Raw genomic sequence first — 72,089 nt, 5'->3', positions numbered from 1 at the left:
CCCATTTCATTTTCTAAAAGATCTATTAAAGAGTTTGTGAAGTCAGGCACAGTGGCTCGTCCTGTAATCCCAGCACTTTGGGAGGCCAAGCGAGAGGATCGCTTGAGCCCAGGGCTTCAAGACCAGCCTGAGCAACATAGGGAGATCTTGTCTCTCCAAAATAATTTTTAATTAGCTGGGCATGGTAGCACATATGTATGGTGGCTCATGTGCATGGTGTCAGGTGCCTGTGGTCTCAGCTACTTGGGAGGCAGAAGTGAGAATCCCTTAGACCCAGAAGTTTGAGGTTGCAGTGAGCTATGATCACGTGACTGCATTCCAGCTTGTGCAACAATGTGAGTCCCTGTCTCTTAAAAAAAGTTTGCTCAGGAGGCTGAGGCAGGAGAATTGCTTGAACCCAGGAGTTGGAGGTTGCAGTGAGCCAAGATCACACCATTGCACTCCAGCCTAGGTGACAAGAATGAAACTCCAATTCAAAAAAAAATAAAAGTTTATGAGCCTCCTAATTGTCAGCTTCAGGTAAGTACAGCAGAACTACAAAACCCATTGCCATCCATGATTTTAGAATTCTCTTGGCTCTTGATAATAATATAAATAGTAATAACAACAATAATGAAATTCTGCTACTTTTAGTAGCTTATAAGTAAGTTAAATAGTTTGCTAGGAATCTTATGTTAATCATTTAGTTAATTATAACTAAAAGGCATTATCATTTTTAAAAACTTATGTGCCCCTGTAATGTGTATTACCTAATAACAATCATATCAATAATAATAGCTAATATTCATTTAAGCTCTTAAAATCTGCCTGGCACTCTGCTGTGTATTTATCTCATTTGACTTTCCCCCTTATACAGGAAGTTGAGGCTCAAAGAAGGAAGTGACTTGCTTAAGGCTACGCAGCTCATAAATGGCAAAGCTGGGATTTCAACTTAGGACTAATTCCAAAAGGTGTGATTTTAATCACTGTACCTTGCTGCTTTTGTGAGAAACCAAAGTTTCAGGTGAGATAACCTCACCTGAAATGTTCCCAGAGCCATAGAATGACCCTGGAGATAAAGGGCTGCCTTAAGTCAGACAGTATCTACTTTGGCCCAGTCTAAATTTAGGGCCTCTGAACGCCCCTGCTCTTCAAACTGCACCCTCAAAAACATGCTCCTTAAGGGAGTGGCTATAATCTGAGGGTGTTTGTGCCCCTTGATCCAGCCCAGGATTAGACACCAAAGATTAGTTTGGGGTGAATATCCCTTCTTATCTCCCAGCCACAACCAACCAACCAACCTACTATGGGACCTGGGACTGCATCCTGGGAGGACTGTTTTAAGGAGTAATTTTAGTAATGGCAGAGATGCAGTAACCTATAATTATAATTTCCAGGATCTGGCGTAGGTCTCTGTATTAGTCCATTCTCACGCTGTTATAAAGACCTGCCTGAAATCGGGTAGTTTATAAAGGGAAGAGATTTAATTGACTCACAGTTCCTCATTGCTGGGGAGGCCTCAGGAAACTTATAATCGTGGCGGAAAGCACCTCTTCACAGGGTGGCAGGACGGAGTGAGAATGAGTGCCAGCAGGAGAAATGCCAGATGCTTGTAAAACTACCAGATCTCATGAGAACTCACTCACTGTCGGGAGAACAGTGTGGGGGAAACCACCCCCATGAACGAATTACCTCCCACTGGGTCGTTCCCACAACACGTGGGGATTATTACAATTCAAGGTAAGACTTGGGTGGCGGAGACACAGAGCCAGACCATATCAGTCTCATTTTCCTGAAATGCCTCATCCTCCTTCTTACTGTGGTCTGGTGCTTCCCTTACAAGTGAAAAGTCCTTCACTGCACAAGGTGGTTGGTCCTGGAAAAGTGAGCTTAAATCCAAACCAAGGTGGAAATACCCAGGGTGTTTCTATATCAGAGATTTCTATATTGGAAAGAAGAGGGGACCTGGATGCCTAAAAATGGAAAAGAGAAAAGGATACACTTAGAAAAGGCCACAGACACCCCCAAACAATACACCTCTTATAGTCCAACCAAGAACAGAGCCCACCCTGAATTCATGTGCCAGCCTGCAACAAATGGCTAGGCGCCATTGGGTTACAGGAATGTGGCTGAGGTATGAGAGGTATGAAAAGGAAACCAGTAAAGGTAAGAGCCTGGGCTCTGGAATCAGATGGGATTTCAAATCCCACTTTTGCTACTTGACAGTGGTGCATGACCATTGGGATGGTGTTTTATAGTCACTGAGACTGTCTCCTCCTCCATAAAATGGAGATGGTACTAATACCTCTCACTCTCTTTGCCAGTCAAACACAATAATACATATAAAGCATTATGAACAATGGTTGACAAAAAGTTGGTGTCTGATAAATGTTGTTAACAATGACAATGTTAGTTAATATCATTAACTTTCACCAGCCCCCCCAGCTCTCCCTCATTCAGAGGGAGTGATTAGGGAAGTTCATCTTCCTGGTTTGGAGAATTGACAGATGTCCTATGGAACAAGACCATGGAGGAGCAAGGGATGCCAAGGGGAAGGAAGGATTGCGGATTCCATTAGCATTGGGGTCTCATGACCATGGGTTTCCGAAGCACTTCTGAGAGCAGCTGAGACTCCAGATGCTTCATTTTTTACAAAGTTTCTTAATGTGGAGCACAAAGTCTTTACTAATAATTTCCATTGAAAACTCCACACCTTTCACTGCTGCCTGGTGTGTAAATATTCTCATCCACATTTGCAGGGTGGTAAAAACAAGGCCTGACAGACCCTTGCCAGGGCCTGAGTGTGCACAGCGTCCCCTCAGGCTGCTTTGTCCAGGGGCAGCCCCACATCTGCTGGCTCAAGCAAGTGGATTGGCCATCAGGGTAGCTCGTTTTTGCCTCGTTTCTGAGTCCTGAGGAAACGATCACCCGCTTGAGAGGATGTGTTATAACTCAGTGCTTTTTAAGCTCCCCTAACATTGTTTCTGTAAAAGTTGCTCAATTTGAAAGTGATCTTTTTACCACACCTTGATTTCTGCAGGTTGAAGCCTTCCTGCGACACATCCCAAGCAGGCTGAAAGTCAAGTGTTGTTTCCCTTACAAATTGCCCAGAATGCTAAGGATGATAAATAATCCATGCCTGAAACCACGAGCTGTCTCAGGCACGGTGATGGAAACCAGGTAGCTGTCTGCTCGCAGTCACACATGGCTCTGGGCGGAGCCTAGAATCCCAGGGAGTTTTCTCGTAAAACCAAGAAATACGGCACTGTCCTCCAGAGAGGGGAAGCATGTGACCTGCTTTATTGCCGTGCCTTTGAGCCCATGAGTTGCCGATGAACTTCAGTGGCTCTTCCTGGCTGACCTGTTGCATGTGGTGTTCATCTCCAAACAGCTTCATAGTTAACACAGGAAATTCATGGTGTTGATCTGTTTAAGAAGCAATTTAAGACTTGAAGTGCCTGTGCTTTCTTCTTCCCACCTTCATTGCTTCTGTGGCTAATGTACTATCTGCATATACTCCCTTTCCTCATGTCACCTGCTGCTTTAGCCACCATTACTTCTTGTAAATTACTAGAAAAGAGGAGGCTTCCAAGACAGAACCATTTAGGTCCAACCTAATGCTCCGAGAGGGCAGGGTTTTAGTCTAACTTGGTCACCGCTGTGTGTTCAGTGCCTAGCCTAGCACCTAAATCAGAGTAAGTGCTGAATCCAAATTTATAATAAACTAGGGACTCTTGGGACTCACTCTCTGAAGGTACAAGCTACCAGAAATTACCAAAACCAAATTCCTGCCTTTTATGAACCAATAGCAGATCTACAGTTATAATACTTAAGCTTCACTTTAGTTAACTACTGGATAACAAAAGTTAAAATCTCAGCAAAATGATAGGTACTTAATATTTTACTGCATGAATACTGTGCTAGCTCTCAAAGGTTTGTCATTAGGAACTCTTAAACATCCTTGGAAGGGAGCTACTTTACAACTACTAGGTCTCTCCTGTCTTCCTCTGATTATTACCGAAAAACTCTTCTGTGTATATCACAATCCCCTCCCCCAACCCCAACCCTGACCCCGCCACACCTTTGCTTCACTTGACAACCGTAGAACTCTCTATTCCTGCTAACCAGAAGGCAATCTTGAAAGGTGACTTGGGTTATACTCATGTATAAATAAAGTCTGAAATTAAGAAGTAAAAGAACATGTTAAGGTTGCCCAGTGTCAGGTTGGGTTCCCCAAAACAAACCCTGAGAGGAAGATATACAATAAAGTATAAAATTAATGTGTAAGGTGCTCCCAGGGAATTTGGTAAGAAAATGGGGAAAACAGAGTAGGAAAAGAGAAGAAAGCAAGCTAGCGTGTGCCAGGGAAGTTCTGGAGCCTGAGTTACACCTCAGCATTGTCTGCTCTAAGGGACTTTCATTTCCATCTGTCACTGGTTAAAAGGTACACCAGGGAGAATGGGAATCTCCAGGCACTTCAATTTCTCATGAACATGTGCAAAGTATAGCCTAAGTGTGGACCCTCAGAGGACAAGCACAGGTGTGCTGTGTGAGTGGGGTGGGTGGAAGTGATATCCGCAGAAGCAGACCCAAGAGGTCCTGGGTGGGGCAACTACACCCACTACCTGGGCTTCTGGTTGGCAGGCACGACTTTCCTATCATCATGCAATGCAGCTTCCAATAAATAACAAAGCCTTTTCTAGAAAGTCTGACTCTATGGTCTCATTTTCCAAAAGATGAGCTATCAAAATGCTTTCAGGAGCCCACCAGGAGTCATGGAGGTGGAATGTTTTGAGGGGCCCCTGCTCGAAATCCTCCTCTACTGTTTGCCTGATTCCTTGCCTGAAATGCCCCTGTTTGATATTTCTTTGGCCGAGGGTACAGTGTGTCAAAATATGTTCCTTGGAAGTGGCATTCCACTAATGTAATGATAGCTCTGACTCCTTTCATGAGGTGTCATTGATCCGATCCTTCAGCCAGCTCCCCCTAAGGAGAATAAGCCTTGATGTGGTCAGGTGCAATGAAGTGAAAGTGTATTGGGAGAAGTGAGGGTGGGGAAGGTCCCCAGGGTTGAGGTGCTGTCTGGAAGGCAGCCACAGAAGAAGCAAGACACAGGCACCTAACTGGGCAGGGGCAGGGGATCTGAAAGGAAAAGATTTGGGGAAGAAGTAAGTGGAGCACAAGATGATAGGGTGCCAGAGAAGGGACATCACTGTTACAGGGAAGCTTATCCAACATTTCTGTTGGGGGACAATCTGTTCAGGTGAAGCTTATCTCACATTTCTGACTTTTCCATTCATTGGAGGAAATGTACAGTCTTTAAAGAGAAATCTGGCAAAAGAGGTTCTGCCTTCCCAGGGATTCTCCCTAAGGCATCCAGACACAGTTTCATTCTCCTCTTGTACAATATATGCTCTTCTCTTCCTCCTCAGTAGGAGAGAGCCCTGGTTCTGTCGGGTGTGCCAATGTGCCCAGTAAGGTATTTTCTCCTCCCTAGGCTTCCTTGTAGCCAAGGATAGATTTGCTTTGGTTCTGGCTGTTAAGATGTAAATGTCATCCAGATAGGGCTTAGGGTGAAGCTTGTTAAGAGGCCAACTCAACTGACAAGTAAGCTTTTGCCTTTGATTCTTCCCCTTTTGCCTGCCTGAAACTAGACGTAATGACTGAAGGCGGCGGGGGGGGGGGCAGCCATCTTGTGTGTATGAAGGCAGGAACACAGATTAAGGAGGATGGAGCAGAACAGCGAAGGGAACTAGGACCCCTCATGGTCCTGATGGCACTGCAGTGGTAACTCTGGACTGTCTACTCTGGAATATGTGTCAGTGAGAACAATACTACCCTTAGTTAGACTATTTTTCTTGAGTTCCTGTTACATATGTAATCTGTCTACCAAAGGCTAAAGACGGGAGAAGGGGCTAGGTATCCACGTTTCCATTCTTTCTGGGTCTCCTCTTTTTTTCGAAGTGGGCTATCCTCAGGATATAGAGATTCTTTGTTTCTTCTGGCACCATGCTCACTATGTGGGTTCTACCCTTGTTGGTGGTAACAGGGCATAGTCTACACCTGGGTGGGTAAGTTCAGTTCAGAGGGGAAAATATGAGGAGGCCCAATTGTGGCTACATATCTAAGCACTCTGTAATCTTTAAAATCGCCTTATCAGAGATAAAACTCATATGTGGCCCTCCATCTGCCTAGTTTCTCTGTCTATCTCTCTCTCTTTTTTTTTTTTTTTTTTTTTTTTTTTTGAGACAAGGTCTTACCCTGTCGACCAGGCTCAAGTGCAGTGGCATGAACTTAGCTCACTGCAGCCTTGACCTCCCAGATTCAAGTGATTCTCCCACCTCAGCCTCCCAAGTAACTGGGACTACAGGTGCGTGACTCCACGCCTGGATTATTTTTTTTTTTTTGGAGAGATGGGGTTTCAGCATGTTGCAGGTTGCTCTTGAACTCCTGAGCTCAATCAATCTGACTCCCTTGGCCTCCCAAAGTGCTGGGATTACAGGCATAAGCCACCAGACCCAGCTGTGTCCATCTCTTAATAGATCTAGAATTTGGAGAAGAATCTTATGCAGAGGTGCTTTAGGCTCCAGAACTGTTTTGCCGACTGACAACGTTTCTCCTATTACTTTTGCACTAACCTAATAGATCCCATGTATGCCACCGAGAGAGAAGTAGAGAGCCCACCACTGTCACCAGTACAAATGCTCAGAGCACCTGCAGTGCTCTCACACAAATATTCTCTTCTCCAACAGCTTGAGAGGCTGTCTCCCTGAGATGTATGCTTCACAAGGAAAGCATACATCTCTAGATATATAGAGATATATGGATATATAATCTATTAAGCACTTCTGTATGTATTTCTTAAATGAATGAACAAATGAGTGAAGTCATCTCCAAGTAAGCTATTTAGTCAGTTTCCATCTATCTAAGTGAAAACTGATTTGGGATGATTTCCTCTACTTTTTAGTCAACTCATCACATTCTTTAATGATTTGGTCTCTTCAAAGTAACTTCTAATGGGTTTGGTAATTTTATTTATTCTGTTTTGCTCTATCACAGATAAATTTGCATTCGACTGGTCCTAAATGGTTGGCAAAGACTCATCTTTGGCTAAGATTCATCTAACCATAACAAGACAAGCTGTATTTGGGCACTTTCCACAGAAGCAAAAAAACATTTCCCACATATATTCAATTCTTCATTTATGGGTGGACTATTCTGCATGAATATTATCTATATGTTTTGAATTTCTTCTTTCTCCAGCTTTCTAGCATTTGAGCTTTTGTTCTAATAAATGGTTGGAAGGGTACAGGAAAGGGGGTGCATCTCTAACCAGTTCATGTTGCCAAGTAAAAGTAGTTTAGTTAACCTGCAGCTCCTGCATATTGAACTCTGAATTCTGCTTTCTCCTTCTTCCAGGAGTGCCTGTGAGGTTCTCTCTGAAATCCAGGCCTCTCGTTATCTTTATATGCAAACTCTGTCCTTCAGGCCCCAGTCCATGGGCTGTTTTCTTCATGAAAACTCTCTGTAGACAGACTTAAATGGTCTCACCTCTCTGCACCCAAAGGCACCAGACTTGAAGATTTCTTAGTATAATTGCCAACAAGTTCTTTCTGCCTGTTGCACCGACAAAATCAATTCACTGAGACCACAGTATTGCAGTAAAGAAAGACCTTAATTAACACAAGGCCAGCCGTACAGAAGATGGAGTTATTACTCAAATCGTCTCCTTGAAGGCTCAGAGGTTACGATTTTTCAAGGATAGTTTGGTGGGCAGAGGTTTAGCAAATGGGTGCAGCTGCTTGGTTAGGGATGGAATCACAGGGGTGTGGAAAACAGTCCTCCACACTGTGTCTGCCTCCCGGTGGGGCTGCAGGACCAGTTGAGTCATGAGTCACAGGTCTGGGTGGAGTCAGCTGGTTGTTAGCAATGCAGAAGTCTGAAAAGACATCTTAAAAGGCCAATCTTAGGTTCTACAATAGTGATGATAACATCATTACAGGAGTAACTGGAAAAGTCACAAATCTTGTGACCTCCAAATCAATGGCTGGTTATCATTTAACTATGCCTACATTTTAGCAGAATTTGGGCCTCATTCACAATCCTAGCTTTGTGGCCTTTTATTAGTTTTACAAAGGCAGTTTCGTTTTGGGAGTATAAACTAAATTCCTCTCAAAGTTTGCTTGGCCTACACTCAGGAATTACCAAAGGCAGCTTGGAGGTTAGAAGCAAGATGGAGTCAACAGTGTCAGGTTTCTCTTACCATCATAATTTTGCAATGCAGGTTTCATTACCACTTACCATGTTTTGATGGAAATTCATCGGGGTGATTAAGCACAGAGGCTCTGATCCAGATTCACTGAGTTCAAATTCTAGCTCTACGCCTTACTGGCTGTGTGATCTGGGGCAAATGACTTTCTCTCTCTCTGCTTCAGTTTCTCATCTTTTATAAAAGAAAACGATAATGGTAGTACCAGGCTGGGCATGGTGGCACACTTTGGGAGGCCAAGGTGAGAGAACTGCCTGAGGCCAGGAGTTCAAGACCATCCTGGACGAAATAGTGAGGCTTCATCTCTATGAAAAATAAAATAATTATCAGGGCATGGTAATGGGTGCCTGTGGTCCCTATTCAAAAGACTGAGGTAGGAAGAGCACTTGAGCCTGCGATGTTGAGGTGGCAGTAAGCCATAATAGGGCCATTGCACTCCAGCCTGGGTGTCAGAATGAGACCCTGTCAAAAAAAAAAAAAAAAGAAAAAGATAGTACTATCAGAATTATACTTTCGTTTGGTGATTCAATGAGTTAATACATTTTAAAAAATCAAACCCAAACCACTTAGAAAAATGTCCAACAGGTAACCAGTGATCAATAAATGTTAGCTTTAAAAAAATATTATTACTCTTTTACATGTTTGCCTCATCAACTAGATGGTAATCTTCCAACAGGGCTTGATCTGTGAATTTGGCATCTTTCTGCTTCCAAGTCCTAGAGCCGTATCTGGATCACAATTGAAGTTCTATAAATGCCAAAGCAATGAATAAAAGCTAGCCATTGCATATGGAGATACAGTAAGGTTTGGACATTGTCTGCAAGTGAGCTGTATATCTTAGAAAACTCTTGTAAGGGGCTGTATTTCATGTAACTACATTCATGGCCATGGTAAAATAGCCTGCTCCTGGCCAGTTTTTCTAGGAAAGGCCCATAGTTCTGAAGCTGGACTCGTGTCTCATCCAGGGACCATGCTCATTGGTAGGTGATGAACCTCAAAGCCACTAGAAGATAACAAGGACGATTTTGGCAGGTGGTCCACTGGGGTCAATAAGGTGTTCATTGTATTTCTGAAGGCATTTAATACATGCACATAATTCAGGCTGGTGTTCAGAGGGGCTGGGATAGAGACTTGCCTCTGGTTGCTAGTAAACTATACTTTATAGGTTATTCCCAGCATTCCTGTGGCAGAGCTCCATTCTCCCTTTCTTCATTGCCCATAGAACTGTAATTTTCTTTCTTAGGTCAATGATATGTTTGGCCCAAGATATTGGATCATGCTTGGTTTAGGCCAAACATGGAAACTGCTTTTTCCTTTGTGATATAATCACTTTCCCAGATTCCCCTGTGACTAATGGCCTTATGATACTATTTAATGGAATTTAAGAGGAAGTCTCCTGGGGGACCTTCTAGAAAAACTTTTGCTTTCTTGCTAAAAAGATAGGTACAAGAGAAGAATTCTCTTTCTCTTTCTTAAACACTACATGTGATCTCTGGAGCTATGGCATCCATGTTGCAACCATCAGGCTACAAGTATGAGGATGAAAAACCAACACAAAAAGGATAAGTAAGTGCAGTGATGGAAAGAGCCTGGATCCTTGATGGCATTGTGGAGCTGCAAAACCAAGTGGCAGGTCTGAGAGTGCTTGCCTTTGGATTTCTTGTTATAATTCAAACTATGGGTTAGTAAGCATTTTCTTAATAGGCCAGATAGTAAATACTTTAGGTCTTTTTACCACAGGATCCTCACAGTAATTGCTTAAGTCTGCCATTTTATGCAAATCAACCATAGACAGTATATAAATGTATGGGTGTGGCTCTTTCTATTTCAATAAAACTCAGTTTACAAAAACAGGTATTGGCCATGGACCTTAGTTTTCTAATCCCTGGTTTAAGCTGCTTTTGGCAGGGTATTCTTTTATTTGCAGTGCAATTAATTCTAATTAACATACTCCTTCTCCCTAAATTCCACTCACTAGCTTCATTAACATCGAAAATTATGCAGTTAGCACCCTACTTCTTGTTTAAATGAAAACTCACTGTCCCTGTTGCAATATAAATGGTACTAAAGGAAATGAAACACCAATCTTTGTCAGTTATTTCTACCTTAGTGTAAATTGTTTTAATAAACCCTTTGTTAAGCAAAGACTGTTGTAGGCTAGATCAGTTTTAGGAAGGTATTTACTCCCTTTTCTCACCTCCATAGAATATGGGCTTGGCCATGTGACTTGATTTGGCCACAGATATCGATAGAGGTGACAGTGTATCTATTCTGACCCTTAAGAGCATAGCCTCCTTTTTCTCACCTCTCTTGGGACTTAGTGCCTCTCTATTAGTATAAATACCCCATTGGCCCCAGAATAGGGCAGACCAGAAACCTACTCAAGACAAGCTGAGGTTAGCAAAATCCAGCCAATCTGCTGTCCACAGCAGGACCTAGAGCTCAGAGATCAGCCTAGCTCACTTGAGCAGCACCTAAAATCTAGACCCTCTGCCTAGAGTGAAGCAACCCAAGGTGGCTGTAGATAAGTGAATAAGAAATAAATGCTTACTATTGCTGCCACTAAGATTTTGTGGTGGTTTTCATGTAGCACTATTGAATATGTAGCACTGTTGGATATGGGTAATTAAGGGAGAGTGGGAGAAGCTGAAACATAGGCCAACTCTATCTCCTTTATATTTTTGTGAGGGTTGCCCCAAGCTAAACTTAGAAAGTTCTATGTCTCAGCCGAGTGCGGTGGTGCAGGCCTGTAATCCCAGCACTTTGGGAGGCCGAGGCAGGCAGGTCACAAGGTCAAGAGATGGAGACCATCCTAACCAACATGGTAAAACTCTGTCTCTACTAAAAATACAATAATTAGCTGGACGTGGTGATGCATGCCTGTAGTCCCAATCAGGAGGCTGAAGCAGGAGAATCTCTTGAACCTGGGAGGTGAAGGTTACAGTGAGCTAAGATTGTGCCATTGCACTCCAGCCTGGCAACAGTGTGAGACTCCATCTCAAAAAAAAAAAAAATAAAGAAAAAAAGAAAAAAAAGAAAGTTCTACATCTCCTGGCCTGTAGGAAAAAGGTTGCAGCCTGCCTCTATTTGCAATTGTAATACATAGAAAGAGAAATCTTGCAGAATTCCTCATACATATTTTCCCACAGAGGAAAGGAGGAAATTTGGGAGAATCCTTTCTCAATAATAAGCAAGTACTTAAGAGATGTGTTAAGCAAATACTATCTATGCAAGTTGGAAATGAAACCTTTTGGTTGGAGTCAGGAAGGGAAATAGATTGCTTCAAGCATTGTAAGTAAAACCCCAGTTCTCCAAAGGCAACATGGTGGAGTTGCCTTTGGAGAACTGGGGTGTAAATCAGAAGGACTAGAGTCAATATGATTTGGTTGGAAACCAAATAAGGACAAGTTATGTAACTTTATTGAGACAATTTTCTCATAAGCAAATTCAGGATAACAATATCAATCTTGCACAGTTATGTTGACGTGTAAATGAGATGACCATGTAGATTCTGTGGTTTATGGTAATTGGTCAATAATAAAAAACAGTGATTTGTGCTATTTTCCACCAAATTTCTCATTTTCTCTTCTTACATGAAAAGATACTATAATTGATCTAATGACCTAGAAACATGTACATATCATAATTTAATTATTTATATTTAAGGCAAATGGTAATCATAGCAGGAGGTATCTGGTTTTCCCAACAATGAACAACGCTGCTCCAGTCTAGATGAGTTTAACTGGAAGGTGGAGATGCTATTCCTCCCTTCCTCACCTTGACTGTCATGGAGGAGAGGGAAGGTCTCAGGGAGGCTGCGATGGAGTACGGAGCGAGTCCTAGGCTTCCCAAGCATAGGGAGACTTCTGCTAAGTCAAGGCACAGTATTATTAAGATTAACGGTTTTCAGATGGAGTCAGCCTTTTCCACTGACTCAAGTCAGAATGACTGGTAATGATGTTCATAAGATGCCATTTCCTGCCAAACAGTAAGATGTGGAATTTGTTAAATTAAGCCATGTGATGGGTCTGAAATGTATTAACTTAATCCATAGTGAATGTCACTCCATTCCTTTTAACATACTTCCCCAATTAAGCTATTTAGGCTGCAGATATTTAAAGAAATTGAGCTGTCCCGCTTGTTGCCAATTGGTTAATTCCTTGATGATAGATAAAAGCTACTAATGGCTTTTGTTTTTAATTCTTTTTTTTTTCTTCAGTAATAGCAATCTTTTAATCAGCTGCTACAAAGAAAATGCTTAATATTCCATAACTAAACGCTCAAGAAAGTCAAACAATTAGTAAGATTGATGCAAAAGGCTGCCTGAGCACCTCTGATGGGCCCCCGTGATGGGCTGCCATTACAGTCAATGGGGCCATATGACAGACCTGGTGGTCATTGTTATTTTGTTGGCCCCATGCTGGACACAGTAGATGTTCAGTGTTTATCAGGCTGAAATGAACTAAACCCTGGAGGACTCTTAAGGTTTCTGACAAGTGTCTCTCCACATTACAAGAGTTTCTGGATTTCTGGCAGTCCTTCCCATTCCCATGGGGAATGTGCTAGAAATTCTTTATAAGAGCAGTGTGCCTCTGCAGCACCCATAGGAGTGGGGGTGATATGGTTTGGTTGTGTCCCTACCCATATCTCATATTTAATTGTAGCTCCCATAATCCCCATCTGTCATGGGAGGGACCCAGTGGGAGGTAATTGAACCTTGGGGGCGGGTTTTTCCCATGCTGTTCTCATGATGGTGAATGTCTCACAAGGTATGATGGTTTTATAAAGCACAGTTCTGCACATGCTCTCTTGCCTGCTGCCATGTAAGACATGCCCTTGCTCCTCCTTCACCCTCTGCCATGATTGTGAAGCCTCCCTAGCCATGTGAAACTGTGAGTCAATTAAACCTATTTTTCTTTATAAATTGCCCAGTCTTGCATATTTCTTCATAGCAGTATGAATATGGACTAATACAGGGGGCAATCCTTACATAGGGAGGATACCGCTTCATGTCCACAAGTGACTTAGGCAACTTAGGCCACACCGGCTTCAGCCACGAAGGCAGGCATGAAGCACAAGAGGCATCCAGAGACTCTCCTGGGCAGTGTTTTATTTGCCCTCAAAAGGATGATGGAATCTTGCACCATGTGGTCTATCAACAGATAATAAGATGAACTATTTCAGCTTGTGAACCTCGCCTTCAATAGTGGAACATACCAATTTGAAGGAAACTTTTAGATAAGTAGCTGTCAGTGGTAAAATTACTAAAGAATCTAATATTTCTATTGTTTTGTTATCTTTGGGGCCCACCTGATATTAGAAGACATAATCTATTGTCAAAGCCTCTTCTATATGGGAAGGAGGCAGATGGGTACCTGGGATGGTTTAGATCAGAGTCAGTGTACTATAGCCTGTGGGCAAATAAAGTTTCATTGTAATATAACACAGCCATGCCCATTCATTTATGTGTGGTCTATGGCTGCTTTTGAGTTATAATGCAGCATTAAATAATTGGGACAGAAGCCATATATTTCACAAGACCTAAAATATTTATTATCTGGCCATTTACAGAAAAAGTGTGCCAATCCTTTGTTATGATTTTTCAAATACATTTACTCTCTTTCTCCCTTGTCTCTAAGATTATACTTCCCTCACCCCCACTGATGTTGACTTGCCATGTGACATGCTGTAGTCTCATGATGGACTAGAGGGCATAGCCACACTCCTTGACTTAGGGTCTGCAGCAGATCAAATTCAATGTTTCTGTCCACTGGGTGTTCAATTAACATGAATAGATGCAGCTGAGAAAGGCTTTGCAAATGAAATTAAAGCTGCCAATCGTAAATCAAGGAAAGTAGCCCAGATCATCCATGTAGGCCCAATTAATCACAAAAGCCCTTAAAAATGTCAGTCAGAGAGATGTGGCAGAAGAGGAAGGCAGAAGAGATGCAGTACAAGGGGGAAATCAGAGAGATTCCAAGCATGAGAAGGACTTAACTGATGTGTTCTTGCTGGCTTTGCAGACGTGTCCCATGCAGGAGGAAGGCATGGGAAGGAATGTTGGAAGCCACTAGAAACAAAGATAAAGATGAGCCCTTGCTGGAAGGCCATCAGGGAAACAGGGACTTCAGTCCTGCAACCAAAGGAACTGAATTTGGCCAACAACCTGAATAAATGTAGAAGCAGATACCTTCCCAGATCCTCCAGTGAGAAGCACAGCCCTACAAACCCCTTGAGCTAAGCTCATGAGACCCATGGTGGATTTCTGATTTGCAGAACTGTGTGAGATAATACATTTGTGTTTTAAGTCACTAAGTTTGTGATAATTTGTTATGACAGCCATAAAAAGCTAATACTAGGTCTACCTTGTTTTCACCAATGGGGTGTAAAGAAACAGGATTCACGAGAGGCATCAAATGTGCCCAGGTTTCTACCATTGCCGTAAGAAGTACATGATGCAGCCAACCTACTAGTCTAAAGAGATTGATTGAGAGATACACATACCAAATCTAGACCCAACCTGCAGCTTGGAGTGGAGCCCAGCTGAGGGCAGTCTGGATCAGCCAACCATATATGCACAAACATTAACATGATTGTTTTTAAAAACCACTGAATTGCTCATCATCACTGGTCATTAGAGAAATGCAAATCAAAACCACATTGAGATACCATCTCACGCCAGTTAGAATGGTGATCACTAAAAAATCTGGAGACAACGGATGCTGGAGAGGATGTGGAGAAATAGGAACACTTCTACACTGTTGGTGGAAGTGTAAATTAGTTCAACCACTGTGAAAGACAGTGTGGTGATTCCTCAAGGACCTAGAAACAGAAATTCCATTTGATCCAGCAATCCCATTACTGGGTATATATACAAAGGATTATGAATTGTTCTATTATAAAGACACATGCACACATATGTTCATTGTGGCACTGTTTACAATAGCAAAGACCTGGAACCAACCCAAACGCCCATCGATGATAGACTGGACAAGGAAAAGTGGCACATACACACCATGGAATACTATGCAGCCATTAAAAAAAAAGATGAGTTTGTGTTCTTTGTAGGAACATGGATGAATCTGGAAACCATCATTCTCAGCAAACTGACACAAGAACAGAAAATCAAACACTGCATGTTCTCACTCATAGGCAGGTATTGAACAATGAGAACACATGGACACAGGGAGGGGAGCATCACACAGTGGGGTCTTTTGGGGGGAGACAGGGGAGGGACAGCGAGGATAGAGAGGTTGGGGAGGGTTAACATGGGGAGAGATGCCAGGTGGAGGTGACAGGGGAGATGGAGGCAGCAAACCACATTGCCATATATGTGCCTACGCAACAATCCTACATGTTCTGCACATGTACCCCAGAACCTAAAGTGCAATTATATATATATACACACATATACATATATACATATATATAGTTATATGTGTATATATGTGTGTGTATATATATATGAGTGTATATATATGTGTGTATGTGTAAATATATGTATGTATATATGTGTATATATGTGTGTATATATGTGTATATACATGTGTATATATGTGTATATACATATATGTGTATATATACATATATGTGTATATACATATATATACACATACACACATATATATGTATATATGTGTATATACACGTGTATATATATATATATACACACATACACACACATATATACACACACACACACATATATATATACACACATACACACCACTGAGTTTTGAGATGGTTTGTTATGGAACATTATGGTAGATAAATCATGAATACAGAAATGCATAATAGGTTACTTCCATAACAAAAACCTAAAATATGTGGCAGTGGTTTGGGAGCTGGATATCAATTGGTTGTAAAAGCTACTATAGGCAGCAAGAAGAAAATATAGCCAAAAAACAAACACAACAAAAACAGCCATGCAAACGTGTTGCAGGAGACTGAAAAACTGAGAGCCTGTGGTAGGGCATGAGCATGCCCATGTTATCACCATGGCAGATACTGGTAAGCTATTGCCTACAATAAGCTGGTAGGTTGAATATGTACTTAATGAATTTGTAGATTTGAGGGAGGAGATAGGAAGCAGAATGTTGGAAACTTGAGCCGTTTTGCCTGGCTGCATCTGACAAACTCTGAGAAGGAGAAGAACTCAGAAAATAGCTGACTATTTTTGCAAGCAAAATTTTGGGAAATATAGAAAATCCAGAAATCTCATTGTGGAAAATAAAACTGACTTTTTACTAAACCAAGGATATGACCATGATCATAGAGACCATGAAAAAATCAAATCCAACTGCCAAAAAGATATCTTCTCAATATAAAAACCAAATCAGAAGGATGGCTGTTCCACGCTTCATTTGAGCAACAAAAGAAATAAGATGGTGCCTAGTGTGCCTTCTTAGCAAAACAACAAGGCTTGTAGGAAGATTAGGCATAGTTCTACAGATACCTGGTGAGGCCAAAATGCTCCTAGCTGATTCTAGAGAGAGAGGCCTGTCTTGGAAGTAATTCAGAGTGAGTGCTTGGCACATGGAATTGACTGGAATCAAATATACAGAAAACCCACAAAACTTTTGAGAAACATACACAGTAGTTTCCTCTTTTCTCAGGAGTATGTTCAAAGACCCTCAGTGGATGTCCTAAGCCGTAGATAGAACCCAACCTTTCATATTCTATGTTATTTGTTTGTTTGTTTGAGAGGAAGTTTCACTCTCATTGACCAGGCTGGAGTACAATGTTGCAATCTTGGCTCCCTGTAACCTCAGCCTCCCAGGTTCAAGCAATTCTCTTGCTTCAGCCTACGGAGTAGCTGGGATTACATGTGTGCAGCACCACGCCCAGCTAATTTGTATTTTTAGTAGAGATGGCATTTCACCTTGTTGCCCAGGCTGGTCACGAACTCCTGACCTCAGGTGATCCACCCACCTCAGCCTCCCAAAGCGCTGGGATTACAGGTGTGAGCCACCACGCCTGGCCTCTATGTTTATACATACATACCGATGATAAAGTCTATAAATTAGGCACAGCAGGAGATTAACAATAACCAATAATAAAATCAAACAATTATAACAATAGACTACAATAAATGTTGTATGCATATGGTCCCTCTGTCTCTCAAAATATCTAATTGTATGTAATATTTTTGGACCATGATCAACTGCGGGTGACTAAAATCACGGAAAGTGAAACTGGGTAAGAGAGGACTGCTGTACTGGCAAAAGCACCGCTGGGCATAGAAAAGGACTGAACTTGTTTGAGTTATAAACATCCCTTCTCTGAAAAAGCTACTCAGCCTTTAAAAGAGTATCTTTTCTTTTCTTCCTCAGAAGTAGCAACGATGTTAAAAAGAAAAAAGACCTTCCAGGAGGTGGAGCCAAGAGTGGTAGAGAATGATGGACACAAGGTCCACCCCTAAGGAGCAGAACTGGGGCCTGGAGGAGAAACATTCCTAACCTCAGGGAAGGGCCTGGACACTTTGCCACAGTAGATGTTCTGTCTTGCTGTGAATGAGAGCAGCAATGGGCCACTTACCTTCCCTCTTCAAAGAGGAGTGGGCCTGTCCCTGTTCCACTATTGTGTGTTAGGCGAGGAGGGAGCATATACCTTGCCTTTTCAGTTCTCTGATCTTTAAATCAAGAGGAGCTACAACCCAAACTTGATGTAGCCTAAGAAATGGTGGGCTTTGAGCCTGATGCCATGATTAGATGAGGCTTTTGAGGGTCCTGAGATGGGGTTTCTCCCACTAATGGCACCTTTAACTTTGGGTTTGGGTTTGAGCTTTCAATTTGCTTTGGTCATGAACAGAATATGCCATGCCCAAATATAAAGTATTGTTGAACTGAAGGTGATTAATAAGAAGCAGACACAGGAATGCTGTCTGCCATCCCTCTATTTGCCTCTACATGTCTAAAAGCTGGACTTAGATATACGAAGACAAAAGGGTATCCTGCCCCTCCACCTTCCCTTCCACCAAAGAAAGTAAAGATAAACCACTGAAGACAATTTGAGATCCTCATTGGCTTTGACGCGATACTGGAGAAATTGACATTTGCTAACTTTACTAACTAGCCTTTATCTGCCATTTACTTGCCTTCCTTCAAGTTACTTACCCTAAAGGCTCAAAGTCTTTTTATGTTTTGTCATTATGCTAAAAATTTAACTTTCTTTGTTGAAGATGCTATATAAGCAGGAATTCAAAGCCACTACTTTATTTGAGAAAGACAATTCCCTGGGTGTCTTCCACGTATATATGAAATATACATGTTAATAAACTTGTTTGTTTTTCACTTAGTAATCCCGTTGTTACAGGGGTCTGTTCTCAACTAAGAACCTATGGGGGTGATTCTTCTCCTGCAGTCAATAGAATACCATCAGAAGTGACACAAACAAGAGATGCGAAATGTCCTTAGGTGGTTAATCTTATTCTCCTGTGCTTCTGCCATTACCATGATAAGAGAATGCTCTCACTGATCCACTGGTCCAAGGAAGATGAGAGACATGTAGAGCAAGCCTGGACCCAAACTGAAGCTTGAAGCTAAGCCCAGCTGAGCCCAGCTTGAATCAGCCAACTTCCAGCTGATCCTCAGATACTTGATGGTTGTTTTAATCCACTGAGTTTTGGGGTGTTTGTTACAGCTTTACTGTAGCAAAAGCTAATGATATAGGAATTTCTTTTTTCTTCTTTCTCCCAAGAATTTCACTATGAACACGAGTGGCAAGTCCTGTGTTTCCTGCTCTTTTTAACATGCTTCCCAATTAGTCTTGTAACTGACAGACCTCTACTTTTCGAGCCAGAATACTTAGTTTTAAATACCAGCTCTGCTATGTACTGGTTACATCATCTTGAGTCCATAAATTAATTCTCTGTTGGTCTCAGTTACCACATCTATGAAACGATGATAATCACCTAACTTCATATGGTTTTATAAGAATGAAATGAAACAGCAGATTTCACAAAACAATGTATTGCCTGACATAAAGCAAGGCCTCAATATGAACTGAGCCTAAATCATTGGAATGAGCTACTGGATCCTTTCCAAGTTTTCTTTCAGTTCAACAATACCATGGTGTTAAGAGATTTTTGGTTTTCATCACAATACTTGCTCATTGATGCTTGTTTAATGATGACAAACAGTTTGATTTCACTCTCTGAGATCATCATGACACCGCTAAGATGCTTGGAAGGGTCAATACATTGACTTAACTTTACACTCTATTGTGAAAGACTAACATCAGGGCACATTTTAATATCCATGAGAAAGACACAAAATATTGGGGTTTACAAATGAGTTCCTAGCACATATTAGGCCAATGTGTGGAAATGAAAGAGAACATATTCAGGTAGTCCACCAGCCAGGCAACACCTCTATAGTGGCCATAGATACAGATATCCTAGAGAAAGATATCTAACAGCATGTGTATAGTTCAGAAAAGACTATAGCCAGTTCAACAAAACACTCAAATCTAAAGCACCTATCCAAATAAACTAACAAAAATTATCCCAACAATGCATTTAAATCTTTTTAGAAATGCACTGTGTGTCTCTAAGTATGGTAAAAACCCTTGTATGTGAAAATGAAGCCTGAGATTTCTAACTTAAAATCTTTAATTTTTGCATCTTTTTATTTGGTCTTTACTACTGACAAATGTGTGTCATACATGAATTTGCTTTATTTTAGGAAATGAAAATTCATAACCTTATTTTTATTTTTATTTGAGACTTCTGGGTGCTGCTTGGCCTCTGGGTCATTATTATAAATGGGAAATCTCATAGTTATGGACTGAGAACATTGGAAGGTACCAGAGCTGGGAATAAATCTCTAATTACATTAAATGCCCTGAAAATGAACTTTTCGATTAAGCCCCAGACAGCACTGATATTTTCCCCCAAAGCTGAATATAAATAGAAACCAACAATAGCAAATAAACAAACACATAGTTGAGCTTATTTAGAGATTGTTTAACTGGGTTTCGGTTAATGCAGTTTTGCTGTATTTCCTCACAATGCCATTTTCCTTACCATAACTCTACAGATTACCGGAGTGGACTATTTCATGCACAATTTATTGCAGAGACAGGCAGTATTTATCAGTTCCTTCATGGCAAAGAAGAATCACCTGCTTGAAGGCCATCACTCACGCTGCTGTCAGCAGAGTGGCAAAGAGCTGAATAATAAAAGAAAAGACCCCCACAAATACTGGATCTGTGATAACTCCATTAATTTGAGAATAAGAGGACTTTTTAAAATGGGGGGGAAAATATCCAGCCTTTTAGCAGAACATCCTAGATAAGATAGAGCCCAAGCCTTGGCTCATCCATCATGGTTTAGAATTAGCTTTCATGCACTTGACCTTAACCTTCACTCTTTTTGTCAAGCCTGGGTGTCAACACAAAAGAAATTGGTTCATGGATGAAAGTACTGAATGAGCATCTGATCACACTTCTTTCAGGCGCTTACCTTCTCACAGTAAGGGATCAATTAAAACCAAATGGAGCAGATTTCTCTGGATATCTGGGTCGTCAATGTGGAATGCTATGGTTTGGGCAAAGAAGCATTTAACTGAGAAGAGACAGGCTCCTGGCCCAAGCACAAACAGGCCAAGCATGTATGTCATAAGCTGCGGGATGTAAACACACTCAGCACTGGACACAAAAGGACAAGGACACAAGAGACCGTCTGTCATGTCATTACCTGAATATCTAGCTGTATTATTTATAAACCAACTTGCAGCAGATGTTGTCTTTTTTAACACAAATTCTCCTTCCAGGGCATTATGCATGAGGCCTAATTGTAAATGCCTATATTGTTTCTTTCCCCTACTGATTTATTGTTCTATAGACATCTACACGAGAACGCAGTGTGGAGCTGCACTGTTTTCTCTATTAATTATTTTCACTCTTTGATTACTAATTTCAGAAGACAAACTTTTCACTGTTGACCTCCTCAGGAGTGGATTGTTTTACAACGAGACTGTATTAGGGAAATGAGTCCCCAGTGAAAGCAGAAGGGCATGAAAACCTTGTGTCTTATTTACATTAACCCAAACACAAGTTTCTCAGTCATTTCCCTCCTAAATCTTTATCTACTCGTGAAAGAAAAGTCACAGATCCAGAAACAATGCTTCCACTGGAGTGACTGCAGTTATTTTGCACAATACTGGAGCTGTTATAATAGAATCAAAGTCTGCAAAAAAAAAATTATTACTGTTAGAAAACAAGACATGTATATCTATCTCTGTGCCAAAGATGTAAAACCACCAAGCACTGCCCTGGGCACCCAGTAGGTAGGTGCCCAAATATTAGAAGTGTTCTTCAGGTTTAGAATCTGACATGATTTCCAAAGTAAGTGTTGATGATATAATGCATTACAATTTGGGAGAGCCTGGAATTCTTTTCCAGAGAAAAGTTTGAATGCTTTTGTTGTGCCATAAGATTGGCTGACCCTTTTGACCAAACGCTCCTCTGAATGTGCAACTGCCCACCCACCTGCCTACTGGGAGAGAATTGCAATCCCATGGGGAGCATCCAGGGAGTGTGGCCCTTTCCATGCCTTCCCTCTCACCTCCTCTCAGAAAGAGGGTGCACTCTGTACAAGCCAGAACTAAAATGTAACATCCAGTGGCTCTTGGGCCCCTGTCCTGAGCCCTGGTGAGGAGGCAGAGCAAGGTGAGCATCTGTTGCCGGTTTAACAGGCTGCCCGTCTCTGCCTGGGTCTCACACCTTCCTCAGGAGTCCATTCTGACCTTGGATGAAGTGTGTGCACTGAGACTCTAGAAGGTTGGGACAGACCATCTATGGAACTCTAAACTGAGCATCAATCCCTTCCATCCCACATCACTTAAGTGACCACCCAGCTTCTGCAGGGATGCTCCAAGGGATGGAGACTCACTCCTCAGATAGCAGCTCATTCTCTTTGGTGAGAGCTCTAACAGAAAGTCTTTCACTGACCTAAGGCTTTGTCTACAGAAGACTGTAATTTCCACCATTCTATTCTATTGGCTTTCTGGATCCACACAGAGAGACCTTAACTGTTCTTCCCTATGACAGATCTTGAATTATTTAATGAGATTGTGCAGGGCTATGGAGCTATATTTCATTTCATTTCATATTTCATTTCTGTGCACAGGGGAGATAGTCACCTTCTGCCCACTGTGCCTAGTTCCTCTCAAAGTTGTCAAAGATGAGCAGTGGTTTTTCCAGCCTGGGGCAGATTGAGCAGCTAAGGCTGGTTGGGACAGGCAGAGCTGTCCACTCTCTGGAGGGAGATGGAGGCATAAGTAGTATGGAACTACTATTCCAGAAAGAGCTCACATGGATGGTTCATGTTGAAACTTGATTGTCCCAGGCTGATGTTTCTTATTCTACCCCAGTGGAATTATTACTCTATTTTAGGTATTAAATATCTATATTTAGATATTTAGCAGGTATTGGAGGCCTGCTTCAGTTCTGAAGGACACCCACATGCTCATAAAGGCTCAAAAGGCTTTGTACGTAGATCTGGTGGCTTTCCTCTCTTCATTGTGAAAGTTCTCACCTGCCCTTTGGAGTAGGGATATAGAGATGAACCACACTGACTCTCAGGGTCCCCAACACTTGAAAGACACTGTCACTATTATTATCATCATTGTTGGTTTATTGCTCCAAACCCCGTTTTTATAGTCAAATGTAGCAACCACACTATATGTTCAGGTTCTACCTTCTGTTACAAACCACTAAGCCATTTTGCTGTAAAGAGGAACAAATCTGATTTCCCTGCCATCCAGCTGTTGTGAAAAGTATTTCATTTATCTTTAAATTCATCCAATCATTCCTCCAATGTCTACTCTCAATAACATGTGTGAAAACCATACTAAAAATACATCTTCAGTGCCTGCCACCTTAGTAGGTCTGCAGTAAAACGTCTATTGAGAAAAGCTTGGACGCCGTAGTCTTACTGTCTTTAAAAAGTGGGTAGGATCTGTCAATAGCACCCAAATTTTAAACTACTTTTCTGGATGAAAATGTTTGCTTAGTCTCACCATGCAATATTTAAAACTATGTATTTTGAATTAATTATAGATTGGCAGGAAATGGCAATGATAATATAGAAGGGTCCTACATAAACTTTACGCAGGTTCCCCTAATGGTAACACCTTGTGTAACTGTAGTAGGACCAGGGCATTGTTCCCTTGTCAATGTCAGATCTCACCAGCTTTACACATACTAATCTGTGTCACCACACATTTGCTGATTGTCTGGCATTCAGTACACAGCATACGACTTCTATCTGGCATCTTAGAAGAGCTTACATAAAACTTTAAGAGGCACACCTTTGTCCCAAGAGTCCATTTATAGTAACTTCTAAATTGGGCCAGTTTCTCAAGGTCTCAGAATCGGCATACTCCCTCCTCCCTCTCTCTCTCTCTCTCTCTCTCTCTCTCTCCATCTCTCTCCCTCTCTCTCTCTCTCTCTCTCTCCCTTTCTCCCTCTCTCGTTCGTCTCTCAAGAACACAAGCAAATAGGGTTATGATGTGTGGTGGTAATGAAGAGATAAGGTCTGGTACTTGTGGCTATTGATTAAAATCTGTGATTGGATCCAGCATAAAGTCAGGAGTGGGTAGAATTCTGCAAAGCAAATAGGCTTCTTCCAGAGGCTGAGGAGCACCTCTGTCCCTAAACCGTATAGTAAAAAAAGAGGGCATGGGGAAGAGAGGAGCTAATCGGTGATGGGCACATGCTGAATATTTTCCAGCAAGGTTTGATGTGCTGGGTCAGGAGGCTGGGAGCCCAGACAAACCCTGCACTGTGGTTCCAGCACTCTGAGTTTGAACTCCCTGCTTGCCATGCTCCTGGTGATCCAGAGGATCTCAGGAAGATTCAGGCAGTGGGGGAGGGGTGGTGGGAGAAGAGGTGAGGGGGAGTTTTCCCAGCCAAAACCTACTTCAATGGATCAGCCAGCCTCTGAATAGCAGCTTTTGACATCTCAGTGGGTTGTGAGGGAGGTGTGGTCATCACAAATGAAACAGACCACAGGGGGTGCAGGAGACCTCTGCAGGGCCCCTAATCAATTACTAAAAACACAGAGAGGGTCCTTGGAAAATGAGTGAAGGAGACAGATGCATGCTGACACTCAGTGGTATCACTGGGCACCAAAGGAGAAATTGGGGGATTTTCAACTTCACAGAGGATGGGGTGATTGTTTTCTTTCATCAGTCGTTGCCCTCAGAAAACAAAACAGAAACCAGAAAAGAAACATTGCCTATGGAAAAAAAATACATATAGAGGCCGAAAAGGAGGAAATAAAAGGAATGAAATTCTGCTTTTACGAAATAATTTAAATAGTCTTGAATGCCCAGAGGGCCCAGACACCATATTATGTGTTACCGAGAGGCTGCTATCTCCCAAAGGGGATATGAAATGGGAGATGAATATTATTAATCATCCCTATTTGCTATATGTTAGGAAACCGAGGAAAAGTGAAAATGAGTGATTTTACCTTCAGATTCACATGCTGTGGCAGCCACAGAGCTGGGATTGACAGACAAAAGCATGATGCCCGGCAAAGCAGAGGAGACACCAGCGGGCCGGGGGGCTCACACTGTCGAATGCAACGATGCCCAGGATCCCCATTTGCCACCTGGCAGAGGCTGGATCATCTGCTGCCTGAAGAACCCTGTAGGAGTGGCTGGGGACCCCTTTCCTGGGTCATGTCTACCGGCAATTCACCTGCTTGGCTCGGGCTGGCTCCAGTTCACTTAGAGGGACTCAAAGGGATCGAGTTGACGTTGAACCTCATTGATCAAACTGAGATTACAGAGAGCACACTAGAACATCAGATACACTAGACAGGAATTGTCTATGTAGTTTACTTCTACATCCCCAGGACCTAGAACATGGCCTGGGGCCCCACCCATATGTGTGGGATAAAGGAACAGATCATATTGCCATTTTCTCGGTGCTGGTTATGGTGACAGACACTAGAAAGAGAGAGATGAATCAGTCGGCCCTTCCTGAAGAAGTTCTGCAAGCATCTATGAGGTATTACGAAGTGGTAGGGAGGAGGAAGTTCTTTGACCAAATAAATATGAGAAGTTTGGTTTTATTTCGGAAGGATTTCTCATAAACTTCAACAAGTGAATATGGCTTGTGAATTTCCAAGATGGGCATATATTTACATCCTTTCTGAAATATAATTGATGTTGAAATCCCCCTCCCTGTTCTGCACGCACCTTCACAATGTGTACTAGGACTGGTGTTTCTTCCTTGGAGAAGGCATGGCACCTGTCCTTGAGTAACTCCTGATCTCTTGGTAGCCACTTCCATCCAAGATCTGCCGAGCAGTAACTCAGTCTTCCATGCTCACTGGTCTGAGAGATGACCAGATGATTGTAAGACCATGGCTGCCAACTATTCTACCCAGACATTTTTTCCCACTGTGGTCCCTAGATAGTCCTTACCTGGATTTCCAACCCTTAGCCCTGGAACATATGGGTAGAAGTCCTGATCTTCCTAAAGACAGCCAGTTCTAAATCTAAGCATGTGCTCACAATCTGATATTTAAAGCTGAGATAGACTCAGAAACCTTGAAGCCAGTTCTGCTCTCAGTAATTCTGACCTGGTAACACAAAGTCTAAATCCTGCCACCATGCCCGTCATCGACACAGGGATGAATAACAAAAGAAAACCGCTCTTTCAACCCCACAGCCAGAATATGCCTTCATAAGACAGAGCCCAGAGTTTGCAACACGTGGCGTTCAAAGTCCCCACATTTCAGCCTCAGTCTCCCATGTGGAGGGCCATGCATTCTGTCAGGCAGTGGACTCTACCCTTGCTGTAGTCCAAATAAATCACCAGTGCCCTGGTACTGAAGGGAGTTAATTGCATTTGGAAATACTCCGGGTACTGAGGTTGGTTTGGTCAAAGACGTGGGCAAGGGTAGGGTAACATATGCATTCACTTTCACGAAATACACTTTAAGAATAGCGGGTTCCGTGTTGCCTAATTTATAATGGATCCCACACACACTCTTTCCTGCCTTCTTTTCCTGGCGAAGAATGTGAGGAACCATGGCAGTATTTTTCTTTTAGGTATAACAGTCTGTCAGTATCAAATTCTCTGAGTCAGTGGGGAGCATATAGTGTTGATTTACTGAAAATCTGGGATTATGTCTGCTCTGTGGTGAGTAGATTTAAGAGAGGAGAGGTAAGGGTCTCAGAAAGGTGAGGAAAAACACAAATGAAAGCTAGCAGGGAAAAAATAGCTTGACAGTTAAGATACAGTGCAGCCACCATCAAAATCTTCTAGAAAGAGAAGCCCAGGAAGGAACACACTCACATACACACGAACACGCACGTACATCCGCCTCACATCCCATGTACTGGAAGATTTGCAACCTTTTCAATTAACCTCTTTCTCTTTGGGGCATTCCGGATGTGTCAATGAAGGTTTAAATACTGCCATGTTTCACGCTGGAGAGAAATTTTGACAACAGATACAAACTTTTGTTTCAGTTTTTAAGAACTGGCTTTAAAAAAAAAAAAGACTCAAGGAAAGTAAAGGGAATTCTTTTCTTCAAGGGCCCTTTGACACTTGACTACATTCCTGGACCTTTTTGTCACCAACATTTCACCATCCCGATCATATCCCTAGCCTCCTGCTCTTTCTCCCCTTTGCCTCAAAATAGCTGTCACCTTGTGTTACTTTAACCCCAAGAATATTCCCCAGGAGCCCCTCAACCTTCCCTTTCTTCTTTTACTCTTCCTCCTCTTTATCCTGTTTTGAAGTGGAATACAATAACTAAACAGAATTAAAATGTGAGGAAAATGAGTGGAATACAATAACTAAACAGAATTAAAATGTGAGGAAAATAACAGAAACCCCGTGGCAGTATCTGGGTGCTTTTGAGAAGGGATTTTGCTACCTTTCTTTTCTCTGGGGCAAGGCTCCCAGCAAGTGCTGGGAAGGCTGGAGTCATGGAAGTGGTGGCAAGTGGGTGAGGGGAGCTCTGGGGGTGATTTTGCCTCCTACCTGCTCCCTGACCCTCACCATCTCCAAGAAGTTCCTCCAAGTCTTCAGGATGGTTGGCAGGAGCACAGTGACTTTTGTCATTAAGCATCCCAGCACTGATGTTGTGACTCAGTAGCTCCAGAAGAATCGGACGAGAAAGGCAAGGGCTGAGGCTTCCATCGGCAGCTAGAAGGGATTCAATGTGTCTTTCTGAAGGCCACTGGCAGCTGCCGAGGTGAAGGATTTCGGGAATGGGGGAGGGCTGCACTGGTAAACCCCAATTGCTGTGGCCACTAAGAGACACAGCCACTGCTGAGTGTCTCTGAGCTCAAAAAGAGAGATGAGGAAAAGGAGGAAAAAGAAAAAGAGGAAAGAGGGGATAAATAGCAGTAAGGAAAATGCCACTAGCATTCTGTAACTCTAGAAAAGAATATAGAAGGCAAAGCATGGTGGCTCACTCCTGTAATCTCAGCACTTTGGGAGGCAGAGGCGGGTGGATCATCTCCTAACCTTGTGAAACCCCGTCTCTACTAAAAACACAAAGAATTAGCCAGGCGTGGTGGCACATGCCTGTAGTCCCAGCTACTCGGGAGGCTGAGGCAGGAGAATAGCTTGAACCCAGGAGGTCGAGGCTGCAGTGAGCTGAGGTCACACCATTGTACTCCAACCTGAGTGAAAGAATGAGACTGTCTCAAAAAAAAAAAAAAAATACAGAGCTATCTAGTTGTGAATGAAGCATCATTTTGTCTATTTTATTTAAATTATATATCCTTCATCTGCATACTTGAGATTCCTGTGCTTTTGCTAAGTGAACCGTCTTAGCTAGTGATGCTCCAAGACCTGCCTTCGAGTTTAGGACAGGGGTCCTCTGTGAGGAAGCCTGGGTTCTGCTGTTAGAAGCTGTAAGGCAGCCAAGGGTTGAGTCACCACGTGCCTGGAAAAACCCCAGTTTATGCCTATTGTCTTAGTGATTATGACTAATACCCCCTTTTACTAAAGTGTCCTGGTTTTAATGAGAAATTCCAGTCAGTCTGCATATAGGCAAATTAAGGCTTCTTTTAATAGGACTATCAACCGCCCCTCCCACCTTCATTGAGGCTAAAAACTGCCTGAAAATAGTTACTGCAAAATGAAATTCCAGGGCAAAGAATAACTCCTTCGAGATCATTTCTCCTCCTCAGAGACAAGTGCAGTTAGACCTCAGAAGAGCCTCCGGTTCACACACACTTGGGCCCCATTTGGACAGTATTTCTCTCTCCCTTTCCCTCTCTCTCATTTTTTTTTTTTTTATTGGTCACTTTTTTTTTTTTTGTTGCACATGAATCCAGCTATTCAAAATGGCACAAGAACCTAGTTGTGACCAATGTCATTCACAAAGCGATGTGACAAAGACAAGTGTAATAGTGAAACCCTACATAATAGCGAACCAGCAATGGGGCCCGCAGGGCTGTCCAGCTTGGGGTTCATAGGGAACCCTTAAAAATTTAGCCTTAAGAGGTGCCTTTCACTTTATTATTGAGACCCAAAAAGAATGCTAGGACTATGAAAGAAACAACTGCAACTCCTCTCAGATTCTCTTCATACTGCACGTTGCAACAAAGCCTGCCTTTTTTACATTTCAAAAGAGGCTGCTTTCTCTTTAAAAAGTAGGAGCTACTTGGTCTGATGCAGCTGCCTTTATCAACCATGAAGTTCCCAGCAAGGTGCTGTTAGTGCCTGATTAAACCTCATACCAACCCATGTCCCCCATGGTAACCCAGAAGACATCCGCTGAGACCGGGAGCGCTGATTCAGTTTAATTGCCCAGGCTCTCTGTGATGACCGGATTTCTTGTCTCTCAAGGCCTGGAATGGAAATCCATGTGATCAGATGAATTATCCGAGTGTCTTGACAGATCTGAAATATGAATATGGAGATGGCGTTGTGCTCTGCAGTGACTTATGAAACCCCGAGGGTAAAATATCTGCCATTGAAACAATTTCAGGAGTGTGTGCGTGATTCACATACAACTCGTTTTCTAATGGAACACTAATTATTAATAATCAGACCAAAAACAAGTGTGTATAATATATATATACATGTAAGATATATACATATGCATAAGATATACACATGTATATATCTATACACATATGTTTAGTTCTCTCTATATATATATACATATGCATAAGATATACACATGTATATATCTATACACATATGTTTAGTTCTCTCTCTCTCTCTCTCTTTCTCTCTCTCCCTCTGAATGGGAACCTGCAATCTCCTGGAATCTGCAACACATTTCTGCTCTACCAGAAGAAGAAATGCAAGGAAGAAGTCAGACAAGATACTCTCACAAACTTCAGGTCACCAGATTCCTCCTGGAACCTCCCTTCCTTCTGGAAAGCCATCAAAAGTAAAGGCACTGGCCCTACAGGACCACGGGGTCACTTAAGGAACATTATAGAGCGATGATTCTCAGCCTTCTCAGCTTCAAACTCCCTTCTAGAAATTGCACCCCCCATCCCACATCAGACTATTTGTTCCAAAGGCTTTTATCTACCAAAATTGAGGTGGGGGGGCTCTAAGAACAGCTTGAGATCTACTGGTCATACCCCAGAGTCCCTGTGCTGACAATGACATCTTTCCCATCCACACAAATTATCCGTCGTTAACACACAGACTTGCTATATTTCTAACCAAATCAAAGAAATTGTACTGATCTTTTCTGCAGCCTTACTCCAAGTAAATATGTGATTTCCATTAGGCTTTTTGCAATATGTAAAATATATAGACTGCCGTTACCACCTTCAGGACTTCTGGGTGTTTGGGGACCCTTAAAGGAATCACTCCTATGCCCAAAATTAGTTTGAAGATGAAAATTATAGCTAAGGGGGGAAAGAAGTGTTGGTGTAATAAGATATTTAAAAGCAAAAAATTTTTCCCATCTGGGTAGGTCCGGGCCTAGCATTGGAGAAAGGGATGTTTTCAAAATGAGAGTAACTGCTAAAGCAAAATGTGTAAAACTGAGACACTGGGCAAAGAAGGGAAGCATGTTGGTTTATAAGAGAAAACAATTCTACTGTGTTAAACTGTTTCCCCTGAAATAACATTTCCACTCAGCTGGGAAATTTTCTGGGGTCCCCAAACTTCATTAGGTTTTTAGCAACTACCCCAAGGAGAACCCAAACGGCAGGGAATAGTTACATGATTGACATGCATTGGGTGACAGAAATAAAGGAAGCTGCACATGCTTTTGTTAATTAACATGTTTTTTCCTCAGTGCTGTAAGGAGGGAAATTGGAAATCTGTAATCAAGCAGATCTCTGAGTTTTCCAAGAACGGCTGTTCTCTTCCCAACCAGGGTTAAAAGACAATTTGTTGCACTCTGTGCAAATCCTGACTTGGTTCCTGTCTTACTTAAGTAAGATTTCAGAAGTAGTCATAAATCTTTTAAAAATATTTATTATTCATTCATTTTGGGGCAGATTTTATGATTCTAAAACTCCAGGATCTGTTTGAAAGTTTCCTGAGTTTCAAGTTTCATAGAGAAAGGTTGACAGGGAACCAAATTCCACCAGTGGTTTGGTGGTGTGTGAGCACAGGCCATCAGCCAGAACATTCTAACATGTCTACAAAGGGCATGATTTGGGGTCGTCTCTGCCGAGAAATTCTATGGACTAGGGGGAAACACTTTCTTCCTTTCCCCAATACTGACTTGGACTAGTTTCTAAAAATGGACAGAAATGCCTCATCAGCTTTGTGATAAATCCAATCACCTTGTTAATAAACAGAAAAGGGAACTATCAACACAACTTATTTTCCACTAGCTAGTTAATGCAAATAGGCAAGCTAATGGGCAAAATTCTGACTTTATTTTATTTATTGCTTTACTCCACACCAAATGTAAATGTAAAAGGCTCCTGAATTGGGTGCCTTATAATCTCGGTCCACTGATGGATTTTCTAGAAGCAGACTTACATTTCCCCCAAAAGAGAACCCTGTAAACATAGACATTGCTCTGTGTGGATATCAAATCTGTGTCTCATGCACGGGGTGCAGCGGATGCAGAAACCCACATCCACCTTCAGGAGAGGCAGCCTGGAGGAGTAGCATGAAACAAGACAAGAAGATTTGGTGGATGGATTTTCGAAAAATATTCCTTACAGCCAAGTCTATGAGGCTAGGGGACAGTCTTCCAAGGGAAGTGGTGGGAACCCCACAGTTAGCAGCATTTAGGAGGGGCCTTGCTGGAGCTATGGAAATGTAACCCTAGGTTAAAAACTGTCCTGAAAAGGGAAGAGGGGAGACAGGTTTAAGGGATTCTTTCAGCTCTAATTTCTAACAATCTTTTTAGACTACAGAGAAAAATAAATAAATAAATAAATAAATAAATGAAACAGGAATAAAAGGAACAAAAATCAGAAGAGAAAATAATGTTAAGGCACAACTTTAAGAAACACACCAGAAGGCCCTCATGATCTCCCAGCCACTGTTCCATCCAAATGCCACGTAGGGTGCGCGAGCTGAAAATCGAGTGGGTGGAAGGGAGAGCCCTCTCAACTGACTGTGAACAAATCCTGCGAACTCCAGAGCCATTTATCTAAAACAAGTGCTGAAAGAAAGGAAGCCCAAGATGGGGTAGCCACTAAGATAGATTTCCTTGTGGAGTTTGGCTATTTCTCCTCACTTTTAATCAATGCAATCCTGTCTACACAGCCTACTTTCCTTAGCAAAGAAGTCTGGACTTCTCTGAGCTTGCTTTTTTTCCTTTCTTTCTTTTTTTGTTTTTAACTAAAGACATATTGGCAATATCATGGTACATGACTTCCCAGATTTCTAGCAAGCAGAGTCATAGATAGCCTGAATACCAGAGTGCTAGCTGCTTCACGCCAGTTGAAATCGGCCTAGATTAAACATGTAATCGATATAGTATTCCAGCATGAATAGGCAGGATCTGTGTATTTATACTGGTATGTGTGTGTGTGTGCATGTGTGGGCGTGTGTATGGTGAACAGTAGACATTTCCATACTTCGGATTTTTTCTTTAACTGGTGAAAATAACTGTGACCTGAATAGAGAATGAACCAGGCTCCAAAAAGGCAGTTTTCCTGAACATGTACAGACAAAGGAAATAGTTTCCTTACCAGAAAGGAGTCACTTGAAAGCTTTTAGGCCAGACCCTGCTCGGGCTCAGATTTCTTTTCTTTTAGCCCTTTGATGAACAACTCATATGGAGATTCAAGCGTCTTGTGCCTGGTTTGAATTTAAGCTGTTGCTGACTTTAGTGGAAAACTTTCATAAACTCCACTCAGGCTTTCTTCCTTTCCCCACCACTGCTGACCAGGTTTTGATATATCTTTGGATATTCATCGTGAATCATTCATTCTCAGTGTGATCATTATTATCAACTTGACAGAAAACAATTTTTCCCCAAGAAAGACTGAATTCAGTCTTCTCCTTTCTTCTGGGGCTCTGAGCTCTGTCGTTCTTCTGGAGCAGGGGGAGGGGGAGGCGGGGCTGGGGGACTACTGGATGCAGGAAGAAGGATGGAATGGGAGTGAAGCCTGCCGACAGCTGCTAGAGATCGCCTATCTCCGTGGCAGTATTATTGCTGGGACAATACCACATGGATCTCGTCCAGTACCCTAGCAAAATGGCATTTTCTCCACGTGCCAAAGCCTTTCTTCAGGAAGGAGGTGGGTAGAGAGTATAGTTTTCAAGTAAAGCCTTTGCTCTCAAAACAGGACCCTTCCTGTGGCTCACTTGAGAATAATGCCCTGAAGGATTTCCTCCCTCTTTTCTGGGCTCTTTGGTGACAGTTAAAAGTCTGCAATGCCCCGAACACTTTGTTCGGGAACCTGTGCTGCCTTTGGAATTGTGCAGTGAAAAACAAGAGCCTTGGAATCAATCCAGCCTGGATTTGGAGCCCAGCTCTGCCACTTACGTGGGTAACTTTAATAACAAGTCTTCCTGCTCCTCGGTGTATAAGTGAATTTGAGATATCCTCAATTTCGGATATTGGAAAGATTAAATGAGATCACGCTTCTAAAGTTCACTGTCTCTGCTTCATTCTTCCTCTCTGACCCTTTGCTCTTGTTGATAACTCTGCAAATTCTCCTGGTCCTACGTAACTAAAACAATTGTGTCCCGTCCAAGAATGGAGGATCCAAGAATGATCCCTAGGGTGTGTGGGGCCTGAGGCAAATCACATGGCGTGTCCTCACTCCCAACGTGTTTACAAAGACACCATCAGATTTAAGCGATTTTGAGAGCAGGTTTGAGTTGAAGATGAAAAACATCGCCGAAAAGGAGAAGTCTAAGGAATATGTGTGGAAGCAGGAAAAGGGTGCATCCTGTCCGGCCTCGGGGTGGCTGTGTGGGGCGCTGTAAGATGCTCCACTCCCAGCAGCACTGATCCCCAGGGGCCCCTGAATTCAGCTCAGGACTTGCTCATCGCTGCAGCGCAGGCCCCCACCCCTGCCCCGACCCGAAGCGGACATCTTGATTGGCCAAGACCCCAGGAGTGGCTCTCACAGGAACGCTCCTCACTTGCAGTTCTTGAACTTCCGGAGGCTCACTTGCCACAGTTCTTGTATAAACTTTACTGCAAACGAGCCAAGTAGTTTGTATTTGTCTTTATAATGGTGCAAATCCAACAGGTAGCTACCCACACACCCACTTCAATTAAAAATATATAAGACCCACCGCACGCAGTGGCTCATGCCTGTAGTCCCAGCACTTTGGGAGGTCAAAGTGGGCGGATCATCCGAGGTCAGGAGTTCGAGAACATCCTGGCCAACATGGCAAATCACATCTCTACTAAAAATACAAAAACTAGCCAGGCATGGTGGTACATGTCTGTAATCCCAGCTACTCAAGAGGCTGAGGCACAAGAATTGCTTGAACCCAGGTGGCAGAGGTTGCAGTGAGCCAAGACTGCACCACTGCACTCCAACCTGGGTAACAGAGCAAGACTCCATATCTGTCTGTCTATCTATCTATCTATCTATCTATCTATCTATCTGTCTGTCTGTCTGTCTGTCTGTCTGTCTATCTATCTACCTACCTACCTATATTATTTATATATATAAATTACATCCCATTTTAAAAACCAGGCTGGGTGTGGTAGCTGTTGCCTGTAATCCCAGCACTTTGGAAGGTTGAGGCAGGAGGATCGCTTGAGCCCAGGAGTTCAAGACTAGTCTGGATAACATAGTAAGACTTTGCCTCTATCAAAAAAATTTAGCTGGGTGTGGTGACATGCATCTGTCGTCCTAGCTGCTTGGGAGGCTGAGGCAGGTGGATCATTTGATCCCCAGAGGCTGAGGGTGTAGTGAGCCATGATTATGCCACTGTACTCCAGCCTAGGCAACACAGCAAGACCCTGTCTCAAAAAAATAGAGAAAGAAGAAAGGAGAGGAGAGGAGTAGGAGAAAGAGAAACAGAAGAGAAGAGAAAGAGAAGAGGAGAGAGGAAAGGAAGGAAGGAAGGAAGGAAGGAAGGAAGGAAGGAAGGAAGGAAGGAAGGAAGGAAGCCCTACAGAATATAACCACATAGCTGAGGCTTCCCTTTGAACACAGCCCATTGGTGTAGGTGTTTCCTAAGGCTGCTCCAACAACTTACCATGACCTAAGTGGCTTAAAACAAGACAAATGTGTTCTTTTGCCATTCTGGAGGCCAGACAGAGGAAATTAGTCTTACCAGTTCAAGTCAAGGTGTCAGCAGGACTGTTCTTTCCAGAGGACCTAGGGGGAGAACATGTTCCTTGATTCTTCCAGCTTCTTGTGGCAGCTCCATCCCTTGGCTTGTGGCTACATCTACTCCAGGCTTTGTCTCTGGGGTCACATGCTTTCTCTTCTGGAATCAAATCTCCCTCTGCTCTCTCTTATAAGAACACTTGGAATGGCATTTAGGGCCCACTATAATAATGAGGATAATCTCTCCATCTTGAACTCCTTGATTTAATCACATCTGCCAAGTCCCTCCTGCCATATGAGGTGACACTCACAGGCTTCAGGGCATAATGACGTGAACATCTTTGGGGACCTTTATTTAGCCTACCGCAAGTGGAAATCCTCCTTCGTTAACAATAGACAACAGTTGCCTTGTTACAAAGTGTTTCTTGCCCAATAGAATGGAAAAACAACCACTCTCTGGCATTCTATTTTTTTTCCATTCTAAATCTATAATACACATGCAACACCAGTATATTACATGGGCACATCATATTCTGCTACTGCCATTATCTCTGCCATCTCAGGAAAGGAGCTGAGAAGTGGATTCTAAAGATAGTGACAATCTAAGACCTCATTCTCCTTTATGCAGAATGACTGAACACAAACATCTCAGACTTTCTCCATCATGTTAAAATTGATGATGTGCTCCAAGTCTGGCCAGAAAGCTGTGCTTTCCCAGTCACATAAAAACCTAAATTTGTACCTCCTTAAGGGACAAAGAGTGGCATTAAAGCTAGGAATGGTTGTCCAGTTAAAAAAAACAGGAGGTTGTAAGAAAACAGCTATTTAAAAGCCACTCTGATATGACCTGCTCCCCAAACAATTCATTGCAGGGTCACAGTCATTGTTGCCAGGTGGCATAACATTTATTATTATGGTGTCCTGGGCTCCTTGGATTGGTAACAGACATATCTATTCCTCAGAGGATGAGCAAAGGTTGATAATGTCCTCTTACCCTAGGCGAGCTGAACTTCAACTGTCAAGATACTGGTTGACATTAAGACTTTGCAACACCTATTATTGTCTGTCACCTCCAGAGATAAACTCTCTCGTGACTGGTTTCTCACGTCGCCAGCCACTGATGCCATTTACTCTATCTCTTTTGTAGACTGGCTCTTGGTTTCCTGATACTGTCTGTCTGGCTGGGTTTGGTCATATGCTCAAAGCTAAATTCACAGACCTCCAGACCTCACAGTGTGATGGGATAGGAAATGATCAGAGGGGCCTGGACGGAGTTAGACTGTCAGAGAAACTGCAAATCAGCAAAAGAACGAAAGCCCCTTGACCCTGAGCACATCTGCCACGTATTTAATTCTACGTTCTTGCCAAGCCCTGAAAACCCTGGCTGGGGAGACTTGGGAGTGAATGGGGTTATGAAGTCTAGGAGAACGTAGAGGTGAGAAGGCTGGCGGGCTGCCGGCTGCTGCGCTCCCCTCCCTGGCAGGGACTGGGTGTAGGGTCGGTGGTGGCGAAGTGGACCCTGCCAGACGTGGACATAGTTAGGGACACAAACGTAACCAGCTATGTGCGGGTGTCTGGATGACCCGCCGCAAGTTGTACTGCATCAATTTTATTTGATCGCTTCTTTGCCAGCTGGCTCCAGACCAGAGCAAGCAAATGAGTTTTTCCCTGTTCCTTGGGGTTTCTGATCTCAGGGCCACGTTAAGGAGATCCCAACATTTGGGAGGAAGTGAGCCTGTGTGTTCCTGAGTTCCTGAGTGGCTTCTCATTTCCACATCTTAGGGTCAAATTAGAAATGGGTGCAGAAAGGTTTTGTTTAGGAAATGCCACAGGGACCTTCTTGATAGGGCTGCACCTACTCCTCCAGCCTCCTTCTCACCTCCTGCTATCTCCTGCATTTTAGTTCCAGGAAGACTGAGGATCTGTTCTTGGTTTCTTTTCACTGCTCTTGACGCTCCCAGCTTTCTTATCTGGTTCAAATGTCACTGTCTCTGGGAAGCTTTCCTGGATTTCCTAAGTGGACTTAGTTTACCCTTCTAAGTTGTCTCTTAGCATACCTCATATTCTTTATCATTTGAGGAGCTAGAATAATTCATTGATCTATGCTTCCTACTAACCAAAAGGTGTTTGAAGATAGAAATCCCATTATATTCCCAGTCTGGCACACGGCAATGATTCAATAATTGTTTGGCTAGGAGAGGACATTCCCAAATTAGACACTAGTTTTTGGTATAGACCTGGGCTGTGGACCTTTGGTCATGGTAACAGACTGTGTGATGGCGGCACCACAGGGGGAAACCTTGAGCTTCAGGGAGTTTAAAAAAGAAAGAAAGAAAGAAAGAAAAATGGCCCCAACTAATCTTTTAAAACTTTTAGTTGCCTAGGAACATTATTTTGGGGAGGTAAAGATAGAGATGCTGGATGAACACAAGGCAATCAGTTATGTACCCAGCACAGGAAACTTGACCACCCTGGAGATGCCAACAGGAATTCTGCCCAATTCAGGTGCTCCACACTGAATGCACCTATGCAAATTCAATTAAATCTCTCCTTCAGAAAAAATAAAGAAAAGTCAAATAAAGATGAGAGATAATAAAGTTCTAAAATACTTTGTGGGCATACCTACTTTTCTTATACCCTCATTAGACTGAGGCCTATGATGTGTTCTGGTCAATGGACTGCAACTGGAAGTGACATGCACCACTTGTGGGCCAAAGCATAGAAACGGAGGCAGAATTCTCCAGGCCCTTGCTTCCCTGCTGTGGTGATCATGGAGGACTCATGCTGAGATGGTGAAGCAAAAGGATCAAAGCAGCCTGGATCACTGAGTCACCGCATGGAGAATAGCAGTGTCTTGGAGAATTGCCCAAACCCACAGCTGAGTTTGTGTGGGTGAAAAATAAATGTTTACTGTCATGAGCCACTGAGTTCTGGGGTGGGAAACAGCCTATCCTGACTACAGCCGGCAAGTTGTTCTAAAACACTTTCTTGCATGCTTATGAAATAGACCACTACTCAGTGTCAGAAGGATTCAGCTGATTGTTTCTTCAACTTCATGGTGAGTAATTAGCACTCACCTTTACTTGAGAGCCCAAGGAACCTGGAAGGCTGATAGGCTCAGGGTGAATTCAGTGAGCATGTTGTGGAAAATTGAGAGGAGAAGCACTGACATATGGGGCTATAAACATCTGTGCACCTTCCTTACACAAATTCTTGAATTATAGTCTCACAAATCAGTCATCAGATGGCGGGGACAGAGATGATGGAGGATAGCGGTGGGATCATATATTTAACGCTTTGGGATATCTTGCCATAGGCCTTCGAAAGCCCCCACCCCTTACACCATTATTTGACCTCTGTGTGTGTTTATTACTTAATACTTATTAAATGCTTAATAACTACACATTCTTATTTGGTGCAGGGATGTTTTCTTGGCCAGGCTCCTGAATGTATTCATCCCATATGGATATTGCTTAGCCTCCATGACCCACTATTTATTAATGTAAATATCAGACTTCTGAATAGAGCAAGTGTTCAATATGTATCCTCTGAATGAACAAATACATTGCACTCTTATCTTACCCCGCCTTAGAGCTTGCAAACACAGAATTCACTCACCTGAGCTAAAGAAAGTAATTACCTTTTAAGTAAACAACTACCTGGTTGTCTATTTCAAACTCTATGAGAAATATTCTAGAATTTCTTTTCCTCAAAAACATGTAATTATTATATAGAACTAGAAGGGAAATAGGCTTCATTTGCAAACAACCTTAAAATACACAATCTTCTCTCTCTCTTTTCCTCTGTAGGCTCCACGAGGCATTTCCTATTAAAAATTGCAGCTCTGCTTCTTACCACCTTTGCCCTCTTCTCCGCTCTGACTTTAAATTCAGGAGATGGTTTCCCTGGGGAATATAGATCCTAGTGCCATGTGATCTGGCCTAAAGGGTAGTGTGACAGAGCGAAACAAAAGAGGATGCTAACCTTGCCTTTCTCCCATTCACACGCACGCCTCCCCACTGAATGCCAGAGACTTGCAGCGAGCAATGCTCCACCATCTCAGAAATACCTATTAGTTTATGTGATTCAATCATTGGCAAGACGGACTCTGAAACTGAAGGGTGACATGAGTTAGCAAAATGTCTGGTGTTTGAAAGGGACTAGTGAGAAATGTATTTTTTTATGACAGTAACTGCTTTCATCTTTTCTTACTATAGAATTATTGCTTATCATGGAAGAAGCAAAAAACATACAGTAAATCAAGAAGACAGAAAAATCATTTCAATCTAATCCTACAGATACTGTTATTAACATGTTAGTTTGAAATGTTCTCTCTCAACCTCTCTCTGTCTCTCTCTCCCCATTCTCCTTTCCTCTTTCTCTCTTCGAATGCATGCCTACTCAAATGTAACTATTTATCTATAATTTAATATTATCTCAATAACATTAATTACCTTAAGAAATCAGAATTTGTTTTCTGTTGTATAGTTGTTATACAACTATACAAATGAACACACTAAATACAATAAAATTAGGAAACTATCTTGATATATTGCTCGAAGTTAGACAGTATGACACTGAAATCATGATTGACAAGAGACAAGTAGACCAAAGAGATGGTTAAAATGCTGATGCTCAGAGGTGGAGCTGTAAAAATGGAAGAGGGACATGTGCAGCCACTTTAGGGAAATCTAACATTCATGTGGACTTTTCTTCTATGTGAAGCTGAAATGTAGTTCTTTTCACTATTTTTTCAAATCTCTACTGCCTTCAGTGATCTTTCTGGAAGACATCAAGGAAAGGTGCTTTGTTCCACTCCACACTTCCGGAGTGATGTCCTGTGGTATCAACCCAGGATGGCAAAAAGGAAGACAAGATGATCTGCTCTCTGACCTACTTCAGTGACTGTGTAAGCTCAGGGTCAGAAGCATGGAAGAAAGCAGTAAGTGGCCACCCCTCCATCCTGAGGACTGGACCTCAGGAAGAGAGTCCCTGGAGAGAACTGGAGAAAGAGAGATAATGTGAAATAGGGTTGGAGTGAATTTAATTTGAACTTCAAAGGGTAAGATGCTGTTGACCTTCATCTAGGTTGCATGTTCATAGTTTTAAAAAGTGGTATCGTACTGTTTCTCTTATTTCACACTCTATGGATTCTCATGTAACAAATATTTGAAGGCCATTCATGCCAAATATATATATATATATATATATATATATATATCCATAAACATGATGTTGGGGGTGTCTGTGACAGAGATTGACCACTCCGTACAAGTAACAGATGCTGCTTCTGGGCGGAAGAGGTGAAAAAAGCATGCATAGTTTTTCAGTTTCCCACTCCCCCCCGCCACCCTTCTAGCAATCATGGAAGAGGCTTTGTATTGAGATGATAGTGCTAAAAGATGAGAGTGGACTGCTGAGTCATCATGTGGAGGACAGACGGCTGCCTGTAGTGCCATACAGACTCTGTGGGAAAGAGACACATGTTGTTGGTTAAGTCCCTGAGATGTTTGGAGTTGTTACTGCAGCATTAATAAGCCTACTCTGACTAACATATTGGTCACCAAACCCATTTTCCCCTTTTCCTGGTTACTTAGCTAGATGACATTTCACAGTTCCTTATAGAAAATTAGATCAGACTTGGTGACTCAATTTTGGCCAATGGATTGTGAGCAAAAGCTAAGCATGTTTGTTACTTTGGGGTTGAGATGAATAAGAAGTAGGCATATCTTCTCTTCTTCACTTTCTCCTGATGACCATGAAGCACAGGAGATGAAGGAGTCACAAGTTAAAAAAAAATCTGGATCCTTGAAATACTGCTTAGAAGAGAGCTGCCCACCATTTGGGATCACTTGTGTTGGATGTTATGGGAGTGACAGCAAATTTCTATGATTTTTGAGCCATTACACATTTTTAGTTTTGTTTACCACAGCAGACCACATTAACTTTTAAGGAAATTTGTATTTGGAAGTAGAGTGCTTCAATAAGTGAAACCTGAAATCAATGTCATTTGGCTTAGTGATGGAATGGGAGGAAGCAAATAAATGCGTGGTCTCCTTTCTTTGAAATGAAGGCTGAGTACCTCATTATATGTTGGCAAAACATTTAGCAAAGTTGTTGCCTGCAATAACTTGGAAGGCTGATCGTGTCCATAACGCAAGAAAACTGTTGGCCAGAGTCAGTAAAGTATGTGATGGCTACTATTATATGGTTTTAGTAAGGTTTTATAAGAAAAAGTGATGCTGAGGCCAGAACTGGCTAGTTTTCAAGCACAGATGACAGACACTGGAGAGATTACATTTCTGGACTTAATGAAATAATTAAACTTTTATCTGTGGACATTTCTGGTTTTGTTTTTTTTACAAAAGCTATCATTACTTTAATTCATATGGCTGCAGAGTATTTTATTGTATAACTATCTCACAATTTGTTTAAACAAATCTCTACTGATGACCATTCAGAATGTTCCCAATTGCTTTGCCATTGCTAAAAGCTCTACTTTGGATATCCTGATACTACAATTTGTCCACTTGTCTGATTATTTTCTTACAATTTATTATTGTAATTGGAAGTGCAGGGTTAAAGAACATGGGCATTTTAAACTTAATATATTCTGCCCAATATTCCTGAACAAAGTTTACATCATTTTGAAATTCTATCATCATAGCCCAACATCAGATGCATTATCATTATATGCATCTTTAAAATAGAGAAGCAAAAATCATGCTGTTTCGTTGCTGTTGTTTTGCTTTTGTAATTAGTGAGGTCTAACATAACTTCATATGTTTATAGACACTTGCATTTGGTCATCTGCGAACTGAACTTCCGTCTTGAGACATCTGTCTTACTTATTTAGAAGGACTCAGTTTAGTTTATCTGGGGAACTCCTACGTTATGGCTCTTCTTCTGGCATAAGTACAAATAGCATCTCCTTTCACTCTCCAAAGTACTTTGGTCTGAACAATAAATTATATGGGTACCCTGGATATAACCCCTAAATTTTGTCCAGTTTTTCTTTATGATTTCCAGCTTCAGTATCATACTTTGAAAAAAAATTCCCATTTCAAGATTTCAGAAATAGACACCTAGCTTTTCCTGTATTCATTTTATGCTTTTGTTATTGACGTGGGAGCACAATGATGCTCTCTCACACTCTTCAGGTCTTCACTCAAATGTCACCTTTTCCAGTTAAATTGCATCCCACGCCTACCTACTGGGGAAACACTAACTCCATGCATAGCTTTATTTTCCTTCATACTATTTGTCACCATTCAAGCTACTATACATTTCACTTATTTATTTCAATGTCTCCCTATCACCATTGAAAGGGAAGCTCCATGAGGGTAGGAATTTTTGAGAATTTTGCTGTTGTTTTTAATTGTTGTATCTCTAGGAGCTGGCATATAGTAAGTGTTCAACAAAACACATGTTTAATAAGTGAAATTAAAGCTTCAATCCATCTGACACTTGTTGTAAGATATAGAGTAAGTGCTCAGCTTACCTTAATCCTTCTTTTCCTTATTGAATTAAAATCTCCTTTAGCATATACTCACTCTATCTTCTGGTACTATACATTTTGTTACATTAACCAGTCTCTCTATTCCTTCACCAGCATTATATTTTGAACATATATGCCATTAACCTATTTCACAGTGTATTGTAAGAGAAATTCTTCAATAATCTTCTTTATTTTTAGTTTTTCTATCTTTGTCTTCAAGTAATTACTCAAAGATAAAACAGACATTTGTCATATTTCCATTGACACTCTATTGGGGATGATTGGAATCATATTTAAATTATAGATTGATTTAAAGAAAATTTACATTTCTATGTTTAGCGCTCTTCCCCAGAATAACATACAAAGATCCATTTTCAAGGTAGGTGTGTGTGTGTGTGTGTGTGTGTGTGTGTGTGTGTGTGTGTGTTTTAGTTATGGTAACACTAATTGCCGAAACAGGTAACTTCTAAAAATGCGGTGGCTTAACACAAGAAGACCAAGCAAGCATTCGCAAGGCTGCATGCTAGTCCATGATGCAGGGATCAAAGATTATTTCATGTTGTCATCCTGTCCCTCCTTCTCCCTTGCCTCAGCATCCTTCACCAGGAGATAGAGAAAAAACAGCAAATAGGATATACCTGTTTCTTAACCACTATGGTCCAGAATAGGCATATATTGTTCTTACCGTAGACCTTTCCCAACGTTTTGAAGAAATTAAAGAAAAAAAAAATCAGAGGAGTAAGAACTGGAAAGAAAAAGACAAGGAAGATATCATTTGTAAGTGATAGGACCCTTATATAGAAAAAGAAGACTCCATGATTTTACATCTAACGGTTTGCCCGATTTGAGATCAATTTATAAAACTAGTAGTATTTTTTCTGTAATACCCAAATATAAAATATAACAAAAACTTATTTGTCTTAATAGCAAAACAAATTTTTAAAAACCCACAAAATGACAACGAACACACAAATCACAGCAAACACATAAGACCTCTATAAAGAAGAATTCAAAACTCATAAAAGAACTTAATTTTAAAAGACTTGAATAAATAGTGATTATATGCTCTTGGATGGAATGACTTAACAGTAGAAAAATGTCTCTTCTCCAAATTTTATATATACATAAAAATATATAATATATACATAAATATATATATTTATTATATTTATTTATATTTATCAATATAATATATATTGTTTTTATGTAGGTATTATAGAAATTAAAGACAATCTGAAGTAAATTCCAGCTACATTTGTTTAGGAACCTGATAAGAGTATTCTGAAAAGCATATAGAGGCCGGCCACGGTGGCTCATGCCTGTAATCCCAGCACTTTAGGAGCTGACGTGGGCAGATCACTTTAGGTCAGGAGTTTGAGACCAGCCTGGCCAACATGGCAAAACCCAATCTCTACTAAAAATACAAAAATTAGCTGGGTGTGGTGGCATACACCTATAGTCCCAGCTACTCAGAAAGCTGAGGCATGAGAATTGCTGAACCCAGGAGGTTGCAGTGAGCCAAGATTATACCACTGCACTCCAGCCTGGGCAACAGAGTGAGACTCCATCTTAAAAAAAAAAAAAAAGCTATAGAGGAATAAAGTTACACAAATTTGAAAAAAGAACAGGAAAGCAAAGAGAAATTGCTTCATTCTCTATAGTAATAAAGTCAACAGAATAAAATGAAGAGCTCAGAGACAGATACACAATTTAATGTGTGATAATGGTGCCATCACAAAGAAATAGGGAAAATATACACAATTAATAGATGGTGTTCAAAAAATTGATTACTATATGAAAAAAAATAAAAGTTGACATCTACCTAATACCATAAACAAATATACAGATGGATTAATAAGCTAAGCATAAGTAAAACACTGAAAATAAAATAACAGAAGTACACATAGGGAAATAGCTTTGTAACCTAGGAGTGAGGAAGAATTTCTTAAAATCCTGAAAATACTAACAACAAAGTGAAAAGTGGCATAACTTGATACCACTGAAATGAAAGGCTATAGCTCAACAAAGAAAACTATGCATAAAATTCTTAGATATGTGAAAGACATTTGCAAGTTCAAAAACAACCAAGGGCCTAATATCAAGAGAAGAGGTATTGAAAAACCAACAGGAAAAAGACAGGAACACAATAGAGAAAGGTTTAGATGAACTAAGAAATTTCTAGAAAATAAACCTTAAAGGGCCAACAAGTAAATGAAGTTATGCTCAAATGCAGTATATTTTGATAACTGCAAATTTAAATGGCAGTGATATATGTTACACCCTTCACATTGGGACAAATTGGAAGGCTGGACAATGCCAGGTGCTGGCAGGTGTATGGCTATACGTAAGCTTCCACCACACAGAGGGTAGTAGAGACTGATGCAGACATTTTGGAGAACACTCTGTTAATATTTGGTCAAAATGTGTGTATGTATACCCCATGAGCTAGTAATCTCACTGCTGGAATACCTCTTAACAAACTTTACACGGTTGTACTTTTCTTTTTCTTGCCTTATTTCCCTGGCTAGGATCTCAGTACAATGTTAAATACATGGGGTAAGAATAGATATTTTTGCTGTGTTCTTAACTTTAGGAGGAAAATGTTTGATCTTCTCCATTAAATATATTATCTGTAGGTGTTCGGTGATGCTCTTGATTAGCCATCATTTCTTCAAATATTTTCTTTCCTTTTCTCATTCCTTTTCTTCTGGGATCCCAATTACATGTATATTATGCTACTTGATACTGTACTACAGGTCACAGAGTCTTATGCAAGTTTTTCAGTCTTTTTCTCTCTGCATTTCATTTTGCATAATTTCCATTGCTGTGTTTTCAAATTCATTGTTATGTTATTATGTAGCATATAATTTGAGGTAAGTTTCATTCCAGTAAAACTTTCTTGTCATATGTTGTATTTCTTAATTTCCAGAATTTTTATTTTGTTTTCTCATACGTTCTATTTATTTCTTCATGTTTTCCTTTAAATCCTTGAACATATTTACAGTTGTGGTTTTAAACGTCATTTTCTGACAATTTCATCAACTCTGTCATTTCTATATCTGTTTCTATGACTGAATTTTTCTCTTCATTATGGGTCACAGTTTCCTGCTTCATCTCTCTTATAATTTTTGATTAGATGATCAGATGCCACATATTATGAATATTATGTTTCTGAGTATTTGGATTTATTAGCTTTATTTTAAGGAGTATTTGATTTGGGGGGGAGGGAGACAGTTACATTACTTGGCTTACTCCATTTGAGATTTGTTTTTAAAATTTATTACAATAATTCTGAAATAGTTTTATGATTTGTTTTTTCTTCTTTAGCCTTTACTACATAGTTTGCTTCTTTTTCTCATCACACATGGTTTTATTGTGAAAAAACTTTAATGTATAGAAAAGTTGACAGAATGGTATTCAATGAATAGCCATATACTCACTGCTTAGATACACTGAATATTAAAATTTTACCATGTTTGATTAATCTATCTGTAATAGTCTGTATTTATCTTTTTCTCACTATTCGAATGTATACTTTTTTCTTCAATTTTTCTAAATGTTACTATTATGTCTTTATGTACTTTCTTAAACCTACCAAACATTTGCCTCATCTTTTCATTTGTTCCCTAAACAAATGAGAAAATATATGTATTTTTTTCCTGCCACTCACTCCCTCTCTTCCTGGTATGTGTGTGCACATGTGTGTAGGTATGTAGCTTTCCTTAAGGTTGTATCCATATCTACTATATTCAATATATTGTTTTTATTATATATGTAGTTTATCACAAATTTAATATCTAATTTTTGTTTTGTGATCACAACAAACATAGTTATTTAAACTCAGATTTGTGTTTAAAATGGGATTTGTGATATATGGATTCCAAAGGGGGCCATGGAATGATTTCTATAGATTTCTGAATAACACCAAGTAGTAAATACATTTTCAGGTATCTGGAGTGCATTTCTTTCTGAGAAAGTCCATGTCTTCCTCAGAATCTCCTAGGGGTGAAGAACATATTAAGTAATCCATAATCACAGTCCTTTTATACCGTAACTTCTCTATTCTTTTTTATTCATCTTTCACGTTGCTAGAAAGCCTGTACAAATGACCTTTTCCAGGAATTGTTCATTGGCAATATACTTCCCAAGTTCTCACTTTTGTGAGTAAGACTTTCATTTGCCTTTACCAGAATAACAGCTCTGCTGTTTATGGGATACTTGGCCACAGCTTTCCTTCTTAAAATTCTCTAATACTGCTATGTGAATACTGGACTAGCTGGATGGTTGGTTACATGTTTTTTCTGGCCGGATGTTTGTGACAATAGGTGGCATTTACCAAGTACTTATTATGTGCCAAATAACGGGCTAAGTGCTTTTGCAAACGTTTTTGTATTTCAACCTCATTGTAATCTTGTAAGTTACATACTACCTGCTTAATATCACAGCAGGGCAGCTTAAACCCAGGTAATCTGACTGCAGTCTTAAGCAGTGCTATTCTGACTTGAAGGATTATTTTTCTTGTTGTCTTTAAAGTTCTATACGTTGGCTCAGAGACACTTTGGGTTTGACAAATTCTTTCCATTTGGCTTGCTACAGTCAGTGTTCACCACCTGTATATTCTTCTTTTTGTGTTTATCATTTCCGACTTCTGCAGGCACACAAACTATGTGCTGAATCTTCATTGTTTGATTTCCACGGCTATTACCTTTACTCTGATCTTTTTGTTTCCTTTGTCTTTCTTTCTTCATTCTGAGTTACTTTTTTTCCAGGATAGTTCTCTACGGATTCTATTTTTTTTTTTTTTTTTTTTTTGAGACAGAGTTTCACTCATGTTACCCAGGCTGGAGTGCAATGGCGCGATCTCGGCTCACCGCAACCTCCGCCCCCTGGGTTCAGGCAATTCTCCTGCCTCAGCCTCCTTAGTAGCTGGGATTACAGGCACGCATCACCATGCCCAGCTAATTTTTTGTATTTTTAGTAGAGACGGGGTTTCACCATGTTGACCAGGATGGTCTCGATCTCTTGACCTCGTGATCCACCCGCCTCGGCCTCCCAAAGTGCTGGGATTACAGGCTTGAGCCACCGCACCCGGCTGGATTCTATTTTTTAGTGTGACTTCTGGCTTTGATTCTTCTACTGTAGTTTTAAGTTCCATAATAACATCGTTTTTCTCCTTTGCTTTTTTCTTGCTGGGTAGTTTCCTTTTCACTCTGTTATCTTCTCCTGTTTTTTATTTAATAAGTCCATTTATCCTTTCCTCTTCATAGGAGTGTGATAAAGTTATATATATTTTCATTATGTCTTTTTTTTTTAAAATTTACTTCAAATTATGTATTTTATCTCTTATCTCTCTCTTAGCTATTAGACTCACTTTCTCCCTTTTCACTGTGTAATTTTTCTAGGTCTCAAGCTTCTGTTTTTATTTGCATTCTTCACCTTTAAAAAGGGAACTTGTAGCTCTGAATTTACTATCAATATGGAGAGAACCAAATCGAAACTCTCATTCCATAGAATTTAATATGGAGAGCTAGATATTACAGATTAAAACATCACTTTATTTATTCATTTTCCCAAGTTAGAGAAGGAGCTAGGATTACACACAAGTTGGTCCAGTGAATTTGATAGACATAAACAGAAACTCTTTCACTGAGGGTCAGCTCTTGGAGAAAGGAGTAAAAAAGAGGGGCTTTGGGTTTTGCTTGTTTTCCTACTACAGTTCTTTCCCCCCACCGCCAGGTTTACTGTGGTATAATTGGTTTACCAAAAACTCTACATGATTATTGTATACAATTTGTTGAGTTTGGATGTATGTATCTACACTCACGTTACTATCACCACAATCACGGTAATAAATATATCCATTGCCTCAAAAAGTTTCTTTGTGTCCCTTTGTTGTTGTTTTGTTTCATTTTTGTGATAAAAACACTTAACCTGAGATCTATTCCCTTGACAAATTTTTAAGTGCATAATACTTTATTGTTAACTACAGATACTGTGTTGCACAGTAAATCTCCAGAATTCAGGCAACTTCGATAGCTTTTCACCTGTGGAGCTACAACTTCCCATATCTTCCTTCCCCCATTCTTTGATAACCACCATTCTATTGTCTACTTCTATCTACATTTGATTATTTTGGATGCCTCCTATAAGAGGAATCATGCAGTACTGGTCCTTCTGTGACTGTCTTATTTCACTTACCCTAACATCGCCCAGGTCCATCCATGTTGTTGCAAGTGGTAAGCTTTCCTTTCTAAGTTTGAATAACATTCTGTTATATGTATAGACTACATTTTCTTTATCCATACACCTTTTATTGGACATTTGGATTGTTTCCATATCTTGGCTTTGGTGAATAATGCTGCAGTGGACACAGGAGTGAAGACATCTTTCGAGATCCTGATTTCAAATCTTTTGGCTATGTACCCAGAAGTAGGATTGCTAGGAACTTTGGCTATTCTAATACCCAAGAACACTTAGGCATTGCATTTGGTCAGTTAGGTATTTTTGTCAACACAATCATTATTGCCTGTTGCTGCCAATCTAGAGTTGAATGTTGTTTTCTACGAGATTGCCTCGCACTTTTCATCTGTGTTAACCTTCCTTCCAGACCATGATCTCAAGCTTGAGAAAAAACATGGAGCCTGGGAACTCCAAGGCATTCCACCAGCTCGGTGCCCACTGTTGAGCCAGAATGAGGGAATGAGTTTCTGGAACCTGGTTCCATCTCTTCTGAGGCCCCCTCTAATCTCCATCTCCCCAAATTGAAATACATTATATCAAGAATTGACAGAATTGGTCTCTGCTCACTTCCCTTAATTCTCCACTACGCTCACAAGTATAGAAATCATACATTCACTCCTGGAGTCTTCTTTTAATGTAACATAGGATCTTTTTTAAACAGTAGTATAACTGGTGGGTATCCCTCAAATCTTATCAAATATTTATTTTCTGGAGGTAAATGGGTGTTAATCAGAAGGCTGGTAAAACAAGTATTTTTAAGACAGAGAGTATACTTATTAAATAGTGCAGAGACAACAGAATAGGAACTGACAGGAGTCCATAGAATTTATACAACAGAGATGCCACTGATGAAGCTGGAATGGAGAAGTTTTCAGCGGAATGTCCACAGCAGTGAAGAAATTGCAGAAAGATATTAAATACATTTTAAAAACTGTGAAATAGATGTGATGAGTATATGGCAAGGGAAATGGCCAATGATCTCTCTGGTCACCAGTTCCCTTCCCCATAAAATACAGGGATTATCAATCTAAACTTGATAATCTTCAAGGTACCTTCTGTGATAGGGGCTCCTTAGTGGAAGTATGGCTCATTCTTCTTGATGAAAATTACTCAGGAACTTCCCCATCAAATTTGGAGAAAGAAGACCACCTCTGAAGCTTTTGATGAAATAGACTGAAACCAACTCTAATAGAGCCTTTAGTCTAATTTCCAGTGTGGGAAATATGGGGGAGGGAAGAACAAGTTTAGTGTATCAACAAGGACTAATAGGTCAAGTCCAGATTGTGGGACATTGTATTGGACTATGAGTCAATGGGAGGAGAGGGGGAGGAGAGGAGAAGGAGGAGGAGGAGGAGGAGGAGGAAGAGGAGGAGGAGAAGGGGAAGGAGAAGAAAGGTATAGCTGACTCGGGAGGAGGAGGAGGAGGGGAAGGGGAAGGGGAAGAAAGGTATAGCTGACTCTTGCCCAGCCCCCATCCCGGGCCTGCCTCTGAGTTTCCAGCAGCCACAGTGGACCGTTCCTGCCTATGTTGAGAGTGTCCACCACAGTCACCTGGGTCTCTCTGCTCCTCTGTCTGGGGCCTTTTTCTGGAATCACATGAGCTCACTCAGCCCATGAATAAGGCAGCCCAGAAGTGAAGAGTGAGGGGTGAGAGTCTGTAGACAGAGATTTCACATTCCCAGCTTTGGTGGGATAGCTCTGAGGTACATCATACCCAGGTCCTCCGAGCATCCCCAGCAGAATTAAGCCCCAGTTACCCACTCTGATACACTGCTCATGTATGTGTCTTTTCTTGGCCTTTTACCCTTTCCTGCCTTACTTTTCCTACTATCTCACTGTTTTCTTCCTAGCACTACTTTAAAAATAAAATGCCCACCCTCAAGTCCCTATCATAAAGTCTGCTTTGGGGGAACCCCAAATGAAGACAAGGGGATTATTAGAAAATTAAAAATATGTAGGAGACAAAACACTCAAAAGTATCATGTGGACACTCATTAGATCTGGGTTTGAACAAACCAACTGTAAAATAAAGTATTTGAGATAATCTAAGAAATTTCAATATAGACAGCATTAGATGATATTAAGAAATTATTGCTCATTTTGCTAGTTGTGATAATTATATGATGTTTGCAAGATAATGTCTTTATTTGGAGATGCGTAAGAGTAAAATTACATGTCAGAGGGTTTTTTTCCTAGTACTTTAATAAAAGAAAGCAAGAAAAAGGAAAGGGAAAATAGAATAAATAAAGCAAGTATAGCAAAATGTTAACTGTTGAGTCTGGGTGGTAAGTATTTGAGAGTTTATTATACTATACTATACTTCCTATTTTGTGTGTTTTCAAAATCTTTCATAATAAAGTTTTGCTCTTCTTTTAGAAGAGAAAAAATCAAATACCAAGAAAATACTAACTTTGATAGTACACAAATTCCTCAAGAGCATTTACTTTCAGAGACTTAAGACTTTCATACACCTCTTTCAGACAAGACAAAAAAAAATTTCACACACACACACACACACACACACACACACACACATACACACACAAGACCCTCCTACTTGCTGCAAAATGACATCCACTAATTACTCATCTTCTGTATTCCCTGCCTGCAGCCTTGCCACATGCCACATTTCTCTCTGAAGTATCAAAAAGCAAACAAACTCTCCTGAAACAGCATATTCCATTGCAAGAGTCCAGCCACTAAGCCGTCACATGAGTAGCACTCCAAGTACCAGAGTGGGTTTTGAAATATTCTGGCCAAGAATAGTTCCAAGGGCAGAGCCCAGACACGCCATGCAGCTCATGTAAAAAAAATTCCATACATTTTCCATGCACTGATTCAAGATACCCACGGAAATAGACCAAGACATCGCTGAATCAATTCTCAAGACAGGAAGGAACCTCCTAAAAAAAAATAGCTCTTGGTCTCCTGCAAGGTAAAATGTGTGCCTCAGATCTGCAAATGAAAGAATATCACAAACATATGGTTAATGACTCATCCCAAATGGAAAAACAGAGTTTGTTGTATTTTATGGAGATTTTACATGTTGAAGGTACATCTGTTGCTATTTATGCTGACATGTATGTAGAGATTGGCAGAGCAAGTTCTCTGTAGGGATGAGCGAAATCCAAACCAAACCACAGAACTTTCTAACTTTGAGGCTGGCTCCTGGGATGGAAAACGGCTTCCTGATCCCTTGAAACACTGCCCAGTTGAGCAGGGTGAGTTTGAGAGGCCCACATCACAGGACTGCACAGTTGGATAAAGCAACAAAAGTCTTGCTTTGCAGAGGGCCTCTAGAGAGAGCAGAACAAAGACAGGAAGCCAGAGAGGTGTTGGAGAGCTCAGGGAACAGCCTCTTGATTACCGAACACCTTCTTTGGGTGACTGTTCCAGGAAAAATAGACCACATCTATTCTGACATAAACATACCACCCAGAATCAGACAAAAGCCCACTCCCTTTAGCTCTGTTAATAACACTCTCTAAGAAAGTGTTCATCTGCTCTGACCAACTTTTTTTTTTTCCCAGTTGGATAGCTCTGATAAGTTTGAAGACTTTTCCTTGGTTACATACATTTCCACATCCCCTATTTTATAGTTCATTGGACTTTATTTTTGTTCAGCTGCATGATTGTTTAACCTGTGAATCATATGTTTTACTGATTTGATCTAGCCTCTGTCTTCTTCTTTCTCTTCCTCCTTCCTCCCTTCATTCCTTGCCATCTAATAGAGGAGAAAGAACAGGCAAATAAGCAACTATGCAATAAAGTTGAAGGACAGAAGAAGTGCCAAAGAAGGAAGGAAGACAAGAAGATAAATTTTGTCCCCCACAAAATTAGTCAGTTAAAATCCTAACCCCTAGTACCTCAAAATGTGGCTATATTTGGAGACAGGACCTTTAAAGGGATAATTAAGTCAAAATAAGGTTATTAGTGTGGGTCCTAATCCCATAGGACTGGTGTCCTTATAATCAAAAGAATCTGGACACAGGCACAGAGAGAAGACCCTAGGAAGACACAGGGAGAAGGCAGCCAAGGAGAGAGGCCTCAGAAGAAACCAACCCTGTCAAAAGCTTATCTCAGACTTCCAGCCTCTAAAAGTGTGAGAAAATTAATTTATGTTGCTTAAGTCACTCAGTGTATAGTAGTTTGTTTTGGCCGCCCAGCCAAAGGACTTCGGAGAGCCACCAGATAGAGTGCTATGAGAATCCAGAAGAGGAAGGGAAGACTAGTTTTCTAGGATCAAAAACTGTCATCTGGAAGAGGTAGAATATGAACAATGGCTTCAGAGACAGGTAGAATTTGCTGATGCAGTAATAGCAACACTGAAAAACTGCAGCCTCGACCTTCCAGGCTCAAGTGATTCTCCTACCTCAGCCTCCCAAGTAGCTGAGACCACAGGTACACACCACCACCCCCAGCTAATTATTTTTGTATTTCTTGTAGAGGTAGGGTCACTCTATGTTTCCCAGGCTGGTCTCGAACTCCTGGGCTCATGCATTCCTCCTGCGTTGGCCTCCCAAAGTGCTGAGGTTATAAGTGTGAGCCACTGAGCCCAACTCAGAAACTCAGTTTTTTTTGTTTTCTTTTAAACAAAGTTTTGCTCTTGTCATCCAGGCGGGAGTGCAGTGGTGCGATCTCAGCTCACTGCAACCTCTGCCTCCTGGGTTGAAGCGATTCTCCTGCCTCATCCTCCTGAGCAGCTGGGATTACAGGTGCCTGACACCATGACTGGCTAATTTTTGTACTTTTAGTAGAGACAGGGTTTCTCCATGTTGGCCAGGCTGGTCTCAAACTCTCGACCTCAGGTGATCCGCCCACCTTGGCCTCCCAAAGTGCTGGGATTACAGGTGTAAGCCACCATGCCTGGCTGAAACTCAGTTTCTTATATGGACCTTCCCAAGGTTGCATATCCAGGCACAGTGAGTTCTCCAACATCATCGGTGAAAACGTTTTCTCCACTCTTGCGGCCAGCGCACCTCCACGGTGGAACTCACTGTGCTCGCTTGTCTGATCCTTTCAATAGTCAACTCTACTTTTGATTCAGTTAAACCTACTCAGAAGTTACGGAGCTCATTAACCCTCCGTTCACCTGCATATTATTACCATTTAACATTGGCCGATGACCAATTGCAGGCCAAGCACAAACACTCACCTACCCCATCTTAGGCATCTCAAAAAACTAAGTATGAAAAGCAGAAACTTAATAGACTATACAACAATATATGTGAGACTCCTTCAGTTAACACACTCACTATTTTTAATCATCTTGGTACCATGGCTACTGTTGAGTGTTACATTACCCATGTACTAAATTAAACTCAAGTTACTTTTAATGTTGTCTAAAGTGTTCTCATCTAAATCCACTCTTTCAAGGCCTGCATTATGAGACTCCAAGAATGTATTACTGACAGTCATGGAAAATGTATTTAACATTCTTATAAATATTATAAGTCTTTTTTTGGCAGAAGGCAAAATTGCTCCTTCTGCATTTATTCAAGTGAGGTTGGGCTTCTCAGTGAATCTCGGAGCTGAGCTAAGAAGGTTCGATAGTGTCAGGAAGCAGGGTTTTTGTCTCCAGCAGCCTCTCCTCCTGTTTTTAACCCTCAGCTTCAGAAAGATTACAAATGTTATTCAGTCAAGATCCTATAAAAATAACCCAGGTGTGGCAGATGCTGTTTCTGAAGTTAAGAGAGAGACAGCAAGAAGAGACTCTCTATTAATGAAAATATTGGGTCGAAGCAGCACAGATAAGGAGTAACAGGAATGTACATGTGTTTATTATAATGATGACCGAGGACTAAGCCATCCTCTTTTAAGGCCCTGCAAGCTGTTTTAGGTTTTGATAGAGTCCATCCAGATAATTTAAAATAATCTCCTGTCTCAATATTCTTTGCTTACTCATATCTGCAAAGTTGATTTTGCCACATAGGGTAACATTGTCCCAGGTTCTAGAGTTTAGGGTGCATTCATGTTTGTGTGTGTGCTGAGGGAGGGCAAGATCATGTGTTAGGTGCAGCTCCTTCTCAAGAACATTCAGTCATCACAACCCCTATGTGCCCAGCTTGTTGATGAACCGGAGCATAGGACAATTATTGACATTTTTGTCTGAAAGAATCTAATAGTAGAAAGAGGAAGGATTCCACTTTGCAGAAGTCAAGAGGTTTTATTTCTAAGTGAGTGCGTGTGTGTGTGTGCTAGAAAAGAGGTCAAGGAGTATCATCCAGGAATAAAAAGATTTAGAGTCAGACTTGCATTTGTTTGGGTTTGTCCCTGTATAGCAGGCAGAATAATGTCCCCTCTGCCTCCACTGCCAAACACACACACACACACACACACACGTACACACACAGAGAGCACATTTTAATTTCTAGAACCTGCAAATATGCTAATCTAAATAGCAAAAGGAACTTTGCAGATGTGATTAAGTTAAGAATACTGAGCTAGGACATGAATAGACAATTCTCACAAGAAGATATACAAATGGTCAACATATGAACAAATGCTCTGCATCACTAATGATCAGGGAAATGCAAATGAAAACCACAATGCAATACCACCTTACTCCCGCAGGAATGGCCATCATCAAAAAATTAAAAAATAGTAGATGATGGCATGGATGTGGTGAAAAGGCAACACTTTTTGCTGGTGGGAATGTAAACTAGTACAACCACTAAGGAAAACAGTGTGGAGATTCCTTAAAAAACTAAAAGTAGAACTACCATTCAATCCAGCAATCCCACTACTGGGTATCTACCAGAGGAAAAGAAGTCCCTGTCGAAAAAGATACTTGCACACACATGTTTATAGCAGCACAATATGCAACTGCAAAAATATGGAAATAGCCCAAAAAAAAACACTGATCAATGAGTGGATAAAGAAACTGCGGGCTGGGCACAGTGGCTCATGCCTGTAATCTTAGTACTTTGGGAGCCTGAAGTGGGCAGATCACTTAAGGTGAGAAGTTCGAAACCAGCCTGGCCAACATGGTGAAAACACCCTCTCTACTAAAAATACAAAAAAAATTAGCTAGGTGTGGTGGCAGGCACCTATAATCCCAGCAACTCGGGGACAGGACAATCACTTGAACCTGGCAGGCAGAGGTTGCTGTGAGCCAAGATCACTCCACTGCACTCCAGCCTGGGTGACAAGAGTGAAATGCCATATTAAAAACAATTGTGATATATATGTGTATACACGTGCACACACACACACACACACGAAGGAATACTACTCAGCCATAAAAAGGAATGAATTAATGACATTTGCAGCAACCTGGATGGCACTGGAGACTATGATTCTAAGTGAAGTAACTCAGGAATGGAAAACCAAACACTATGTGTTCTCATTCATAAGTGGGAGCTAAGGTATGAGGATCCAAAAGCATAAGAATGATACAATGGACTCTGGGGACTCGGAGGAAAGGGTGGGAGGGGGTGAGGGATAAAAGACTACAAATTGGGTTCAGTGTATATTGCTTGGGTGATGGGTGCACCAAAATCTTACAAACCAAAACTAAAGAACTTACTCATGTAACCAAAACTACTTGTTCCCCAAAAGCCTATGGAAATAAGAAAACATTTTAAAAGATTTAATGAGAAAAAAAAAACAATACTGAGCTAGGAGATTGTCTTGACTTATCTGGTTGTGTCCTGTCAAATCACCTGGGTTCTTTTGAGGGAAAAGGGGGATGCAGAAGAGTCAGAGTAAAAGATGGAGATGGAACAATGGAAGCAGAGGTCAGAGAGAGCCCTGAAGATGCTATGCTGCCAGTTCTGAAGATAGAGGAAGGGGCCATGAGCCAAGGAAGGCAGGCAGCCTCTAAAAGCTGGAAGAGAAAACGGAGTAAATTCTCCCTTAGAGCCTTCAGAAAGAACCAGCCCTGACAACCCATTTTAGACTTCTGACCTCCCTGGACTTTGAGAAAATGCATTTGTGCTATTTTTAAACCACAAAGTTTTTAGTGCTCTGTTACAGTGCCAATAGAAAATGAATATACCCTGCTTTGGCACTTGGGAAATGCTAGCTTACTCTTGAGCAGGTTGCTTAAACAGTTTGAGCCTCAGTTTGCACATCTATAAAAGGAAGTAGCAGTCACGCTTATTTTACAGGGCTGTCCGGTAAGGAGTGGGTGAGGCCATGCCTATTAGGATTAATTGCCATCTCTCCTCCACTGCTGTGGACTGTAGGTCACATCCTTAACATCTCTGGATTTCCTCTTCCTCCTCTGTGGAATGTCACTAAACTACCTTCCCAAGGTGGTTGTGAGGATCAGATTAAGGAATAATGTATAAGTCGAGTATTTAAGGTGTGACTCAGTTAAGTAAGAGTAATTCTTTTAGCTTTTGCTTGGCTAATGCCCAGGGAGGCTTCACATCCCTCTGGCTTGCAAGCCAAATCTTGTGCCCCTTCCCATCCCCACTAGGCCAGCACCTACCACCCTCTACTGCAGCGCTGGGTTTACGTCTTCCTCCCTCACTGTCCATGAGCCCCTGGAGCATAGCCCTGCCTGATTCGTGTTTGCATCTCCAGATCCTTGCTGTGGGTGTTTGCTAGAGTTACAGAAGCCGCACGAACCTTCTCGTTCTTTACCGCACTCAATCTCCAGCCCCCTTTTTTTTGCTACTGTTCTATGACTGAAACTATTTTGCTGTAAACCAGTAGTTTTCAACCCTGGTACACATTAAGATCACCTGGGGAGCTTTTAAAAAAATTACTGGTGTCCAAGCTCCACCCTGGACCAATTAAATGAGCTCTCTAGGGGTGGGGCCTGGACATCGGTAATTTTTTAAAAGCTCCCCAGACGATTCCAATGTACCGGCAGGGCTCAGAAGCAATCTGACACCAGCCAGTCACATCTGAACTGCTAATTCTGAACTCAGAGTTCAAATCGGAAGAGAGGGGTCATTTATCTATTCTTCTCACCAAGCCTCAAACTGTCCTCATTCTTAAAGACACAGATTCCAACTCTCTTCGAGGCAGAATGTCAGAAAGGTGAATGTCAGAAACTATACAAAGGATATAAGTGAATGCTCTGCAATCGGGCCAAAGGAAGACTGGCCCTTGTTTTTTCTAGTTGCTTAAAATGGTGGTCTCCCACCGTTAAGTCCTGTTTGCAGACCAGAGAACTAGAAGCATACACTCAAGGAAATGATTCCAGACAGTGGGGAGAATGGTATTACATCTAGACTTTTGTCTTTCGTAAGAAATATGTCTGCTCCGGCATATGAAAACAGAGAATCCTGCTGGCCACCATTGAAGTGAATTGACAGTCCTCTGTGACCCAGAAGCCTCCCAGGACATTAACCAAACAAATTAACATGGAGCAGGTTGACATGGGGCACTCAGGAGGTTTCCTGGGCCCAGGACACGCTTCTCCCTTTCCATTCCCTGGCTGAACTGAAACACATCAAATCACCCCAGGCTTTCCTTTTTAATATACAATTTCATTTCAAAGCCCCTTTTGATAGTGCTTGTGACTGTGACACATGGACACAACTATCCCAATGAAAGTTGACTGACAATGTCAGGAATGAAACTCTTCTATCCCTCCCAAGAAATGTGTGTACAACTACATTTCTAGAAAAAAAAAAAAGTTGTTACATGGGAGCTGAATGGGCCAATAACAATTTCCATTTTTATTTCCGGGTCTACTAAAATTGGACTAGTGTTCTAGGACAGAGTATATGATTTACAGCTCAAAAGCTCACTATGGCTTATGAAATCAACTTCATTTCATAGGTTAGCATTCACTACATTTAAAGTGGATTTTTTTTTTGGTAGGAGGTTTTAAAAATCCATTAAAACAATGTGGTTTATATGTTTATACTTACTATAAACATTACTACATAAGAAGTTTAAAATCCAACTCTAATAACCTCAAGAAAATGCTCATCCTTTACTACCAAGTCATTGAGTAATAGCCCCAAGACTGTCACCTCTCCTGATAGATGCTCTTTCCTAGCTGGCAGAGGGATATTTATGATCCCCATTAAATATATATGAGTAAATGATACAGATGGCTTGAATGTCAATTAATATACATGAAAATAACCAATAATATATCTTCTTTTTATAAATGATAATTTGACAGTACTGAAATAACTTCATCCAGTTCTTCAAATCACACTAATGTTGCTTCCCCTCTTTCCTTCTGTTATTTCTCCACACACACTCACAAACTCAAACACAATGGCAGTTACTATCACCTAAAATTATATGCCGTCAGCATATAATTTTACCTATATGCAATTTACCTATATGCATAGGTAAAAAAGACTTACATGTGTTCTAATTATGACGGTCCCTAGTTTTCTTTATGTATTAAGGTAAATATTTAAGAAGCAGCTTATTTTTCCTATTATATTCCATTTCTGTAATAAAACTTTTTCCCTAAAGGTACAAAGTTTGGTAGTAGGAAGAAAAACATTCTGTGTCTGGAGATTATAAATCATGACCTATTTAAGCATCATTCAAGAAGCATTTGAAATGTTTCTGATAGGCTTCATTTTTAAAAAAATATGCTTAATTGACCTTTTATTCTCTGAACAAGTTGTACCTTTGTATCTTTTTCTTTACATTTTTAGGTACACTTTATGCATTAAATGCATGTACAGCAAATGTGTCATTTGGTGAGCTTTGATGAATGTACACAGCTGGGTAACAAACACCCCAATTAAAATACAAAACATTCCCATCACCCCACTAAGCTTCCTCATATCCCTTTGTAGTCTGTCTCTCCACTGCTTACTTCCAGATGTGACCACTGTTATTTCTTTCACTATAATTTATTTTGGCCTATTCTACAACTTCACGCAGTAGAATCAGATAGTTCCTGTTCTTTTAATCTGGCTTCTTCTGCTGTGTGTATTACTGCTTGTATGTGTTACTATGTTGTAATGGTAACATACAACAGATTCATCTTGAGATTCATCTGTTGCATGTAATCAGTAGTTTGTTTCTTCTTATCGCTGAGTGTTAGCCAATCCCATTAATCTGTTCATGAACATTTGGGTCATTTGCAGTTTGGGGTCATTTTAAATAAAGCTGCTATGAAAATTCTTGTACAAATCTCTCAGACACATGTAAATATCTAAGTTACATATCTAATGTTATAATACACTTTATATGGAGAAATCAAGTAAAGATGGTTATGTATCATTTCTGCAACCTTCAGTGCATACCAGGATCTAAAGGGTCTAAAGCAGATAGGTATGTGGTGGTGTGCTGGCCAATATAGTGTCCTAGCTCTTTTAGGGCTATGTGAGTCCCTTTAGCACCTTTTGTATACACAGAATTGGCTTCCTTTTCCTTCTGACTAGTATAGTACCTGGCACATAGGTGAAAAACATCTCATAAATTCTTATTGAATGTTAAAATGCATGCGTAATGACTGAATAGATGAATTTAAGAGTGAATAAGTGAACAGTTTTTGAAGTTACATATAAGTGAGTACAATTTTGAAGAGGATTGTGGCTATCTTAAAATCTAGAATGAAGCTTTTCTTTCTGTCACCCTGATAAGTGTGGTCCTGCCTTCCAAAATTCAGGAAATAATAAATAACTTTGAACATATCAAAGCAATACAAATCCAAGAATTATACTGGGGTGAGTTGGTTAAATGTCTTCTTCTCATATTGATTTAAAACACCAAAACTGACCTAGCAAAATCCCGGCACACCAAGTTTCTTGGCCTAAGTCCCAAGGGTGATAGATGACAAGATAACATACCTTCTCTAGCGGTGGCATAAAAAATACGAAGTCTTCTCGAAAACACTCGGTTGCCTTCTAGGACCACGCCATGTTAGGAGATGCCTCTTCCCCATTCCAGAGGTTTCCCTCCATTTGGAGAGAACACAACGCTCCTGGCCTCTTTCCATTCTGTCCTTCACTCTTCCCCTGGGAGGAGGAATAATCGGTTATCTGGGAATGAGTTGGAAAGAAGAAACAGCATACTTCCCAGCTGCTTTCTCTCTTCCTGCTCTCGAACACTAGCGATCCATAGGAAGCAAACAGTTTACCCTGCTTCTCCACACCCCAAGCTCTCCAGGGCAGGCTCCCTTGTGTGGAGCCAATTGTGATCCAGCTAACGTGACCCACTCAGAAAGTCTGTTTCATTCTGAGGCTTTATGTTAGGAAGCCAACTTGCCTGCAGATATAAGCCACATTCTCCTGTATCAGGATAAGAAGGTGGATACTGTTGTCTCCTGTCTGTGATGCTTTTTATTTCTCTCATTGTTTAGTAACACAGTGGGGAAGGTGTTATTTATTTGCCTCTTTATACTCTCTTGAATCTTGAACTCATATCTTGCCTCCATTCGTAAATGGCCTCAAAAAGCTGTCTGATACATTTTCTTGTTCTTGAAAGAGTCATATTGAATTACTTCAAAAGTATCAGGCCGGGCGCGGTGGCTCAAGCCTGTAATCCCAGCACTTTGGGAGGCTGAGGCGGGTAGAACACGAGGTCAAGAGATCGAGACCATCCTGGTCAACATGGTGAAATCTCGTCTCTACTAAAAATACAAAAATTAGCTGGGCATGACGGCACACGCCTGTAGTCCCAGTTACTCAGGAGGCTGAGGCAGGAGAATTGCTTGAACCCAGGAGGTGGAGGTTGCGGTGAGCCAAGATCACGCCATTGCACTCCAGCCTGGGTAACAAGAGCGAAACTCTGTCTCAAAAACAAACAAACAAGCAAAAACAAAAAACAAAAGTATCATGTAGCCTAAATATATAAAGTAGTAGTTGCATTACATGGCAGAAAAGCTGAAAATTAAATGATTTTAAGGATTTATGGTTCAAATTGCCCCTATTGTCATCCCACGTATGAAACGGAGGACCTAAGTGCAATCTTTTACAGATAAAAAGTCAAAGACACAGAGACGATTATCCAATGACTCTCAGGCAGAAAGGAGTTGGGCCATCCTACTTTTTTTTTCCTGTTCATTTTCACTATTTTACATTTTCAGCCAAGAAAGCAAGGTGCAAACAGGATTTATTTCACATTAATATATGAACTGGATGTTTTGTAGAATAAATAGGGAATTCTCTTTAAATAACCATCTCCTCACTTCATGGCCAATGGAGGAACGAACTAGAGCAAATGTTAGTGTATCCAGAGGGCATGAGGCTTATAGGGAAGCAGTAGGCTGAGGAGCTCCAGCCAGCATGCAGGGTCAGAAGCCCTGTTCCCGACCTACCCAGTAGCCCCCAGGTGGCACGACAGCGGCACAGATAGGTATTTTCTCTAGTTCCAGTAAAGAAGCCCATTCTAGAGGGAAGAAAGAGGAAAGGGAAAGCAAATTCCAGAAGCACTAGCAGAAAGCAGGGAGGCTTCCTCCCCAGCCTCAGCGGGCTTGCCCTGACACCACCCAAGCCCTGGAAGCTCATTTTCCAGCCTGGAAAGTCACATGGAGTGGCAACAGCATGACCCAGACAGGGAAGGGGCGGGTGACAGTGGCTGGGGCCAGAACCTGGCTGAGTGGAATCTGGGCTGACGGTCTGTACATGGTGGGCTTTCCAGGCCAGGCACAGACAAGAGGAGGGAATGTGAACCAGACCTGGTGGGGGTCTGGGGCAAGACACCTGGCTGGTCTCAGGGGGTCATGAGGCTGAGTGTAGAGTGGCTGCCAGACCAAGGGAGCCGGACTGCAGTGGAGAAGGTGGCCAGAGAGTCCCTGTGTAGGGAGAAACCACGAGAATGAAACGGGAACATGGGGGACACCTGTGATCCCAAGAGCCCCAGAGATGAGGGAGGCCTGCTGAGCAGCGCGGTGGGGTCAGAGCCTGCTGGGAAGCTGGGCGGGGCCTCTCCCGAGGCCAGGGAAGCCACTGGCCCCCAGCACTCCTTCCTGGTAACTATGATCAGACCTGAAGGAAGAACGACGCCCTCCCTCACCTCCCCCAGACCCAGCCCCAGCCCGAGCCCCAGCCCCAGCCCGGAGGGAAGGAGTAGGAAACAAGGACAGGAAGGGAGGCAGGAGACAGGAGGTGGGAGGCGTCTACTGGGCTTTCTCATTTTCCCTCGGGTAGTAGGGAGGTGGTGGAGGCCGCTTCATGGGCACGGAGACGTGGTGTGGTTGCCTGGGTTATAAAGGTGCTGGCAGCTGCTTCTGCGGCCCTGGCTTCGGTGCACGAGTGGAGGGGACATCGGGGCTAACCGGACGTTCCATGGGCCCGGGATAGGGCAGTGGCGGGGGCCGCACATACCCCATGGTCCTGTCCATCTTGGGAGGTCCTGGATAGAACTCCGGCTCGGGCGGTGGAGAAGGGCAGCCAGGAAGACAGGGGTACATTCCACTGGCGGCTGCCGGGGAAAAGGCACAGGTCCTGCCAGGCATGTGAGAGTGGCCGTATGCCCCCGGGAGCATCCGCAGTGCCGACTCAGCGGCGCCCCCTGCCGTGAAGGCGGACCGCAGGAAGCAGAGCCTTCCCAGTCACCGCGGGCTTGGCTTTCGCTCTTCGCTTGATGTGGTTTGTATCAAACACAGGCTCTCGATCTCACAGTCCTTCACCAAATAAAACGGCATGGGGCCGGGCGCGGTGGCTCACGCCTGTAATCCTAGCACTTTGGGAGGCCGAGGTGGGTGGATCACGAGATCAAGAGATCGAGACCATCCTGGCCAACATGGTGAAACCCCGTCTCCACCGAAAATACACAAATTAGCCCGGCGTGGTGGCGCGTGCCGGTAGTCCCAGCTACTAGGGAGGCTGAAACAGAAGAATCGCTTGACCCCGGGAGGCAGAGGTTACAGTGAGCCGAGATCGAGCCACTGCACTCCAGCCTGGCGACAGAGCGAGACTCCGTCAAAACAAAAACAAAAACAGAAACAAGACATGACGCAGGACTGCAGGGCATTCTTTCCTCTGGAAAGAAAGAAAGATGAAAGGGTAAGGTAGATGGTGCCTTTCTTGGTCCCTTTGGAGGCCGCTGACATGTTCTTCATGCCATTGAACGTAATGTCCCCATGATTGTGGGACATTAGGATGCTCTTGGCGGTCATTCCACCGCCTTTGGAGTGATTCTCGTTGAGCACCACAGTCTTTCTGAAATAAGCCTGGAGACGCCCCATCCTGCAGTTGACCAGCTCATGGTGGCAGCTACATCTTCACAAATGTGTTTATACAGTGACTTTTTGGTAGAGAAGCAATTCAGGGGAATCCACACCCTTCCAAAGAAATCTTGAATTTAGCCTAGGTCTTCCATATTTAGAAGGTCAGTGGAGGCAGGCCAAGGCCTAAGCTTACAAACAAATTTTTGTGTTCATTTAATGGGCCAGTGAAATGGCTCAGCCACTTAGGGGACCCTCACAGAGAGATTTCAGCTAGTAATTATGTTGCTTAAGGGAGCAGGGGAGGACTGCGCTCCTCTCTTTCCACACAGTCATTTGCACGTGGACATTTCTGCTTTTCATATCTGTGGCACTGCTGCATGCAGTGCTGTGTCAGCTCTGGAAAGATGCTATTGCTCCAAGGACTGGTCTTTGAAATTCTGAGGGTGAAAGACTGGCTTTGGTCAGTAGTCATTTTCTTATCACAGTTGGGCACATCCTCAGGCTATAGAATCTCTCTAATGCTAGGTACCCACTAGTCTCTTTAATGAGATCCTGAACAGACCTGCAGAGAATCCCCATGATCCTTCTCCAGAGACCAAGGGGAGCTTGGAGGTGAGTGACAGTCCCAAATGCTGCCACCCTACCATTTCTGGTCTCAGTCTTTTTATACCAAATCTCTTATAGTGCCAGGACTATTAATTTTCTTTGCCAGAAGGAGGATGCAGTGGCTCATGCCAGTAATCACAGCAGTTTGGGAGGCTAAGGCAAGAGGATCACTTGAGCCCAGGAGTTTGACACTAGCCTAGATAAAATAGTGAGACCCTATCGCTACATTTTTTTTTTTTTTAATTAGCCAGATGTGGTAGTACACTTGTGTGGTCTCAGCTGCTTGGAAGGCTGAGGTGGGAGGATCACTTGAGCCTGGGAGGTAGAGGCTGCAGTAAGCTATAATTATACCACTGCATTGCAGCATGAGTGACAGAGTGAAACTCTGTATCCAAAAACAGAGAAGACAATTTTTAAAAGATTGTTTTAGAGATGGGGTCCATATTGCCAAGGCTGGTCTTGAACTCCTGGCTTCAAGCAATCCTTCCGTCTCAGCCTCCCTAGTAGCTAGGATTACAGGCATGCAGCACTGCACCCAGTCTATGAGGAAATTCATTTTTTAAAAAATAAACTTGATCTCAATTTTCCCAGCCAAACATTCCCATCATTTTCTTGGATGTCTAAATCAGTGGTCCCCACCCTTTTTGACGCAAGGGACTGGTTTCGTGGAGACAGTTTTTCCCATAGATCGAGGTTGGGGTTGGTTTCAGGACGAAACTGTTTGACCTCAGATGATCAGGCATTATATTCTCATAAAGGGCAGGCAACCTGGATCCCTCCTATGCACAGTTCATCACAGGGTTCGTGCTCCCGTGACGATCTAATGCTGCTGCGGATCTGACAGGCGGCGGAGCTCAGGCAATAACGCTCGCTTGCCCACTGCTCACATGCTGTGCAGCACGGTTTCTAACAGGCCACGGATTGGTACCACTCCATGACCGGGGGCTTGGGGGCCTCTGCTCTAAATAATGCAAATTTCAAGCAAAGGTTTTTTTCAAAAAAAAATCTTTGACAACGGAAAACTTGGTAACAACTAGCCATTTTGTGTTTGAGCTATGACTGAGGTAAAGCGGTGATTGCTTTTTTCAACTTCCCTCTTTTCCTTCATATTCCATCACAGAGCTTCTGGCCCAGCTCAGACTAACATACTTGGCCATCTCTGATCTTTTTTTTGTTTCCAACTAACAAGCTCTGCTGTGCGACTACGATTCTTCACCTGTGCATGAAGGTATGCCTTTGGATTCACTCTGGAAGAGTAACCCTGTGTGTTAACGACCACGAAAAGGAACTCATAATGATTGTGCTGCTGCCTTCTCCATGCCTCTAGCTGCAGGCTAGCCATTGAAAACCAATGAAATCAGGCAACTCTCCTCAGCCTGGAAATTAAGATGTCGGAATGTTAACAGAGACCCACAGACGGAAGAGCAACAACACTTGTTCATTGTTGGAAAGAGAACGCAGCCTTTATGCTTCTTGGATAAACAAACACTGTGTGTCTGTCAGGTGGTGGCGGCCTGGACATTGTGAGCACACAATCAAGCATCATCTACCAGCAAATTCTTTAACCCAGGGCTTGCAGGGAAATTTCCAGAGTTCCTTCCCCTGTGTACACGTTACCAGACTCTGCAGCAGCATCTGCCCTTTTGCCTTTCTGGTGTGGTTTACAAGCTGAAAACACTTCTACAAGCCAAACCCCCAACTCTCAAGGAAGGTGCGAAATGCAGTTTCTTGCTTGAGGCTCTCTTTCAACTGCCTTCCTCTTCAAGGAATAATAATGACTCCCTTCAAGAAGGCTCTGGCAGGAAGGGTGATGAAGAGAGGTAGAATCCTTCTCCCTCACAGAGGAAGTTGAAATTAGCCTAATTAGATTTTTCTGAGCACTTAGATACCACAGTGATAGACGCCATCTAAATACATAGACAGCTAGGAAGAGAGCACAGATGTTGTGTGAGACCACTGATTTAGTTCCAAGTCAATACTCTTAATTAACTGCAAACTGTTTAAATATATAACATTCCCAACATGCAGCCAGTAACACCTATACAGTACTCTTCATCTGTGAAGCTAAAAGTAGAAAGCAAAATAACCCGCACATCCAAAGGTATAAACTGGTAATAATAATGACTTATACTTAATGCTGATACACTGCCTTAAATTCCAGGCCCCCTGATGAGATTACACATTTTGTAGATAATTGTCTCTTGTCCAACACAGGAATATAGCCATCAGTGAGAAGCAAAAACAGCTGTAATCTAAAAGATACCAACTCTTCTGTATAGAAGGAAATATTTTGTTTTGCTTTAATAACAACTAAGTAAAAGGCATCTGATTCCTACACTGGTTGGTGCCTAGTTTTTGTTAATGATTGTTGGCTAAGCCCCTTGTCCAAAGTGAAGGTTGGGAGGAGGCTCACTTCGCACTTGGGGAAGCCATAGTCTGTAACCTGGAGCATGAAATAAGCCTTAAGACACAGGCAAAATCCCTGTGGTCGTCAAGACACATCCACTCGTATTTGGGAGCCCCTTGCCGGTGAGAATCTCCAAGTCTATTGACAGCACTCACAGATGACATTCATTTTTCTAGAAGTTGAATAAAGACACATAATTTGCTTGTAGTCTATTCTCTTATTGGTCATACAAGAAACTCCACTGAATAAATACGGTCCCCTCCCTTGCTGTTTCAGAAGGTGACCAAAAAGCCTGTAAAAATATAAGGACTAGCTCCTCAAGGGACAGACCTGTGACTGGGACTATGAGGAGTTTTTTTTTTTTTTTAAAAGCACAAATATTTGTGAATGCCCACAGAGGCATCAATTATATAATTGCCGTAGCAGTCAGAATTTTTATTTAATCATACAACAAATATTTATTAAGCATTTATTTTGTGTGAGATACTAGATACACAGTAATAAAATATGTACCCACCCTCATGCTCATGTACTGTACATAAAGAAGATATAGACTAAAGACATAACCATATGCACTTCTAGTAATGGTGTTGGAGTGGAGTAGCTATATAAACCCTCCTACAGAAGTTAATTGTTAATTATAAGTTTGTAAAAAAAAAAATGAACAACTATTTACAGGAAGAAGAACACATCCAAAGGCAGAAGACAGAGGCAGTTTACTTTTAAACAACTGGAAGGGGTGAGAATTGGGAGTTTGCACTTATCCTGCCTGAAGATGTTTCCCAGCACACCTGTCCAGGGCAAAGAAAAACATCAGTCACACTCCAGGCTCGAGGTGACAGAGAACAGAGTAAAGGAGAAATTCTGGGGAAAATCCATAAGCAAGAGAATGGCAAAAGGATTGAAACCCTCAAATCTGAGTATAAATTTTACCCAAATCACTGGTTGGCTACTAAAGTATGCATATGGCGGGGGAGAATCTGACAAAGGCATTAGAAAAGCAGGCAAAGGCCAGGCAGGATTTTAGCCCGTAAAGATAGAACGGTACCAGGTGAGTTCTCTGAATTTACCAAGAGGATATTTAGCAGCTGGAAGTCATAAAAACTGAGAAGCGATCAACAACTATACACCACAGAGGAGACAAAGTTTTCCGTTTAAGTTCAAGCAAATTAATTACTTAGTGAAACAACAACATGAATACTTAAGAATATAACTGACTGTGGTTAGTAAATTGTATTTTCTACAATGTCCACTTTTCAAACAAAAATTACTAAACGTGCAAAAAAACAGAAATATGTGACCCATACTCAAGAAAAACAAAAAAAGTCAATAGAAATTGACTTTAATGGAGCCCAGATGTTGGATTTAGCAGGAAAGAAACTTCAAATCAGGTATTCTAATACTTTCAAAGTATGAAAGGAAAATGGTTTTAATGAAAGAGCTGTTAGAAAATCTCAACAGAGAAATGACACGAAAAAATGGAAACTCTAGAGCTAAAAAGCACCATAACTTAATGAAGAATTTACTTATTTCAGTTAAATAAAAAATTCACTAAAATTTAGTTTTAAAGGCAGATTGAAGTGTCAGAAGAAAAAATTAATAAACTTTAAATGAGATTAATAGAAATTACTCAATCTGAATAACACAAAGAAGAAACAAAGAAAAATGAACAGAGCATCAGAGACCTATTCATATCAATAGATGCAAATAGGTCTAATTGGAATGGTAGGAGGAGAGAACAGGAGAGAATACAAAGGGTCAGGAAAGTGTTAAAAGAAAGAATGGCCTGTAACTCCCAAAATTTTATGAAAAATCATTAATTTACAAATCTAGGAAACTCAGCACACCTAGCCAGAATAAACCTTCGGTGTCAAAAGGCAGAAAGTCAAAGAGAAAAATCTTTAAAGCAGCCAGAGAAAGATGGCATGTTACATACAGGAGAACAATGATATGATCAATGGTGACTTTACACCAAAAAAAGGAAAGCCATAAGAAATTAGAATGGCATATTTCAACTGTTGGAGAGAGAAAAAACACTGGCAACCAAGAATTTTGTATCCAAAGAATTATCCTTCATATATGAAAGAGAAATTAAAGCATTGCCAGATAAACAAAACTAAGATAATTGCTAGCAGAACTGTACTATTAGAAATGCTAAAGTAGGTTTTAAATTTAATTTTTTTAAATTTTATTTTCACTATTCTCAGCTCAGACCTATAAAGTAAGTGTTTGAGGCAGAAGGGAAATGACACCAAATGACCTCTCAGATTTACAGGAAAAAATGATGAATACCAGAAATGGAAAATGTGTGGATAAATTAAAAGAACTAAATATATATACACACCCCCACCCCTCACACACACACACCCCCGACACACACACATACACATACACTTTTTTGTTTTCTTTTGTTAATTTCATTGAAAGACAATAGGCAAATTTAGCAAAATTTATAAAACTGTATTACTTAGTTGATAACATATATTGATTTCATATTCAAATAACAATGCTAATAATAAGAGGATAGGAAAATTAAAATATACTGTTGCAAGGTTACTATATATTACCTGAAATTATTCAGTATGAACTGTAAGTAGATTGGGATAAGTGAAAGATATATGTTGTTACTTCTAGAACAGCCGCTATTAAAATATAGTAATTAGCTTGATATAGCTAGAAAGCCAATGAAGAAATTAAACAAAATACTAAAAAATATTTGATTAACACAAACGAAGGTAGTAAAGAAGAAACAAACAAACAACAAGAGATACGACAGACAAAGAAAATAGCAAAATGGCGACCTAAAATAAACAATTTCAACAACTGCACCAAATTTAAATTAGTCAGATATCCAATCAAAAGACGTGATTGTCAGACTGAATAATAAAGGAAGAATTAATTACATGCTTTCTACAGGAGGTGTCCTTGAAATATACAGAAACAAATAGGTTAAGAGTAAAAAGACTGAAATGTCTTAGTCATTGATATGCTAGCTAGACAAAAAAACCCCACTGAAGATCTAGAAGTTAAGTGATCCTATCAACCACTTTTACCTAGTTGTGATTTATTGCAGACTATATCCAACAAATGCAGAATATACATTCTTTTAAATTCACATGGTACATTCACAAAAGTAGAGCATAGCTGACTAAAACAAGTCTCAATATATTTCAAAAGATTGCAATCTTACAGAGTGTTTTTTCTGACTACAATGAAATTTAATTGAAACTCAACAACAATAAAATTTTAAGAACACTTCAAATATTTAAAAATCAAACAACTCACTTTTATTAATCCATGGCACAAAGTAGAAATTACGAAGAAAATTTTAAAATATTTTAAACTAAATAATAGTGAAACACAGCATATCAAAGTTTGCAGAAGACAGCAAATGTCCTACTTAGAGGGAAGTTTATAGCTTTATATGCTGTAGTAGAAAAGAAGAAAAGTATAAAATCAATAATGGGTGTATCCATTTTTGGAAGCTAGAAAAGGAAGACCAAATTATATGTAAAGTAAGTAGAAGAAAGAAGTAGTAAAGAGTAAAAAGAAAAAGAAATCTGAGAAATAGGAATAAACAATAGAAAATATTAATATAACCAAAAAAGTTTAGCTTGAAAGAATCAATAAAATTAATAATGTTCTAGACAGATCAAAAAGAATGAGAGAAGACACAAGTTAGCAACATGAGCAGAACTTCACTGCAGGCCCTGCAAACATTAAAATGAGAATATAGAAATCTCATGAACAATTTTATGCCAGTAATTTCAACACCGTAAATGAAATTGAAAAATTTCTTGAAAGGCACAAATTTTCAGAATGGAGACAAGAAAAAACAGAAAATTGAATAGCCCTGTCTTAAAAGAAATTGAATTAATAAAAACTTTTCCATAAGAAAAGCTCCAGGTCCAGATGCCTTTAGTGGTGAGTTCTATCAAACATTTGAGGAAGAAATAATACAAGTTTTACATAACTTCTGTCAAGAGTTACTTTCCCTCTCTCTCTCTCCCGTGTTTGTTTGGCCAGCATTAGTCTGGTATAAAACCAGGTTGAAAAACTTTATTAAAAAAAAAAGAAACTACAAATCAGTATTCCTCAAGAATACAGACACAAAAAAATTCTTAGTCAAATGTACTAAGTCAAATACAACAAAATATAAAAGGAGGACTACATCTTGAACAAATGAGATGTAAAGCCTGATTTAACATTCAATAATAAATCAATGTAATTTAGTTTTTTTTTAATAAGGCAAAAAAATTCTCAGTAGATGCTCAGAAAACCTTTAACAAATTTCAACAACTATTCATAATGAGAGCTAATAAACTAGTAATAGGAGAGAATTTCTTCCCACTGATAAGGAAAATCTATGGGTTTTTTTGTTTGTTTTTGTTTTTGTTTTGATTTTTGAGGCAGAGTCTCACTCTGTCACCCAGTCTGGAGTGCAGTGGCCCAGTCTCAGCTCACTGCAATCTCCGCCTCCTGGGTTCAAGCAATTCTCGTGCCTCAGCCTCCCAAGTAGCTGGGATTACAAGTGTGTGCCACCATGCCCGGCTAGTTTTTGTATTTTTAGTAGAGACAGGGTTTTGCCATGTTGGCCAGGCTGGTCTCAAACTCCTGGCCTCAAGTGATGTGCCTGCTTCAGCCTCCCGAAGTGCTAAGATTACAGGTGTAAGCCACTGCACCCAGCCAGGAAAATCTATGTTTTAAAAGCCTATAAATGAGGTACAGTGGTTTATGCCTGTAATCCCGATGACTCTGGAGGCTGAGGTAGTCGGATTGCTTGAGGCCAGGAGTACAAGACCAGCCTGGGCAACAAAATGAGAACAATAGTAACAATGATAACTAGCCAGTCATGGTGGTGCACTCTGTAATACCAGCTATTTAGGAGGCTAAGGCAGGAGGATCACTTGAGCCCAGAAGTTCAAGGTTGCAGTGAGCTATGATGGCACCTCTGCACTCCAGCCTGAGCAACAGAGTGAGATCCTGTCTCAAAAAAACAAAACAAAACCCAAAAGCAAAACCTAGGATAACATACTACATATTAAAAACTGAATCCCTTCCACTGAGATCAGGAACAAGCAGGGGTATTCACTCTCACCACTTCAATTCAGCATTGTACTTGACTTCCTAGACATTGCAATAAGGAATGAAAAGATGTAAATAAAAGTGATTGTAACATTTCCTTTCCCCACCAACAGCATGTGAGAATTTCAGCTGTTCCACGTCCTCACCAGAACTATCTTGTCTTTTTACATCAGCTATTCTGAAGGTTGTGTAGTGGTGCCTCACTGTGATGACTAGTAATTTAGAACATCTTTTATCATGCTTATTAGCCATTCATATGTACATTGGGAAGAAACAAAAGCCTA

The 72,089-nt window shown here is 41.2% G+C and overlaps 2 long non-coding RNA genes across 2 annotated transcripts; one reads left to right on the top strand and one right to left on the bottom strand.

Annotated features, from left to right (window-relative positions):
- Positions 1-28,274: 28,274 nt before the first annotated feature.
- On the bottom strand, positions 28,275-60,625 carry LOC116561401. Its single transcript, XR_004273414.1, has 3 exons — positions 60,385-60,625; positions 34,922-35,104; positions 28,275-29,134 (listed from the first exon to the last, which is right to left on the bottom strand). It is a non-coding gene; the product is annotated as an uncharacterized LOC116561401 (long non-coding RNA).
- Positions 33,933-34,452, top strand: LOC116561402. Its single transcript, XR_004273415.1, has 2 exons — positions 33,933-33,967; positions 34,393-34,452. It is a non-coding gene; the product is annotated as an uncharacterized LOC116561402 (long non-coding RNA).
- Positions 60,626-72,089: the final 11,464 nt, after the last annotated feature.

This window comes from Sapajus apella, unplaced genomic scaffold (genome assembly GCF_009761245.1).
Source record: "Sapajus apella isolate SASKATOON/1434 unplaced genomic scaffold, GSC_monkey_1.0 scaffold29, whole genome shotgun sequence".
In the NCBI taxonomy this organism is placed as follows: domain Eukaryota; kingdom Metazoa; phylum Chordata; class Mammalia; order Primates; family Cebidae; genus Sapajus; species Sapajus apella.
Note: the sequence above shows the minus strand (reverse complement) of the source record. Positions and strands in the feature narration are given on the sequence as shown.